General features: G+C 35.5%; 3 protein-coding genes and 1 long non-coding RNA gene across 8 annotated transcripts; 1 reads left to right on the plus strand and 3 right to left on the minus strand.

The window, feature by feature from the left end:
* Positions 1 to 5,651: 5,651 nt before the first annotated feature.
* LOC131629121 (uncharacterized) lies at positions 5,652 to 9,211 on the minus strand. Of its 5 annotated transcripts, none has more exons than XR_009291963.1 (5): positions 8,222 to 9,211; positions 7,839 to 8,077; positions 6,987 to 7,122; positions 6,452 to 6,513; positions 5,652 to 5,853 (listed from the first exon to the last, which is right to left on the minus strand). It is a non-coding gene; the product is annotated as an uncharacterized LOC131629121 (long non-coding RNA). The 5 variants fall into 5 exon arrangements; XR_009291962.1 differs by lacking the exons at positions 5,652 to 5,853; positions 6,452 to 6,513 and adding an exon at positions 6,520 to 6,893 and having other exon boundaries at positions 7,839 to 8,020; positions 8,222 to 8,278; positions 9,080 to 9,211; XR_009291961.1 differs by lacking the exons at positions 5,652 to 5,853; positions 6,452 to 6,513 and adding an exon at positions 6,520 to 6,893 and having other exon boundaries at positions 8,222 to 8,278; positions 9,080 to 9,211.
* An 8,711-nt stretch (positions 9,212 to 17,922) lies between these two features.
* LOC131629099 (uncharacterized) lies at positions 17,923 to 18,514 on the plus strand. The gene is made up of 2 exons (XM_058899897.1): positions 17,923 to 18,297; positions 18,473 to 18,514. Exons 1-2 carry the CDS (start codon positions 17,923 to 17,925, stop codon positions 18,512 to 18,514), a joined length of 417 nt encoding a protein of 138 aa, XP_058755880.1.
* Positions 18,515 to 45,908: 27,394 nt separating this feature from the next.
* On the minus strand, positions 45,909 to 46,491 carry LOC131629110 (uncharacterized). Its single transcript, XM_058899913.1, has 2 exons — positions 46,131 to 46,491; positions 45,909 to 45,928 (listed from the first exon to the last, which is right to left on the minus strand). The coding sequence occupies exons 1-2, from the start codon at positions 46,489 to 46,491 to the stop codon at positions 45,909 to 45,911; spliced, it is 381 nt and encodes a 126-aa protein (XP_058755896.1).
* A 6,047-nt stretch (positions 46,492 to 52,538) lies between these two features.
* LOC131629111 (protein SYM1-like) lies at positions 52,539 to 53,870 on the minus strand. Its single transcript, XM_058899914.1, has 4 exons — positions 53,694 to 53,870; positions 53,487 to 53,600; positions 53,221 to 53,394; positions 52,539 to 52,616 (listed from the first exon to the last, which is right to left on the minus strand). Exons 1-4 carry the CDS (start codon positions 53,868 to 53,870, stop codon positions 52,539 to 52,541), a joined length of 543 nt encoding a protein of 180 aa, XP_058755897.1.
* Positions 53,871 to 72,089: the final 18,219 nt, after the last annotated feature.

Genomic DNA, 72,089 nt, shown 5'->3' on the forward strand with positions numbered 1-72,089 from the left:
CAAGCCAAGTTTCATGGCACGATTTGTACATGAATGTAGCGAGACGCACAGTCGGATGGCGGACTATTTCGATGCGAATAAAGGGCTTGAATGGAACTGTTTTGGTAATTGATGGGTGCTGGTTTTGAACTTGATGCAGGATGATTTTTAAGTTAATGGCTTGGCCAAGCAATGGTGCTCTTGGAGGCTGATGGGTTATAAAAAACTGAGTCTAGCATGGACATGAAGATAATTTCAGCATGGAGATTTTTTACATGAAGCGTTGTAGAGATATGGAAGCTTGAAGATCAGCAATTGTCACTTAGGATGAAGCATGGGATTGGAAATAATAGGCTATTATTTATTTTGTATGGTTTACTGTGCAATGAAACTTTGGAGCATAATGTAATGGATTTTTTTTGTAGTAGAATTTAAGCAATTGACCTTTCCGATGTCGACTCTTGAACACTGAGTGAATTATGTTCAAATCACTGCTTGGATCCAAACGACAAGTTCCAAATATTTAAATTAATCCTCTTGTCCCAATTGAATCTCTTTTTTTTTATCGCCTTGAAGAGATATAAACAAAGAATGTTGGGCTATGATATCTCGTAATCCATGTAATCTCGTGATCCAATACTTCAAATGATAATAAAAGCCCTTTTGAACAAGTCCAATCTTAAGAAGTAACCCAATGCAAAATGCTTATATCATACTTAGAGATAATGAACCAATTCTTGATGCCAGAAGTTGATGATATAAATAAGAGAAAGCCTTAATCCAGGATCCTTGATCCTTTAATTATGTGTTCAATGAAATGCATGGTTTTATTGTTGGCCTAAGGTGCAAATGATGTCAAAGTAATAAGCCAATTAAAAATAAAATTAGATGGGCAAATTTTGGGGTGCAACAGCAGGGTCCGCTTAGCGACCTCAAGCGCGCTTGTAGAATTAGATTTTCAATAACCCCGCTTCAAGCGGTAAAAAATAGTAGCAAATCACAAACTGGGCTCCGCTTAGCGGGATGGGTCCGCTTAGCGAGCTCCTTTTATTTTTGAAAAACAAACACTATCCGCTTAGCGAGCCTGGGGCCGCTTAGCGGACCCGCGATTTCACAAAAAAAAAACAGCAACGTTTAAAACTGCGAAATACACAATCCACTACTCCAAATCATTTCCATACATCAATAAACATAAAATACAACCAGTATTAATCATTATTGAACCATAACATTCATCAAAATCATGTTTAATCATGTAAATCCATAGAATTAGCACAAAAGTTAGGGCTTACACATTTTCATGAAATTGCAAAGATTGAAGATAACACATACACAAACACATTATCCAATCACAGATTCTACAAGAATTTGGATTCTAACCCTTACCTCTAGCTCTTAATCCACCCTCTTCAAGAATCTACTTCCTCTTCTCTTTTCTTCTATTCTCTTCTCTATGCCTCTTTTCTCTTATTTTTATCTTTCTATCTTTTCCTAATTTAGGTTAAGTCATAAAATCCTCTTCTAACTCTCATTATCTCATTGGGCTTAACCCATCCATTATTCTCATTTCTAATTCAACTAAGCCCAATAGCTAATTCTAATATAATTCTACCATTTAATAATTAGCTAAATAACATATTACCACACAATTAAATAATTATCTCTCAAACAATAATTAAATAAAACACAAAAATAATACCAAATATCAAATAATCCTAATTAAATAAAATCTAATAAAAATAGGGTGTTACAACTCTCCCCCACTTAAAAGATTTTTGGCCTCGAAAATTACCTCAAACAAACAACTCCGGATACGATTCCCTCATCTTATCCTCGAGTTCCCACGTGATATTGCCATCGGCAACTCCACCCCATATCACTTTCACCAAAGCAATCTCTTTACCATGAAGCTTCTTCACCTCTCGATCTTTAATTCGCATAGGTGATGTATCAACCGTCAAATTATCTCTCACTTGAACATCATCTAATTGAACAACATGCGATGGATCCGCAATGTACCTCCTCAATTGAGACACATGGAACACATCGTGAAGATTAGAAAGAGACGGTGGCGCTGCAATCCGATATGCCACTTCACATATTCTCTCCGAAATTTGATAAGGACCAACGAAACGCGACGTCAACTTATGCGACTTCAAAGCTCTACCAACACCTGTTATTGGCGTAACTTGAAAAAACAATTGATCATTCTTCTCAAACTCAAGAGCCTTCCTCCTCTTATCATGGTAACTCTTTTGACGACTTTGAGAAGCCTTCATCTTCTCTTGAATCATCTTAAGCTTATCTATAGTCTCTTGAATCAACTCGGGTCCAACCACAACACTCTCTCCTGATTCATACCAACACAAAGGAGTTCTACACATTCTACCATAAAGAGCTTCAAAAGGTATCATTCCAATACTAGAATGAAAACTGTTGTTATACGTAAACTCAATCAAAGGTAAGAAATTATCCCAATTCCCTCCTTGTTCTAAAATACAAGACCTCAAAAGATCTTCAAGCGACTGAATAGTCCTCTCCGTTTGACCATCAGTTTGCAGATGATACGTCGAACTCAAACGCAACTTCGTACCCAAAGCACTTTGCAAACCTTCCCAAAATCTAGAAGTGAACCTTGGATCTCTATCCGAAACAATACTTGACGGAATACCATGCAAACACACAATCCTTTCGATGTACAACTTAGCAAGTCTTTCCATCGAATAATCCATCCTCATCGGAATAAAATGAGCACATTTTGTCAACCTATCCACAATTACGCAAATCGCTTTACAATTACTCGATGTTCTCGGCAAACCCAAAACAAAATCCATAAAAATACTATCCCATTTCCACTCAGGAATAGATAATGGTTGCATCAAACTAGACGACTTTTGATGTTCAATCTTTGACTTTTGACAAGTCAAGAATGAATAAAAAAATTCCGCTATATCTTTCTTCATACCTTGCCATCAAAACAATTTCCTCAAATCTTGATACATTTTAGTAGCACCAGGATGAATACTCAAACCACTTCTATGCCCTTCCTCAAGAATTCTCTTTCTCAATTCCGCAACGTCCGGAATACAAACTCGATTACGACATCTCATAACACCATTCTCATCAATCCGAAAATCACCACCTTTACCCTGTTAATCAATGTCATAATGTCAACCAATTTCAAACCCGATTTCTGACTTTCTTTAATCTCATCAAGAATACCACACGTAAGCTTCAACGTACCCAGCTTAACACACGAAGACGTCGCTTCACAAACCAAACTCAAATCTCGAAACTGTTCCAACAATTCCAATTCTTGAATCATCAACATAGACATATGCAATGATTTCCTACTCAATGCATCGGCTACAACATTCGCTTTTCCAGGATGGTAGTTCAAACCAAAATCATAATCTTTCAAAAATTCCAACCATCTTCGTTGTCTCATGTTCAACTCTTTCTGATCAAACAAATACTTCAAACTCTTGTGATCACTAAAAACGTCAAATCTTGATCCAAACAAATAATGCCTCCAAAGTTTCAAAACAAACACAACGGCGGCCAACTTTAAATCATGCGTCGGATAATTCCTCTCATGAACTTTAAGTTTCCTTGAAGCATAAGCTACCACTTGTCCTTTTTGCATTAAAACATCTCCCAAACCCAAATAAAGAAGCATCACAATACACAACTGTTACGACCGACTTTTAAATTTTAAGTTTATAACTTAAATACAGAGTCGCCACCTATGTTTTTATTTTATCATAAAGATAAGGGTAAACATGGGATAAAAACCTAAATAAGATTTTCTAGGTGAGTTGAGAAATTAGGGTCAAGGGAAGGTGTTAGGCACCCTTAACCCTTCCTTAAGGTTTTCTAAATGTCTCTAAGGTTTATAAAAAAGGTTATGGTTAAAAGTGCACAGTAGGGTAGAGAATAAAATCTCAAACCTACTTAATTTTAGGGGAAGGGGACTCGTTTCGGTTGCCCGAATGCCTACGTACCTCCTTATTGGAGGATCAGAGTCAACGTAGTTCATAGTTGGTTGGTGTTTTTTATGGGATTGTACGCCATTATTTTTGTATGTTGAATTGTGTTTTAGTGAGTTCACGTAGTTCGCAGTTACCGTAGTTAAAAAAATGATTTTTGTGTACAATCCCTATTTTTTTATATTTTTTGTAATAATAATTATGTTAAATGTTTTAATTGAATTAAAAAAGTTAGGTGTTTTTGATTAATTTTGAATCGTCGAAGGAGGTCAAGTCTCCATCAGAATTAAGTCGCTCTAGGCGAAGTAATTGATTCGATTGAGTCTTGATAAAGAATTTCAATCTTTATCATAATTAATTCGCTCGAGGCGAAGAAATTTGACCTTATTCATTTATCGCTTTGAGCGAAAGAGTTTGATTATTACTCTAGGCATAAATCAAATTTCGCATGAATTTTAACCGTTTTGAATAATTGATTGGTGTGACGTCGAAAGTCGACCAATTCGAAAATGTGGTGAGATTGGCACTCACCCTTCTTATTATTTGTGGAAAGTTAAATTTTTTATATTTTATTATTTGATTTTTTTTAGTATTTGGAATAATGATCAAGGAAAAATACTCTAAATTACAAGGTTGAAATGAATCGCCTAATTAAATTAAATAGATTAATTAAATTTAACAGATTCAATAAAAAAATGATAACATGCAAATGTAAAATTAGAGGTGTATAGTAATTAGTGAAACAAGGCCCAATTCAACAAACTATTCTAACCTTAATTCTCCCTTTTTAATTAAAAAATTAAATTAACAAATAATGGTAAGTAAAACACAAAAATATAGGAAAAGAAATGTATTAGTACCACGCCCCTCATTTTGTACCATCCATGCTTATGTTTCAATTTTTAACTAGTAGAAGACCCGTGCGTCCGCACGGGTAACTCAAATCTTAAGATGAATAATATATTACAAACGCAAAAAAAAATTTAACAATTCTAATGAGGAATGTCAATTTAAGATTAACGAAACATAAAATAGATTAAATGAATCTATACGTAGTATCTATGTAAAAATAATAAATGAACATGGAAATGCAATAGTCATTCGTATCTTAGGTACTTCGATAAGGCTAGGTTGTTTGTGATATACAATTATTATTATAAAATCACTGATAACTGAAAAATATTTATAAAAAATATTTAACAAATCACCAACATAATAAATTTAATATGTCTAATAACTATAAATATTTACAAATATGACTAATAACTATAAATATTTACAAATATCCTGATAGTTATAAATATTGATAATATTTTGTTATTTAAATAAAAAAAAGTATTGTGGTGATAGTGTCCCATGAAAATAGTGAATTTATGCTAATTATAAATATTTATGATATTTTGTTGATTAAAATAAAAAAGGTATTGTAGTGATAGTGTCCCGTGAAAATTTCTTAGATTAATAGCTTTTAATTTTAATTAGTATTTATAATTTATTTAAATGCAATTATAAAATATGAAATAATAAATATTATTGTATAATACAATTTAGACTATAAATTGTTCCAAACATCTCATATTTTATTCAAAATATTTTATTCAAAAGGAATTGAAAAATTTGAATTTATAGAACTCAAATCTTCTAATCATCTAATGCCATATTAAGAGTGGTATATAAGATATAGTATTAATGAAAAGGTGCGTTGCAATAAACATTGAGTTAATGTATCAAGATGCATATAATGTCATAAGTAATAAAAAGTAATTACAGTAGCAAGTGAAATTCAGTTTTCATTATTTCAAAAAGTGCATCAATAGTTAAATAATGAGAAAAAGATGCAATTGTATGTAAAAAAAAGCTCTGAAGAATTCAAGGAAAGGGAAACCTACAAAATAGAAAAAGTAAAATGTCAGCAGTGATTTATTTGGGAATAAATAAAATACAAGGTAGGATATTAAGTTAAAATATTAGATATCATTAAATTCATCATTAATCATGGCTTGTTGTCGAGGTGTCCTATAAATATATATAGTAAACCAAAAGTAAAACACTCAACTTAAGTGCAGATGCATTGGCAATGTTGTATAGTCGAGGTGTCCTATAAATATATATAGTAAACCAAAAGTAAAACACTCAACTTAAGTGCAGATGCATTGGCAATGTTGTATATTGAGTTAAAACCCATGTATGAATAATAGATTGAAAATAATGAAAAAACCAGAATATATGTTTACAAAAACAGACAACCAACCAAGTAACTATTTGAACAGCTCGGACACATGTCAGTATTAATCTTATGTAGAAGTTTTTATGTATATATACTACTCTAGGAAAATGTTAACAAATTAGATGGATAAATTGAAATGTAAAACAGACATCTACATGGTAGTCCACAAATACAGAATAATATAACAGACATGTACATGATAGTTGACAATTTAGAAGAGTAATTAAAGTGAAGAATGAAAACTACATTGTAATACCTGTGATGGTTTGTTTGATAGCATTTGTCTTCCATCTGTCAATGATTATGAAAAAATAAATCCTAAAATAACAGAAATATGATATATTAATAATAATAATAAATTTTAACTTATTATATATTTGACTCTATAGAGATGGAACCGAACTAATATAAAACCAATTGAGATGGAATCAAGTTTATATATGTGATTTACCCAGTAAATTGAAAAAAAGTTATGTTAATACATGGTATATCTTATGGAAAATAGTTTAAGGTATGCTAAGCTTATACTCTAATACAACTCAGTCTCACAAACTCCACTTCCTTGCTACTCTCTTCATGCCAAGAACATCAGTATCTATCGATAGTATATGTATCAGTTTCCTCTGTAAGAGAATTGGACCTATGAGGCAATGAGGTTCAGCCTGCTGAAGATTCTTTCCTCGTACCAGCTTACACAGCTTAACATTAAACATAAGAAAATCAGAGGAACTAAGATTGCTAACTTCAGAGAAGATAGAAAATTGTAATAAACAATTTACTTAGATACACACCTATGTCTCATTTCAGAAACTGAATTTGGCTTGTGTATTTATGAGCATTGTATGTAGACATGACTCCCATTTTAGTTGGTGGTCTTGACATGATTTTCTGCCTTGTGTTTGAAATCACGAGCAAAGTGAAGCCATTCTGAACAACATGAAAAGTATAAAGCACAAGATTTACAAACCAATCTAAGTCATAAAAGGAATCTTTAGAAGGGTTAAAAGATGTCATAAACATTGTGATTGTGTTTGAAATATATGAATAATGAACATGAACATGAACACGAACATACAAAACAGAGAAGGTAAGTACATAAAGTGTAATGTTATCAACAGATTTAAGAGAAACTATGGTTAGGAGAAACTATGATAATGAAAAAGTTTCAAAATTAATAATCTTTATTAAAATAGATCTACAATTCTAATAATAAAATAAACTCAAAAGATGTTAAGAGAACTTGGGTTTACTTCCAAGAGAACATCTCAAATTCCTGCAAAAACTTAATCTTAGCATCGACATTTCCTGTTCAATATGTTGCTAAGTTCCTGACATTTTTAAAGTGAATGAATAAACAACAACTCTGATTCGATTCAGGCACAATAAATTTGAGTAACAGAACAGAATACTAATTTTCTGGTTTGCAGTTTAATATGTAAGATTTTATTTTTCCAAGTTCAATTAGTGGAAGAGAGCCAGTTATCACAATCTTGATTTTAGCATGAACATTCTTTCAGACTTTAATAGATTAGCATAAACTCCATATAAAATCCTCTTGTGAAACCTGTGTATATAACTTTACCTCAATCACATAACTTAAACAGACAAACATTTTGAACATAATTGAATAAATGCATGCATACCTTCAAGAAATCCAATAGCCAACTCTGTGGAGCCTTCCCTAAGCATCTTACAGCCTCAGACCCCTCTGCAGAACTTGTGTCCCCTGAATTACATTGCTAGAGGGGTTCATAATTGGTAATAAGGAAAATAGAACCTCCATGCATCTCTCAACATGTGATATATGCTTGGTAACCTGGGAGATCTTCAAAAGGCACCTTAATATATCAATAATTGTACCAGTATGTACAGAACTACCTTGCTGAATTTGGACAAGACATAAATTGAGAAAAATGAGAGACCAATAAAAGTAAACAACTTAGTTAATAATAAACTTGTAAGTAATAAGTATAGGATGTATATAAAGAGTGATTTTTCTATATAAATTGTGATATTTATGAACTACCTTGTGATTTTTCAGAAACTACTCTTCCAGAAATTGCAACAACCAAGGGTGATTTTTCTGCTTCCAGCAATTGCGGTGAAAAGTGAAGAATCCCAAGCATGATCAGAAACCATAGTAGTACAAATTACAATATCAGTAATCAAGTAGTAAGCTACAATATAATGAAGATGCATATAAATGCTATAAAAGCTAAAAAAAACATCACCTTGGCACAGATTTTCAAAAAACAAACCTTTCATCAAGGAGGATGATTATAGATAGTTTGCAGGTGACTGAGATACAAAACAAAATTAAGAGAAAATTCATAATAGGTGGTCTAGAATGGTTGGTCAGAAAACTAAAAAACAAACCAATTTTTGTTAGACATAAAGTTTATAAAAATCAAAACTTTATAAAAATCACAACTTTATACAAGCAAACCTCAGTTTCTTAGTTCCTAACAAATTTGTTACAGGTTATACTCTGGAACATCAGCATACCAGGGTTTGGAAAATAAACTCGCAGCTATAACCAGACCGAAATATACAAAAGTTTGGACTCTTAAACACACAATTCGAAACATGAACCTCCATGAACATGTTTACACGATTATGAAACTAAAACACATGAATATGACATAGATGGTGTTGATTTTCCAAACATTCTCATCAATACATCACATACACAGATTTACGTTTCCAAAACTTTTGAAATCTCTTAACTGCATAAAATCTAAACTGTAGAAATCTCACTGATTTATAAAAATCAAAACTTTAAAATCTCAAAACTTTATAAAAATCAAAACTTTATAAAATCAACTTATAAAGCTCACAACAAAACATGATGAAGAGCTACCTGTAAAAAGACATAGCTTCTTACCTGTGGAAGGCGCTTGGAATGGGAGAAGGAGAACCCGAAAATATCTCTCGCTGGGAATGTATGGACAGAGAAGGGAGCAAATAGAATGAATGAAGAAGAGAGAATGAGAGTGAAATAGTATTGAAAAGGTGTATCAAGTAGTCTATCAGGTAATGCATTACTTCATCCAATAGAAATACCCAATGGTTAATGCTCTATTAGCAAAGAATCAATAGGAAAAATGAAAAAAAGGTGCCACTTGGAAGAATGGTAAAATCTGATTGGTGGAAATAAAATTTGAATTAGCAAATTACCATTATGGGCATTTCTTAGTGCAAAGTTAAAATGAAAGAAAGGTAATTTAGGGTGTTAATAGGCATGTTATAATCTTAGTTAGGTAGTTGACAATCCAATCTTGTGGCGACATGTGTCATGTGTACTAAAATAAATTAAAAAAAGTTGAGACAAATATACTAACACCAAAGCACTGTCGGAGATGGAGGAGTTTTGCGGGGTCATGTGCGTTTTGCAGCAAACTTGCTCCGGTTTTGAATTTTCAGAATTTTATTTTCACAGATTTATTGTTCTATGTGGTGACTGTGTATGTGTGACAATGGTTGTGTTTGAAGGGAAGATTGAGGGATGGTGACTACATGTTAGAGTTGTGTGAGAAGGCTTAAGGTGCTATTTTGTTTGTTAATGGTGTTGAGTATTGAAGATGTTGAATTTTTGAATTTGTGGGGGTTTGTTTTCTGCCGAAGGATATTCCTGAAGTAGGAGTGACATAGAGTGCTCTTGTGTACGTGTGAATTGGCCCCCTGGATGTAAGAAAATGGTCCAATTTATATTGAAAAAATAGTTAAATTAGAAAAGGTAAATAATTAAAATAAGAATCAAGATTTATGATAAAATTAACATAAAAAATATTTGCTTTGATTTTTTCTATATAGGTAGAGAAAATCAAATAAAAGACTTTAGTGTCAATTGATTTAGATCAAAAGCTACCATTTTAATATTTTTGAATTTTTTACTATTCTATTAATTAAATCAATATTTTAATGAAAAATAATATTTAAAAAAATGTTAAATAATAAAAACGAAAATTAATAATAAAAATTTAAAAAGTACAATTTCAATTATTTTTATAATTTTTAAATATAAATGGAACCAAAGTTAGTAACAAATAACAAGTAAAAAAATATCACAAGTGAGATTCAAACCCATGATCTTACACTTAAAAGTCTTGCCTCTTTACCAATTATACTGACTCATTTATTTGTGATAAGAAACCACCTGTAAGTATACGAAGGTCAAATATTTGTTACAAATAATCTAAAGTAAACTATTTTATATTTTTTTAAATAAGCAAAATTTAATTAACGTTAAAATGTTAGTATAAATAAATCCAAAATCTTGCAAAACCCAAAGTTTAAGATAATTTGACTGTTAGAAATAGGGCGGATAATTTTTGGGGTATGACAACAACAAACGGTTCTAACGGATCTGGCAAAATCAAAATAGGAGCAGAAGTCGATCTTCTCTTAAGCTCTTGAAAATTCGCTTCACATTGCGAAGTCCAAATAAAAGCTTGACCCTTCCTAGTCAACAACGTCAACGACAGAGATAACTTAGAAAATCCCTCAATGAACTTCCTATAATAATCAGCCAAATCAAGAAAACTTCTAATCTCAGAAACAGACTTAGGAGCTTCCCACTGAGATACAGCCTCAATCTTCGAAGGATCAACAGAAATACCTCCACTAGAGATCACATGGCCAAGAAAACTCAATTCCTTCAACCAAAACTCACATTTAGAAAGCTTAGCAAACAACTTCTTCTCTTTCAACACCGATAACACAATTCTCATATGCTCAGTATGATCATCTTCACTCTTGGAATAGATCAAAATATCATCAATGAACACAACCACAAACTTATCAAGATAATCATAAAAAATCCTATTCATATACTCCATGAATACACCAGGTGCATTAGTCACACCAAACGGCATAACTGAATACTCATAATGACCATACCTTGTTCTAAAAGCAGTTTTCTGAATATCCTCCTGTTGTACCCCAAAATTTTCCCTCATACATTTGCAAACGTCATTTTATTTCGAATAAGTGACGTAGCACAATTGGTAAGGATTTGAGGTTAAAAAGTACATGAGCGAGAGGTCCCGGGCTCGAATCTCACTTCTAACATTTCTCCGCACACACTATTAGGAACTAACAATTACCAACTTTTCAATTCACTCTCTCACAACTAAACCTTACCCCATTCTCCATTCCTAATTTCTACACGTACAAAACAATTCACCGCAATTTCTACACTATACTAACATTTTTTTACACAGTTTTCTTCAATTTCTTTTCTTTCAAGAGTCTCTTCAATATCTTTTGTTTTTTTTTGTTCATGGCCAATGATTTAACATGAGGCCTCCCTTTACAAAAGTTTTTCTCAATTTTAAATCTTTCAAAAAGTTTTTGGCCAATGATTTAACATGAGGCCCCCTTTTCAAAAGTTTTTTCTAATCTTTTCAAAAACCTTGTTTTGGCCAATGATGATACTTGAGGCCACCTTTTATCAAAATTCTTATGTTTTTAACCTCTTCTTTATTTTTCGAAACACTTTCTTTCAACCCCTTTTTAAAAACCTCTTTCAAATACTTTGTCTAGAATTAGAATATTTTTGGCCAATGATGATACCTGAAGCCTGAGGCCTGTTTTTTTTTTAAATCATTGGTTTGACCATTGTTGCTACATTTTAGTTTAAATTTATGTTTTACGATTATAATCTTTTTTTAAAATCCTTGGGAATTTTTTCCCTTTTAGCCATGATCTTGTAGAAATTGTAGATTATATGAGGTCAAACTCTATTTTTAATATTTTTTCATTATAATTATTATTATTACTAATCATTGTTAATTACTTCTATTATTATTATTATATTATTGTTATTATTACTATTATATTAGTATTATATTATTATTATTATTATTATTATTATTATTATTATTACTATCCGATTTTTTCAGGTACTTCCTTTGGCTAAAGAGGAGCGAGTGTAAATCCTATCTACACTAGTTTTTTACTCCATTTTTTAATTAACCATTAACCCTGTTTTTTTTCTTTTCTCATCACCAAACCTTTAAGTGCAGGAATATGGGTTTACCATTGTTAGGGCATAAAGCTTTTGCCTCTTCGAAAACCCCATTGGTACACCTTGGACTTTCCAGCCTGCGCCACACCAGATTGCTCGCTAAGTTTTTTTCTAATTTTTTTTATTTTAATTATAACTACTTCTTTTTTTAACTAAAATCTTTTTTATTATTCTTAATTAATTCTTTTTTTTACACTTAACTCATTTTAAAAAAATAATAATAAAATTTAGTTTTAAATAATTTAGTTTTTAGATTAAATAATTTAATTAAATTTATTTAGGTTAAATAGTTTAGTTTTTTTAATAATAATTTAATAAATTAGGATTTAAAATTAGGTTAAATAATTAAGTTGATTTTAATTTAATTAGGATTAGATTTTTTAACAATTTTTGTTTAACCTTAGGTTTATAATTAATTCAATTAGGTTTAGCCTTAACTTCAAAAACCATAGAAAACCCTAGGAACACAGGTAGGTGTTGCCCATTAACCATGAGTTTAGGTTTTTACCCATTAGGTTTTTAACTAATAGTTTTGGTATATAATTTTGTTTTTTTACCTTAACCCTTTTATTTTCCTCTCCTCCTTCATCTTTACTTCTCGATTGTTTGAGTTTATCCTGCCTTATTTTTGTATCTGCTCTGGGATTGTAATAATAATTAGATTTATTTTTCGCACAATTTCTTATTGTAATTGCCCCAAAGCCTTGTAATAGTTTTAGGTTTTTTAATTTTCGCGCTCGTTTCTTCCACTATTATGTAAGTGCCCCAAAGCCTTGTAATAGTTGTAGGTTTATTTTCTGCCTTTATTTTCTGCCTTCTCCGTTTTGGTTATGTAATCCCCCTCCCCGAAGCCTTGTATTAGCGTAAGACTTTATTTTTTCTGCTTTTATTTTCTGCACTATATAACTATTAAATGATAATAGGATTGTATGGCAAGATAAAATCAAACTAGAATAACCCTAATTTTTTGGATTAAATAAATCAACCACTTTTGTTCACACATTCATCTTTAGGGTAATCCTCTCTTATGTTGCCTTTCGACGAATAATAGTCAAGTCCCTCAAACGTAGGGATGTCTTAGCAAGGTTGCATCCGATTAATATCATTATAGTCCCTTCGATGTTGCCTACGATGAAATGATCTTGTCCCTCGAGTTGCCTACGAAAATGATGATAGTCCCTTCGAATGCTAAGACATCCTTACATGTTGCCTTCAATGACCATCTGATGACCCTACGCTTGTCCCTTCACACCCAATGCATAGGACTACCTACCCACAAATGGTATGGATAGTACTATCACTCAAGGAAAGCCTTAAAGTATATGAAAGACCTTACAAACTTAAGGTATGTAACTCTTAAGTGCTTGCTCACAACAAATCAAATTTCAAATGCTTTTCACACCTCGTTTTTCTAAACGTCTTTCAAGATAACACTTTGTATACATTCGTACAAGGATTATTACAAAGTTAAACTCTTTTACAAGCTGTTTTTCTAAACACACACTACACTTTCAAATTTCAAACAATTCAAACAAAAGTGAGCTAAGAAATTAAGAGCCCATGGATAACCATGGATACAAAGGGTGCTAATACCTTCCCCTTTGTATAACCTACCCATCGAACTCAAAATCTTTTAAAGGTCTTTCTTGTTCTTTTTGCGTTTCCTAAATTGGATAAAATAAAAGTCGATGGCGACTCTTGTTATCCACAACAAACAAAAAGTCAGTTCTCCCACCGTATAACACCTCCGCCTTCACACGAATCTGATGATACCCAAATCTCAAATTAATCTTGCTAAACACACAAGCTCCAACCAACTAATCCATCAAATCATCAATCCTCGGAATTGGATACTTATTCTTAATCGTCACTTTGTTCAATTGCCTATAATCAACACAAAGCCTCATAGAACCTTCCTTTTTCTTAACCAACAAAACAGGTGCACCCCACGGTGATACACTAGGACGAATAAACTTCTTCTCCAACAAATCCTCAAGTTGACTCTTCAATTCTTTCAACTCAGAAGCAGACATCATATGTGGTGCCATCGATACAGGACTAGTTCCAGGAACTAAATCAATCGAAAACTCAACTTCACGTTCCGACGGTAAATCACTTATATATTCAAGAAATACCTCCGCAAAATCATAAACTATCAACAATTCCTCAATGGTTCTCTTCTCATGCACATCTAAGGTTGCCAACAACATAAACAACTCAGCACCATCTTGAACAGATTCATCAATTTGCTTAGCAGACAAAAACAAATCTTCCTTAACACCAATCTCAGGAAAAATAACCGTCTTATCAAAACAGTTGATATACTGTTAGGAGTAAATTAATGGTAAATTCATGTGTTAATAGAAGTGATTTAGTTTCCAAACCAATGCAAAATGTGATAAATCCATAGGTTTTTATTAAGAATTGAACTGAACAAGTTTAGTTCGTGCGTAAAGCAAATCGAATCACTTGTGGGTGTTATTGTTGCAGGTTTAGAGCTGAATTGAAGCTTGAGAAGAACATGAGGAGGAAAGAGAGCTGGAAGTCTCAAAGGCAGAAGAAAAAGATGGAAATTGCAAAGGGCGCGCCGCGAGAGTTTCTAGAGCGCGCCGCGAAAATATCTCTGTTTTGAAGCGCGCCGCGCCAGTCCGATGCCGCGCCGCGGCCTCGGCATTAAAAGCCCAAAACTTCTATTTAAAAGCCCTAGCTTCCAAGAGAAAAATAATTTTGGGAAGAGCGAAATTAGGAGAGCAATCTGAAGGTGCAGCCACAATCATCAATTGAAGACCAATTCTCTATCAAGCGAAGACATTCCTTTGATGAATATGAATTCTTCCATTAATCTTTGCGTGTTCTTCATGTCTATGGAGAGCTAAACCCCTCGTGTTGAATCTAAGGTAGTAGTTAACCTATGAATATACAATACCATTAATTAATTCATATGAACAATTGTTTGAATTCATTATCAATAAGAAATCTTGTTTTTATTCTTAAATTATCGTTGAATCTTTGATCGAAAGAAAGGATTTAACTTTTGCCCTAGGTTACTATATTGATTCACTTGCAATTTGCAGAGATGGAATTGTAATTGGGTTTTCACAATTATCGTTCTTAATTACTATTATCGTTATTGATATTTGGAGAGATCGAATCTCATACCGGTAAAAGTTATCTAATTTGATTTGCAGACATGGAATCTTATTTGAGGATAAGTGAAGATAATGATTTAAAAGATTGTTCAATTGTGAATTAATTGATAATTGTATAGGAATAGGTTGATGAACCCTAAGGTTCAACATATTTCTCTAATCGTTAACAACAGTTCGTTACTCGCTTTTAATTTATTGTTTACTTTTGATATTATTAGAATCATAAAACAAACCAACTCAATTTTCCTAACTCAAAATAAACAACTATAGAACGGCAGTGATATTAACCAATCCCTGTGGATACGATATATTACCGAAAATATTTACCCAAAAATACTTTCAACAAATTGGCGCCGTTGGCGGGGATTGGTGTCAATATTGCACGCATTGCAATAGTTCTTATTTTGAGTTTTAATTTTTATTTTCTCGATTTGGTTGTTTCACGTGTTTGCTAGTTTTTGCAGAAGATCGTGTATGCGCAGTAAAGTTCCCAGTGATCAACTTCTTTTTGATCCCGAGATCGAAAGGACCACTAGGAGGCTAAACAGCAAAGCACGAAGAAGAGCAAACATAGCAAAAGCAAGAGACAACGCAACCGCGACATCGTCACAACAACTTGAAACTATTGACGAGTCGCAAGAAGGACTCTTCTTTCACGAACTATTCACAGAAGAAGAATCGGAAGTTATTATACAACCTACTGTTGTCAACATGGCTGCTCCTGGTCCATGTGCAAATAGTCCAAGACTCAATCCTCAGTTCGCTAGAACTGCCGCCAACGGGCGACCGACAGAACTGAAGACCGGCATCATACAATTGATTTGTGCAAGTCCTTTCGCCGGATTGGACCATGAAGATCCGTACACGCATCTCACTCGATTCTATGAGTTAGCGGGTACCACGGGTGTCGCTCAAGCTGATGAGGAAGCATTATTTAAGAGGTTGTTCCCACACTCTTTGCTATCTAAGGCAAAAGATTGGTACTTGGATCAACCTGAAGCAGTGATGACTAATTGGAACACATTAGAAGAAAAATTTCTGGAAAGGTTTTACTCTCAAAACCGATTCTTCGAAGCAAAAACAGCAATAGCAGTATTTTCTCAAGGTAGTAATGAATCTTTGAATGAAGCATGGGAAAGGTATAAAGCTATGTTGAGAAAGTGCAAAGGACACGGTTTTACAGACGTTGATCAAATCCATATGTTCCGTAACGGTCTCACAGCTACAAACAAGACACTCTTGGACGCCACAGCTGGTGGTTCACTCATGTCCAAAACACCTGAGGAAGCTACTCAGATAATAGAGCGAATGGCTCTAAATGATCGTCAAGGCAACCATGATCGAACGGTAAGAGATAAGAAACCCGGAGTGTTGGAGCTGAACAACAGTGATGCTCTACTTGCTCAGAATAAATTGCTAACTTCACAAGTGGAAATTTTGACACAACAAATGTCCAAACTACCACAACAACTTAAGGAGCTGAACGGGATATCCAATTCTTATCAGGTTGCGAAGTGTGAGTTATGCAAGGGCAATCATCAAACAGGATTCTGTACACCAGTCCTAGAAGAAGAAGTAAAGTACGCGAACAACACTCAAGGACCAAGGCAGAATCAATACCAAAATCAGCCATACCAACAAGGGTACCCACCAAGATATAATAACCAGGGATACCAACAAAGGCCACCAAATCAAGGGTATCAACAACAAGCATTTCAACCATACACTCAACCACCACCACAACAAGGAGGACAATCAAAGCTAGAAGAAACTATGACACAATTTATGCAAATGTCCATGACAAATCAAAAGAATCAAGAAGCAGCTATAAAGAATTTAGAAACTCAAGTGGGCCAACTTGCTAAGCAGATTGCAACTAATCAATCAAATGCAACTTTCTCGGCCAACACTCAAGAGAACCCAAAGGAACATTGCAAAGCAGTGGTGACAAGGTCTGGACAAAAAGGTGGCAAGGATGAGCAGGAAATGAATGAGGTTGAAGACGATAAAGAAAAGGAAGATGAAAAACATAATAGAGAAGATGAAGAATATGAAATTATTAACAAGGGGGCTGAAGAGGAAGATATGAGTAGAGAAGTCAAGAAGGAGAAATTAAAAAGAAGGAGTGCTAAAGATAAGATGGCGAACAACACGATTCCAAGTCAACATTTGCCATATCCTCATGCTCCTTCAAAGAAAGACAACGCTAGACAATATGCCAGGTTTATGGAAATTTTTAAGCAACTACAAATTAATATTCCATTCTCTGAAGCTATTGCCCAAATGCCAAAATATGCGAAATTTATGAAAGATATCTTGACAAAGAAGAAAAGACCGGAAGAAGAAGAGGTTATTATACTTGATGCACAATGTAGTGCTATCATATCGCGCCTTCCTCAAAAGGCGAGAGATCCCGGAAGAGTCACTTTGCCGGTTACAATAGGAAATCAAAATATTGGGAATGGATTGATTGATCTCGGATCAAGCATAAATTTAATTCCTTTATCAATAGTAAAGCGGCTGGGAAATATTGAGATGAAAGCAACAAGAATGACTTTGCAACTAGCAGACAAATCTACCACTCTCCCGTATGGAATTGCACAAGACATGTTAGTGAAAGTTGACAAATTTCTGTTTCCGGTGGATTTTGTGGTGATTGATATGGAAGAAGATAAAGATTCACCTATCATCCTTGGAAGACCATTCATGAAAACAGCCCGGATGATGATCGACATCGATGACGGTATAATGAAGCTAAGAGTCCAAGATGAAGAAGTATGTTTTAACCTCTTTGATGCCATGAAACAACCCAAAGACAAGAATGATTGCTTTCGCATGGATGTAACTGAAGCAAGTGGCGAGGAAGTGGCGAGCCAAATTCATCTTTCTAACCCTTTAGAGAGATCTCTTGTTGATTCATTTAATGTACTCACTCAAGAAGAAGAAAAAGAAATTGAGTTGTTTCTAAAAGAATTAGAGAAGGGTGGCAACACATCCAACAAAGAAGACAAAGTGGAGGATTTGGAGCTAAAAAAAGAAGTGAAAGAATCGAAGCTAGAATTAAAATTACTCCCAACTCATTTGAAGTATGTATTTTTAGATGAAGAGGGAAGTAAACCGGTCGTTATTAGCTCAAAGTTAAATGCTACAGAAGAGGCAAGACTCATACAAATCCTTCAAAAGAATAAAGCAACAATCGGATGGGTATTGGCAGATTTGAAAGGTATCAGCCCTGCATATTGCATGCACAAGATTATGTTAGAAGAAGACTTCAAACCAGTGGCCCAACCACAAAGAAGACTAAATCCAACAATGAAAGAGGTAGTAAGGAAAGAGGTGATCAAACTCCTAGAAGCAGGAATGATTTACCCAATTTCTGATAGTGCATGGGTAAGTCCGGTACAAGTTGTTCCAAAGAAGGGAGGCATGACGGTAATCCGTAATGACAAAAATGAACTCATACCAACTAGAACTGTGACCGGGTGGCGCATGTGCATAGATTACCGGAGACTCAACAAAGCAACAAGGAAATACCACTTTCCATTACCATTCATGGATCAAATGCTTGAGAGATTATCGGGGCAGAATTACTATTGCTTTCTGGATGGATATTCCGGATACAATCAAATCATAGTCAACCCAGAGGATCATGAGAAGACAGCATTTACATGTCCATTTGGAATTTTCGCATATAGGAGGATGCCATTTGGACTATGCAATGCCCCAGCAACTTTTCAACGATGCATGCAAGCCATATTCTCTGACCTTATTGAAAAGAGTATTGAGGTATTCATGGATGACTTTTCAGTGTTCGGAAAGACGTTTGATACATGCTTGAACAATCTGGACGTGGCACTTGAAAGGTGTATTGAGACCAATTTGATCCTTAATTGGGAGAAGTGCCATTTTATGGTAACAGAAGGAATTGTACTCGGACACAAAGTATCTTCAAGAGGACTTGAAGTAGACCAAGCCAAGGTGGAGGTAATTTCAAAGCTCCCACCTCCAATAAATGTCAAAGGAGTACGAAGCTTTTTAGGTCATGCAGGATTCTACAGAAGGTTTGTTAAAGATTTTTCTAAGATTGCCAAGCCTTTGAGTAATCTACTCAACCAGGGTACGTGTTTTAATTTGGATGAATCTTGTGTTAAAGCCTTCAATGACCTGAAAGAACGGCTAGCTACCGCACCTGTGATAGTAGCACCAGATTGGAAAAACCATTTTGAACTTATGTGTGATGCTAGTGACTATGCCATAGGTGCGGTGTTAGGCCAACGGAAAGGAAAAGTTTTTCATGTCATACACTATGCAAGCAAGGTGCTAAATGACGCTCAAGTCAATTATGCTACCACAGAAAAAGAATTTTTAGCTATAGTGTATGCTCTTGAAAAATTCAGATCCTATCTCATTGGGTCAAAAGTGGTGATTTACACAGACCATGCGGCCATAAAATATTTGCTCACCAAACCGGATTCGAAGCAAAGACTCATTCGTTGGGTCCTTCTTTTACAAGAATTTGACATAGAAATCCGGGATAAAAAAGGGTCAGAAAATGTGGTAGCAGATTGTCATACCCCAAAATTTGCCCACCATAATCTCAAGATATTTTGGCTCAAGAAGTCTCAACTTCAACTGCTCAAGTAGCAAGCATGCATATCTCCTCCCAAATAAAGATCCATAATACCATTCATTCATTTTTTATAACATTTATTTATTTTATTTGGATTTTATTCACTTAAAGTCTAAATAAACCAAATAAATATAAAAAATATTTGAATTAATCTATGGGAATTTATTTTAATCATTCAAGAGGACCGTGGACAAATTATTGTCTATTCTCATGTTTTATTTGATTTATTTAAAGCCAAATTAAAATCAAATAAAATTATAGTTTAGCAATAAGAGATAAACTAGGGTCCAAGCCCATTCTTTGACCTAATTTCATCTATTATATATACACAACAATACAAGTCATGAGGACCGGGGGGGACCAAGGGATAACCCTTATTTCTTTTCTCTCGTACAGCAAGCTTTTTCAAACCCTTATTTTTCCATTAACATATTCTAGCCATGTTTTTTCTACATTGCTTTTGTCTGCTACCTTTTTACAAAGAATTAACAAAACCAAATCCTCACCTCACCAAACCTCTTGTAAAACCGACCAAACACTGATCCAAAATTTGTCTTCATCGCGCTTCATAACCCATATCATAGCATCACCACACGACATTCGCATATCTGTTTCCGGCCACGGCGATTTGCAATTTCAACCAGTAATTATTCCCAACCAGCAATGACGATAATCTCTCCATCTTCTCTCGATCGCGTCTCTCTGCTCGCGATCCTCTTTGTCTCGGTTCGGCCAAACATCAAACAGTATATAAATTCCCTAAAGCCTCGATTCAATCTATCAACCTCTATCAATTTGGGAGCAAGATTAAGGGGAAGTATTGTTGTCTTTCTTCTGCTAACTTATGTGCCCTAATTTTGCTGTTATGAACTCATTGTTGATGGGCCTAGTATGAACTTTGAATTTGAATTCACTTATTCTTCACGCTTGGCAGATTTGGATCTTGTATTTGTTGTAACAGATTTTTTTAAGAACTTGGAAGAAGAAGTAGATCAAACCACAACACCGGCGCGATTCGAACCTTCGACACACTTGAAACATAGCAACACTCACCGGATTTAAATCAACAACGTCACCATCGGAATTGCAGAATTGCACAGCAACAATTTTCCACGCATCAACAACAGCTCCACACTGCAAATGCTGCTCTTCGGATCCGACGGTAACTCCCCTGTTCGTAGCTTTTATTAGTGCATGATGTAATCTTTGTATTTGATGTTGATGTTCTTTTAAAGACAATCAAAGAAGCTGCAACCAATTTCATATTTGGATAAGAAATTGTGAGAAAATAATAGAAGAAAAGGTTAGAATCTCAAAGTTGTTTCTAGATTCCTCACGTGAGCTACATAGAGTTGGGCTGCATTTTCCTTAATTTTTTTTTATGAGCTAGCGCCAAGTGTCGTGTGCCTATTTGTTAGGAGTTATATTTGAAAAAAAGTCAAATAAATTTCCTTACTATGATTAAAAAATTTATATTTATATATTTATAGTTAGATTAACCATTCTTTTTTTTTCCTTTCTTATAAAAGAAAACGAAACTATGATTAGTAATTTTATAATTTCTTTTAGAACTTAGATGTAATTATCTCTTTTTTTTTTTCTTAATTAATCTTAATTGATATTTGTTAGCAATTTTTACCATTATTTCATTCATCTATTATTTATGTATTTTTACTACCATTTTCTTGTTTTTGCGAGGTACTACCATTGCGAGCATCAGACTGTTTTGCAGATATTCATAGTTTGCTCATGCATGCATGGATTAATCCAACGCTTCAGAGCCTGCAGTTCCATGATGAACCTTCAAGATGCGACCACACCTGATTCTAGCATCCAGGTTAACCCTGAGGCTTCCTCCGACCGCCAACCATATCAGATCAAATTCGAAGCTAAGTTCTTATTCATATTTAATTTTTCTTTGACATTTTTTATTAAGTTAGAGTTAACTCTAATTCTCACTGAATTAGCCATACACTCACCCTCTTCTGTTTATTCTTCCTTTCCAATTTTCAGGGTTTGATGATCGTCGAAGCTACGAGTTTGGTAACCCTAAAACCCTAACCTTGGTATGTTTCTTTGTTTATTATTACTTATGTCAAACCCTGTTAAGGGATCCGCTGGTTACAATTTCCCTCCCCCATATCTGTTTTGATTATATTGTTTAAATGCGTGGTTAGTAATCCTAGGGAGTGCAACCTTTGAATTGAACATAGAATCACTAAATTTACAAGATAATATATTTGAATATAATCACATGATTGGTGCACACACGCACACTTTTGGGTAACCTCTCTGTTGCCTGTTGTCTGTCGCCTTGTTGCCTGTTGCCTTTGTGTTTTTTGCAGAATAAGCCATGTCCCTCGAATACGAGGATACCTCAGTCATGCTGCCTCGATAAATATAGGTCATGCGACCCTAAATGATGCTGCCTTCGATACACTAACATGACCTCGACCCTCGAAAGTTGCCTACGGAAAAGGCTGAGGTATCTTCTGGTTGCCTACGGAAAAAAGGCTATTCTGATCCTTCCTCTTAGACTACCTGCCCCTTTATGGCATGGGTCAGTCTTTGAGCGAATGATAATTCGACGACCCTTCTACCTCCAAACGAAAGGCTTCCTGCCCTCTTATGGCAAGGATTGACCCTTTCATTCTGAAAGGCTAAAAAGAGACCTATCATCTGAGTTTAAGGTAATTGCCCCTAATTGCCTTGCCATGCTCTACTTTCTATATTCTTTCTCAAAATTCTTCAAAAACTGGCTACGCTCATTTTACGAGCTAAAGTCCATTTTTTCCTCTTTCATCTACATTTTCTGAAAACGAGCGAGCAAAGCAATTAAGAGCCCATGGAAAACCATGGATGCAAAGGGTGCCTTACACTTTCCCTTTGCATAAATTACCCCCCGAACTCAGATTTCTTTAAAAGGTTTTTTTCTGTTTCTTTTAGCCTTTCCGATTTAGTTTGGATAAAATAAAAGTCGGTGGCGACTCATGCTTAACCGCGACATTTCGATCGATAAAAAGTCAGTTCACCGTATTACAGAACTGGCGACTCTGCTGGGGATACATCGATAAAAGAGGGGTTACCTTAAAAGCTTAGGATTCACTTAAATGTTTTCTATTGTTTGTTTTGTTTGTTTTATTTTTCAGGGGCGTTTTGGGAAAATTGAAGGACGAATCCTATTCCCGGATTCAAGAACACTTAAGATTAGGAGTGGCATAGTCATGGAGACCCCCCTTGTGCATGCTTGGGGTTGGTCAAAATGAAGTTCACACTTGAGTTAGGCCTCCACTGGTTATTGTGTACCTCTTTTGCATGAGAGAGGTTTATGCATGTATCTTTGGGTGCGTCGGAGCTCAAGGACCTTTAGTTACCCTTAACCCATCCTGGCTTTTAGGAACGTAGTGGGAGGGCTATTCTTGGTGCATGCCAAGTTATGGTCGCTACCCGATACTACAGCTCAGATAGGTTTCTTCCTAAAGTATCATTGCGTGGTATGCATGTACCATGTTCGAGGGTGCTTTAGAGGGGGCTGACAATTCTGAGTCACTTGGTAGAACCCGTTGCTGAAAACTCCTTATCCATAGAAATACCCTGGGGAAGGACACCTGATCGGACTCCATGCAAGCCTTAAGCCAAAAATTGTGTGACTTGTGTGACTTGCGTGACTTGGGTGACTTATTGTGTTTACTACTAACCTTCATTTCCTTGCAGGTTTTGTTAAAAGGACTTGTTTGTCCTTACTATCTCACACTATGCCAAATGAACTTCATTCGCATAACATCATGACGTCATGACATCATAAGCATAACATGATTTAACTAACCCTTTCAAGGATCTTAGGGATTTAGGGCGCACAATTTCAGGTACCTCTATCAAAGGTTGATGTCCTAATCAAGGGGCAAGAGGATTTATTTTCCTCTAGCCACATACCTTCCAATTCAAGGACACGATACCTATCAAGGGGCAAGAGGATTTATTTTCCTCTAGCCATATACTTTCAAATTCAGAGGTATCCCGAATCAGAGGCTATGACCCACTAGATATGGTGAGCTTGATTCTCAAAGAAGAACATCCAAAAACCAGAGTTCTTCAAACGAAGATGCGACCAAATCATTTTCTATTGTTGCTAACTAAATTCCCAAAGATCCTTGAAAAGATTGCATTTGCATTCATAACATCACATAAAACTAACTTTGCCTTTCAAGTCGACCAACTGGTCAGACAAATACCATCAAAAAATCAATCTCTGTCAGATATACATTCTGGAAGCTCGAACCCCAGACATTCTGAAAGTTCCAATCAGATGAACATTCTGGAAGCTTGACCCCCAGACTTCTGAAACATTCCAATCAGATATACATTCCGGAAGCTCGAACCCCGGACATTCTGAAAGTTCCAATCAGATGAACATTCTGGAAGCTTAACCCCCAGACTTCTGAAACATTCCAATCAGATATACATTCTGGAAGCTCGAACCCCGGACATTCTGAAAGTTCCAATCAGATGAACATTCTGGAAGCTTGACCCCCAGACTTCTGAAACATTCCAATCAGATATACATTCCGGAAGCTCGAACCCCGGACATTCTAAAAGTTCCAATCAGATGAACATTCTGGAAGCTTGACCCCCAGACTTCTGAAACATTCCAATCAGATATACATTCCGGAAGCTCGAACCCCGGATATTCTGAAACTTCCAATCAGATGAACATTCTGGAAGCTTGACCCTCAGACTTCTGAAACATTCCAATCAGATATACATTCCGGAAGCTCGAACCCCGGACATTCTGAAAAATTCTTATCAGATACACATTCTGGATGCCCGAACCCCGGATACTCTGAATCTCTACATCAGTTCCACAACAACGACGCAAGCCAGATGCACCTAAGTGTCAATTCACCAAAATCAATATGTCGTCGGCTCAAACATTATAGCATCTGTTGAAGATCAGATTGATTACTCTGAGGGATGCTCCTAAGAATTCTAACACCTCCACTCCTTGCTATAAACTCAATGCGAGGTGCGTGTACCATTCCAACAGTCCTAGGCGTTACACAAACAATTGCCGAACATTGAAGAATAAGATTCAAGATCTGATCGATGATAGGGAAATCAAATTCAACCCTCCTAAAAACTCCCGCGATGATCACTGCTCATATGCCTAGTCATGACAAGATTGATTGACATCTCAACGAACGAACTTTTGGATCATTAGATCTACTTTCATTTGCAAGTTCTTTCCTGTTTGTTTAAACATTTGACTCATGATAGACATTATCTGTTTTAATAATCATCATCAGTGCATTGCATATATTTGTCTTGAATAAATTATTTCGCTATCACTCATTTTAAATTATGTCTCTACTTTGCATATGTTTTGTGATATTCAACTCCTGTTAAAGCTGTATGCCTTTCGAGGGAGGATGACGAAAACGATACCGCAACCTCATACAATATGCTTTTGAACGGACTATGCTGACGATGTACAGGCATTGTTTCAATTTCTAAACAGTGGAGATATAAGGATGTTAATCCCTCGTCAACCCCTTTGAGCCTAAGAAGTGGAAGTTTCTTTCTTGTACTAATTAAAACCCTTATCATAACCTGGGGCAAGGTAGTTCTCAGTTAATTTGGCTGTGCATTTTATTTTAAGAGAATCATTCGGTACACTTTTCAACAAAGGTTTCAATCACAAACGTTCAACCGCACACATCAAAGAAGTGTTGGAGATGTCAATCAAAAGCCAATGATGGTTCATCAATCATTAAGCAAGGCAGTCAATATCTTTCAAAAGAAAAAAAAATGAAAAAACATATATACAAGAGATGACTTAGGCAAAAATCAAGGCATCCCGCTGACTGTAAGTTCAAAATAGACAGTTCAGGCAAAAGTTAGGGATATCAAAAAGATGAAAGAGAAGTCAATAAATTCCTGAACAACACAATGTTGTAACTACCAAAAGGAAGAAGTGACTGCCATCTCAAAAGTTCTCTCTGCTTGTGAACCATCATCATTATCAAAGGTGCAAATCCAAAAGTCTCTTGGAACCTGAATGCATAAGTTGAATCAACTGAGCTTAGGATTGAAGATCATCACGAAGAGGGGTGGGTACAATCAAATTTTGAGCCTTTATCCTCTGTTTCTTGAAACCGTGAACCAAGCCACGTTACAACCCTTGAAAGTCCTAATTGAAGCATGGTTAGTTCGAAAGCATATTGTCACCAAAAAGGTATCCCGACTCCTTAAGGTTTACTACAAATGTTAAGTTGATATCCTGTTTCTATAAACATCACATTGTTACGAATATCATGTTTTTACAAATATCACGCCTTTACATCTCTTGTTTTAATGTTTTTCAAAAAACTCAAGACAAACGTATGTATTGCATCTCATGAATTCATTATTAAACAAATTTTGCTACATAATTTCAAGTGTTAGCAACAAAAAGAACTTGCACAGGGTACAACTAACGATCGAAAGTTATCCCGACAGACAAGATTACCCCGAGAAGCAATGTCTCCTACGTATACAAGGGGCATGGCATGTTTTGCCCAATCAATCTGGGGCAATCAAGTCAAGATTCCGAGAATCTCTCAAGGATGCCAAAACAATCAGGGGCATCATCCTAAGTTTATGATTACTGGGGGCATGTCGCTCATAGTAAAGTCCTCGCGAGGCGAATCTTTCCAAAGTTCCTACTAACTGGGGCAAATCTATGCAAGTCCAGTTTTACACCTTTACCAAATACTCAGTGGCGTGTTCTAATCAAATCCAGGAATGGTAGTACTATAATGCTGGGGGCAATGTTCAAGGCATCCATGCGTTCCCGTAATTCTGATCATATCCCCACAGAGTAATCATTAAGAAGATGTCTTCAAATACTCTCGTCCCGAGAAAGACGTGGCTCCCCAACAGAGTTTACATCTTCAACACTACCATTTCTCCAACACTTTGCTCATCTCCGACACGGCTTACTAAATATCTTTCATCCCCAGTCAGGATCCGTCAAATTACTATTCATCCCCAAGCAGGAGTCATAAATCCCCGGCTGAGCATCTCCAAGAAAAGATCAAAACATCAAACTCACAATGACATAGAGATTTATCTTCTCAATCAAGATGCTTCGAGTAACATAAATCATAGCCATACATCATATACATCTCATGCATATTCATACATTGCATACAGTTATAATTCATACATAACATACAAAGCGTCCCATTCATTTTTGAGAACTCCATCTCATTCATTACATACATCATAAACATTGCATAAAACTGACATTGTTACCAAGAGAATATCATCTGACAGGTACATTACAAAGGTTCGAATCTTATTCAAAGCAAAGCCTGACGCACGGCCCTCCAGACATCTACGGATGCAATTGAGAATAGTCTAACGTACGACTTGTCTTCAGCCTAACGCACGGTCTTCCAGACATCTACGGATGCAAATTGGGTAGTCTAACGTACGGCTTATCCATCAACCTGACGCACGGTTTTCCAGACATCTAAGGATGCAATCAGGATTAGTCTAACGTACGACTTGTCTTCAGCCTAACGCACGGTTTTCCAGACATCCGCGGATGCAAACAGTCTAACATATGACACATTCTAACTCTCAAGCTTGTCAAGTCAGATGGCATCTTTAAGCCCATCTCCGACAAAAGTCCCTATTTCAGCTAGGACAAATTTCTTGGTATTCTAGTGTTCAATCAACTTCCACCTTCAGATACCGAATGGCATACAAACCACTCTACATCTTCAGGTTTAAGATAATTGAACAGGGGCAGCTGTCATACCCCAAAATTTGCCCACCATAATCTCAAGATATTTTGGCTCAAGAAGTCTCAACTTCAACTGCTCAAGTAGCAAGCATGCATATCTCCTCCCAAATAAAGATCCATAATACCATTCATTCATTTTTTATAACATTTATTTATTTTATTTGGATTTTATTCACTTAAAGTCTAAATAAACCAAATAAATATAAAAAATATTTGAATTAATCTATGGGAATTTATTTTAATCATTCAAGAGGACCGTGGACAAATTATTGTCTATTCTCATGTTTTATTTGATTTATTTAAAGCCAAATTAAAATCAAATAAAATTATAGTTTAGCAATAAGAGATAAACTAGGGTCCAAGCCCATTCTTTGACCTAATTTCATCTATTATATATACACAACAATACAAGTCATGAGGACCGGGGGGGACCAAGGGATAACCCTTATTTCTTTTCTCTCGTACAGCAAGCTTTTTCAAACCCTTATTTTTCCATTAACATATTCTAGCCATGTTTTTTCTACATTGCTTTTGTCTGCTACCTTTTTACAAAGAATTAACAAAACCAAATCCTCACCTCACCAAACCTCTTGTAAAACCGACCAAACACTGATCCAAAATTTGTCTTCATCGCGCTTCATAACCCATATCATAGCATCACCACACGACATTCGCATATCTGTTTCCGGCCACGACGACTTGCAATTTCAACCAGTAATTATTCCCAACCAGCAATGACGATAATCTCTCCATCTTCTCTCGATCGCGTCTCTCTGCTCGCGATCCTCTTTGTCTCGGTTCGGCCAAACATCAAACAGTATATAAATTCCCTAAAGCCTCGATTCAATCTATCAACCTCTATCAATTTGGGAGCAAGATTAAGGGGAAGTATTGTTGTCTTTCTTCTGCTAACTTATGTGCCCTAATTTTGCTGTTATGAACTCATTGTTGATGGGCCTAGTATGAACTTTGAATTTGAATTCACTTATTCTTCACGCTTGGCAGATTTGGATCTTGTATTTGTTGTAACAGATTTTTTTAAGAACTTGGAAGAAGAAGTAGATCAAACCACAACACCGGCGCGATTCGAACCTTCGACACACTTGAAACATAGCAACACTCACCGGATTTAAATCAACAACGTCACCATCGGAATTGCAGAATTGCACAGCAACAATTTTCCACGCATCAACAACAGCTCCACACTGCAAATGCTGCTCTTCGGATCCGACGGTAACTCCCCTGTTCGTAGCTTTTATTAGTGCATGATGTAATCTTTGTATTTGATGTTGATGTTCTTTTAAAGACAATCAAAGAAGCTGCAACCAATTTCATATTTGGATAAGAAATTGTGAGAAAATAATAGAAGAAAAGGTTAGAATCTCAAAGTTGTTTCTAGATTCCTCACGTGAGCTACATAGAGTTGGGCTGCATTTTCCTTAATTTTTTTTTATGAGCTAGCGCCAAGTGTCGTGTGCCTATTTGTTAGGAGTTATATCTACAATATAAGAAAATTCACTGTCCTGGAAAATACCAATTTGCCCCCCTTGTTTCCATGTTGTGCCAAGTGGACATCTTAATTGCAAAGCTTCTCATGTCTACATTTTTTTAAACCTTTCAAATCTAACTTTTCTACCCACACTCTTTTTGTGAGTCACTTCATTTCTCTAATTCTCTCTCTTGCACAAAATCTTTCTTCTTCTTCTTCTTCCTTCAACCTCAAATCTTCTTGCTTCTTCATCTTTTTCTTCTTCGTTCTACCTCTTCTTCTTCTTTTTCCTCCTCTTTTTCTTATTGAAACCAAATCGAAACAACCATTGATCTGTGATATCAATTTATGATTTCAAAAATAAACTCAGATCTTCCTCTTCTTATTTCTTCTACAAATCTTTGTTTATTTTATATATTTTTATTAACTAACTTAATTTTTTCATTTGTCTGTTTTTCAGTTGTTATTTATCACTCATCACTTAGGTTTCTCTTCTTTATATTTTTTATTTTCTTTATTATTTAATTTTCAATTTTTAATTTTTCTGAAACTGAAAATTAAAGAGTATAAAAAGATTTACATTAGAGATGAGTAAGTTGATGGATCTGATTCTAATATATGTATTTTTTTCCAGATCTGGAAATTAAAGAGGATTAAAACATGCTGGAAATAATGAAGATGAAAAGACGGATAAATTTCATCAACAGAAACAAAGTTATTAATGTTAGTTTTTTTCTCATGATTTAGACCTTACACTTACTTGACCTTCATTTTCTCTCATCAAGTTAACCGATTCTACTCAAAGAAATTGTAGACCAGAAAGCAAAAACAAGTAACTAAATGATGCACTCTATGATAGAGAAGCAATATTTGATTTTGAATTTACTGTCCAATACATTTTTCATGAAGACATGTTATTGTACTTTCTAAGTTTCTTTAGAATATATTAGATAACTCTCCAATAAATCATTCAAAAGTATATATTTATTTCAATAAAATATATTTTGATTTTATTATAATGCTTAAAAAAATTATAAAATTTTTTTTTTGACAAAAAATTATAAAATATTTTATGAATATAAAAGTGTGATTATAATTTTTTATAAAACACAAATTAAATTTTTAGAATCTCCTCACTTGGGATAAAAGTTTTTACTTGAAAAAAAATCATATACATGATTCTGATATTAAATATGGTTTATTTTCCCGTCCTTTCTATTTAAACTTATTTATTTATTTTAATGTTTTATGTATAATTTTTTATTTATTTCACTTGGTATAAATTTATTTATTGGCATAAATTTTGTAAAGTCATCTTCCTGATAGGAGTTTTGCAGGAGTGGATTGATAAGCCAAATTTTTGTAAAAGGTACAATGGTTTGTCAGCATTGATCATCGATATAAGTGTTGCAAGAGTGCATTGTAAAGCCAAATGTTTGTCTTTCCTCATACACAACAGTAGGATGTAGACTTTTCTAAAGCAAGTCTATTCATTCATATTATGCAGACTTTTCTAAAGCAAATGTTTATTCATTCATACACTAATTATATTTTTAAGTTGTAAGTTTAGTTTGTACAGCTATGCCAAACACTACTTTGCTTAGTACAATTCTACTATTTCAACTTAGTTACCCGTGCCAACTTTTTGCAACTTTTGTAGGAAATATTTACCTCCAATATTTTTGGTTTGTACGATACAACTATCAATGTGTACTAATTATTATTTGACTTTTATGTCAAAAAGGAAATAACAATAACAATTTAATGTTATTATTAGCATTTATGTTTTTTATTTGATAATTAGTGATTATGTTGAGTTATGAAAAAATGATCACGTGAATTTGATTTTTTTTAATAAAGTAGAAATTTTATTTTGTTTTAATCAAATAGATAAATTTTAAAAATATTTTATATAGAATTTTTGGTTTTAAATATTAAAGAATTTTATTCATCAACAATTTTATATTATTAATGAAGAGTGATGTTATATGAAATTATATCTTATAAATAAGTTTTTTTTATATCTCTCATTTACTCTTAAAAATTTCTCATTTATAAAAAAAAATTGTATTTATAAAATGAGGATAATTTTTTTTTTAACTTAAATTAAATTCAAATTTTAAAGAAAAGATACATACATTATATATTTACAAAAATATATAATGGAAAGAACAATATACAATTTGTGTATGTAATAATCAATGATATCTTATTTCCTTTTCAATCTGTTTATAGTTAGAAAAATAATTAATGACATTTGTGTATGTCATAAATGATTAAATATTATTTAATTTTTTTAATTTTTTTAATTTATTATTTTTCAAAGACAATTATGAACATTATTTTGTAAGAAAATTGTTCACTTGTGTCTAACAAGCAATGTGATATAATAGTACAATATTTTTATCTTTTGTTGCTATAATACACTAATTTTTTCTCATATGTCACTTCAATACTTTTTTTCTCTTTTACTATTTTCATCTTTTACTGTTATAGTACACTAACTTTTTCTTATATGTCACTTCAATACAATTTAAATAGTGACAGGATAAATTTGTATCATTAATATAGATATGTGAAAAATATACTATTAATTTAAATACAAGAAGGAAGTGTCAGTGAATATTGATTATAGAAATACGTGAGAGAGACAAAAGAGGGATAGAAGCAACTAGCAAGCATTACAACCACTTAGAATAGAAATGCATTATGTATTTGGAGTTCCAATGCATGAATAGTAGTATTTAATTTTATAAAATATTAGTTCATCATTAATTTGACATATAATATTTTTATCGTTACAGAAATATATTGTATTTAATTTTACCAAAAAGGTTGTAAAATTGAATTTCAACACTACTTTTATAAAAGAATAAGCTTAACATATTTTATTGATTTGTAGAATAAAATATGAATAAGAATAAATTTATTTGTAAATAAAACACGTAGTTGACCAATTAAATATGAGTCGGTTTTGAATTGGTTAAAATAATTTATTTTATATTGTATTTAATTAAGTTTTTAATAATTATCCTCTAATTAAAAATCGGACATTCGTCCAAGTATATATTTAATTATTATTTTTTCACGGGTACTGGATATTTTTCTATATATTCAATTTTAACGATGTACCTACTTGTATTTACAATATTATTATTAATGAAATGGTTTAGTTTCTTGCTGTCAAAAAAAATTGGTGAAATTATTGTAGGGAGACTATTATTACTTAAATTTATTCTAATCGGTAATAAGTATAATAATAATTAATAATAATCAATATTTTTTTATACCATTTATAATATATTAGATGATTGATAAAATGTTAGTATTATTTTATATTATTTATAATACTTAATAATAATTAATAGTGTTTGTATAATTGATGAAAATATAATCTTATCACATTTCTTTTCATTTTATGATGCTATATTGCAAGGTAGAATCTTATTCAAATATTTTAAATCTTTTCTTGGAAACCCAAATATTTTCTTTCAACTTCTATTACTCATACTCACTGGTCTTTTCCTACTCCTACATATACTCTCATTTCATTCTCTCTCTTCAACAATCTTCTTCTACACTCAACTATCTTCCCAAGGCTAAAACTCAATCACCTTCCATCTTTTTCTTACAACTAATTTATTAAAAAACAAATGGAGGACATTATAATTAATAATATTTTTTATTAATTAATAATAGCAGCATGATGTATTTTATTTTTTTATTCAAAATTTTTGAAAAATGAATATAATTCATGGGTTAATCAAATGTTTAAGATATAATTGAGAAAATTTTGAAAAATGAATATAAAATATTTACAATTTTTTAATTCCAGTCTTTTAACACCACAAATAGTTTATTTTAAGTATAAATTGATCTCTAAAGCTTTTTAAAACTATCACATAAAAAAGAAAAATAAATTGATAGGTAACAAACATATCGAAATAAATAACTAAAATACATAACTGAGTAATGTGAGGAGCAACATAACATGTGCACAATTGCTACAATCAATTTGAAATACATGATATTATAAAAAATTTACAAATTTAATTAATTGAAAAAGACGGTTAATTATTGTAATCCATGATAAAAATAACTTAATTTACATAATGAATGCAATTTTGGAAAAAATTAAAATCACAAATGATTACTATAAGAAGAAAAATAATCCATATAATGTTCCTTATTGCAATGATTTAATGGTAGTAAAAAATAAAGTTAATATAGTTAATGGAGGTAACTAATTTTTTTATATATAAGAAATTGAAAACGTGAAGTATGTTAAATAGTGGAGGTAAAATATCAGTGTTATATCATCAGTATTTTAAGTTAAAAGAAAAAATTTGTAATTGTTTTTTATCTCCAAGCTAAATAAGAAAAACCATAAAGTTTGTAAATGCTTTTTGATCACCAAAGTAAATAATAATTAAACAAATTATGACAAATTGATAAAAAAATGATGACAAATTTGATAAAAAGAGATAATTAATGTCTTGATTGTATCAAAGAAAATCTATAGAATAAAGATAATAGGTCTTACTATAGTGTTATATAATGCAAGCCAAAGTCACATCAACTATATTTATCTCTATGCCTTTTTTCCTTTTCATCATCACACATGTCTTTTAATATTATAAAAGACTGTCAAAATAATTTTTTATTTTTTTATTTAATGTTACATATTCAAAATAAATAATAATTATAATAATAATTAATAATATTCAATATATTTTTTTATACCATTTATAATATATTAAATGATTGATAAGATGTTAGTATTATTTTATACTATTTATAATACTTAATAATAATTAATAGTGTTTGTATAATTGATGAAAATATAATCTTATCACGTTTCTTTTCATTTCATGATGCAACATTGCAAGGTAAAATCTAATTCAAATATTTTAAATCTTTTATATGAAACCCAAATATTTTCTTTCCACTTCTATTACTCAATGATTTTTTCCTACTCCTACCTATACTCTCACTCCATTCTCTCTCTTCAACAACTTTCTTCTACACTCAACCATCTTCCGATGGCTAAAACTCAATCATCTTCCATCTTTTTCTTACAACTAATTAATTAAAAAACAAATGGAGGACACTATAAATAATAATATTTTTTATTAATTAATTATAGCAGCATGATGTATTTTATTTTTTTTATTCGAAATTTTTGAAAAATGAATATAATTTATGGACTAATCAAATATTTAAGATATAATTGAGAAAATTTTGAAAAATAAATATAAAATATTTACAATTTTTTTAATTCCAGTCTTTTAACATCATAAATAGTTTTTTTTTTAAAGATAAATTGATCTCTAAAGCTTTTTAAGACTATTGTTGAAATAGTATTGTGGTGTACTTTTCGCTATTATCGTATCCACAGGGATTATTGCGATATCACCGCCGTTCTATAGCCTATTTTGTCTTGAGTTAATGTTACTTTAAATTTGGGTTTGCAAAAGATCATTCAATTCCTTTAGTAGCAAAGAGTAAATTAATGAAAGTTCTAAGTTAAAGAAAATGTATCAAGATTCGATTTCATCGACCTAAATTTGTATGTTTCCTTATAAATAGATGCTTATGAACTTGCTAACGATCAATATAATTACGTATCGACACCTATATCGTCCGTGTCCGCAACGATATAGTTAGATTTACCGTATTGTTTAACCGACGATTTCTCCACCGTTTAAACAATACAAATAACGTTTTAAGAACCGATACTTAGTAAACATCAAACTCTAAATCCATGTCTGCAACTTATAGTTTGAAAGATGATTAGTTAGGTCTAGATACAAACATTGATGTCTCAAACATTTATACCAAAGGAAAAGCTTTAATAAACAAACTAAACCATCTATATTGATCATCACTTGTTCATACACATATATTTACAAGAAAAACATACAAATGGCTAGGAAGATTACATCTTATCTTGATACAAAAGGGATTTAGCTATCCATGAGAATGGTAGCTTGCACAAGAAGGTAAGGATGAAGATCAACAAGCATCAAAGGCGATTAATCTACGATCAAGGCTTCCAATCTTCAACTCTATATTTGCTACAGTGTATATTGCTCTTGTTTCTCTCTAAAATATCTCTCTATCACCACTCAAAAGTGATCTGGCCCATAAACAAATAAACAAAGTTTCGCAGACCGCGCTTAGCGCGGTGCAGCCCGCTAAGCGCGCTATCAATAATTGCTCAAACCGCCCAACCGCGCTAAGCGGGCTCCAGACCTCGCTTAGCGCGGAACTCTCTGCCAGAACTTCCTTCTTTTCTTCAAAAGCGCGCTTAGCGGGCTCAACCTCGCTTAGCGCGCTACCTCTTTTCAGCAATCCTTGGCTTTGGTCTTGGAACATCTTCAAAGTGCTTTTTCCAAGGTCCAAGCTTCCAATTATCTATAAAAACTACAAAATCCAACATAGATTGCAAAGATAAGAACTATTCAACAATAATATAAATATAAGAATATATATATACCAAATGACAATAAAATACTACTTATTAACCACAAAAAGACTTGAGAGTTACCAAAAATTACCTAAGATATTTACACAAATTGGTAACTAACAACTATCACACGAAAAAGAAAAATAAACTAATAGATAAAAACAAATCGAAATAAATAATTAAAATAAATTGAGTATTGTGAGGAGCAACATTACATGTGCACAATTGCTACAATCAATTTGAAATACATGATATTATAAAAAATTTACAAATTTAATTAATTGAAAAAGACGGTTAATTATTGTAATCCATGATAAAAATAACTTAATTTACATAATGAATGCAATTTTGGAAAAAATTAAAATCACAAATGATTACTATAAGAAGAAAAATAATCCATATAATGTTCCTTATTGCAATGATTTAATGGTAGTAAAAAATAAAGTTAATATAGTTAATAGAGGTAACTAATTTTTTTATATATAAGAAATTGAAAACGTGAAGTATGTTAAATAGTGGAGGTAAAATATCAGTGTTATATCATCAGTATTTTAAGTTAAAAGAAAAAATTTGTAATTGTTTTTTATCTCCAAGCTAAATAAGAAAAACCATAAAGTTTGTAAATGCTTTTTGATCACCAAAGTAAATAATAATTAAACAAATTATGACAAATTGTTAAAAAAATGATGACAAATTTGATAAAAAGAGATAATTAATGTCTTGATTGTATCAAAGAAACTCTATAGAACAAAGATAATAGGTCTTAGTATAGTGTGTTGTATAGTGCAAGGCAAAGTCACATCAACTATATTTATCTCTATGTCTTTTTTCCTTTTCATCATCACACATGTTTTTTAGTATTATAAAAGACTGTCAAAATAATTTTTTATTTTTTATTTAATGTTACATATTCAAAATAAATAATAATTACAATGATAATTAATAATATTCAATATATTATTATACCATTTATAATATATTAAATGATTGATAAGATGTTAGTATTATTTTATACTATTTATAATACTTAATAATAATTAATAATGTTTGTATAATTGATGAAAATATAATCTTATCATCTTTCTTTTCATTTCATGATGCTACATTGTAAGGTAAATTTTAATTCAAATATTTAAAAAAAAAATTGGAAATCCAAATATTTTCTTTCCCATTCTATTAATCAATGGTCTTTTCCTATCCTACTCCTACCTATACTCTCACTTCATTCTCTCTCTTCAACAACCTTCTTTTACACTCAATCATTTTCCCAAGACTAAAACTCAATCATCTTCCATCTTTTTCTTACAACTAATTTATTCTTCTAATATTTATTTTCTTCTATTTTTCTATTACATTTTTTTAGCTTCTATCATTCACATATTTTAGATTAAAAAATCTTATTGATCTAAATGTTTTTAAAGGTACGAGACATTTTTCTATACGTTAAATTATTATTTTTCAAGGGTACCGAACATTTTTCTATATATTCAATTATTATTTTTTCACGAGTACCAGACATTTTTTATATATTCAATTTTTTTCACGGGTACCAGACACTTTTCTAAACATTCAATTATTATTTTTTTACGGGTACCAGACATTTTTCTATACATTCAATTATTATTTTTTCACGGGTACCAGACATTTTTCTATTAAAAAATATACATCTGAAACAATTGCACGTCCCATATCAGAATCTGTGCGAACGCATGAGTTTGTTAATAGTATTTTTTTTAAAGGGAATGAATCAATTGACACCAAGGTTTGACACCAAATACTATCCATTTTTTTATTAATATTAATCTAAATATATGTTTGGTTTGGCGTTTCCATTCCAATTTTCACGTCCACTTGTCATTAAGTATATGTTTAGAAGCTACAAATTGTAGCATTAGCTTGGACGTGCGGTGGCGTTTGCTTAGATGAAAAAACAGACACACGCCAAATTGACAATCATTTTGAGACAGAGGAAATATATTATTTATGACAAGTGTTATTTTTAAATTAATGACTAAACTTTAATATATTTTTTTAATAAATGGGAACAAGTTTTTTTAATCCAAATAATTTTATTTTTTAATCCATATATCAATAAGCTCTTTAAGTTAAAAAAATTTGTTTTTCTTTTTTACATTCTTATTATATTGATTATTAACAGGACATGGAATTATTGATCAAAATATTAATTATTAACGGGACATGAAGTTACTAATCAAAATATTTTTTTTATTAATTATACATTCAATTATTTACTTTTTACGGATAACCAGATATTTTTCTATTAAAAGTACATCTGAAACAAATGCGCGTCCCGTTCCAGAACCCGTGCGGACGCACGGGTTTGTTACTAGTTTGAAAAAAAGTCAAATAAATTTCCTTACTATGATTAAAAAATTTATATTTATATATTTATAGTTAGATTAACCATTCTTTTTTTTTCCTTTCTTATAAAAGAAAACGAAACTATGATTAGTAATTTTATAATTTCTTTTAGAACTTAGATGTAATTATCTCTTTTTTTTTCTTAATTAATCTTAATTGATATTTGTTAGCAATTTTTACCATTATTTCATTCATCTATTATTTATGTATTTTTACTACCATTTTCTTGTTTTTGCGAGGTACTACCATTGCGAGCATCAGACTGTTTTGCAGATATTCATAGTTTGCTCATGCATGCATGGATTAATCCAACGCTTCAGAGCCTGCAGTTCCATGATGAACCTTCAAGATGCGACCACACCTGATTCTAGCATCCAGGTTAACCCTGAGGCTTCCTCCGACCGCCAACCATATCAGATCAAATTCGAAGCTAAGTTCTTATTCATATTTAATTTTTCTTTGACATTTTTTATTAAGTTAGAGTTAACTCTAATTCTCACTGAATTAGCCATACACTCACCCTCTTCTGTTTATTCTTCCTTTCCAATTTTCAGGGTTTGATGATCGTCGAAGCTACGAGTTTGGTAACCCTAAAACCCTAACCTTGGTATGTTTCTTTGTTTATTATTACTTATGTCAAACCCTGTTAAGGGATCCGCTGGTTACAATTTCCCTCCCCCATATCTGTTTTGATTATATTGTTTAAATGCGTGGTTAGTAATCCTAGGGAGTGCAACCTTTGAATTGAACATAGAATCACTAAATTTACAAGATAATATATTTGAATATAATCACATGATTGGTGCACACACGCACACTTTTGGGTAACCTCTCTGTTGCCTGTTGTCTGTCGCCTTGTTGCCTGTTGCCTTTGTGTTTTTTGCAGAATAAGCCATGTCCCTCGAATACGAGGATACCTCAGTCATGCTGCCTCGATAAATATAGGTCATGCGACCCTAAATGATGCTGCCTTCGATACACTAACATGACCTCGACCCTCGAAAGTTGCCTACGGAAAAGGCTGAGGTATCTTCTGGTTGCCTACGAAAAAAGGCTATTCTGATCCTTCCTCTTAGACTACCTGCCCCTTTATGGCATGGGTCAGTCTTTGAGCGAATGATAATTCGACGACCCTTCTACCTCCAAACGAAAGGCTTCCTGCCCTCTTATGGCAAGGATTGACCCTTTCATTCTGAAAGGCTAAAAAGAGACCTATCATCTGAGTTTAAGGTAATTGCCCCTAATTGCCTTGCCATGCTCTACTTTCTATATTCTTTCTCAAAATTCTTCAAAAACTGGCTACGCTCATTTTACGAGCTAAAGTCCATTTTTTCCTCTTTCATCTACATTTTCTGAAAACGAGCGAGCAAAGCAATTAAGAGCCCATGGAAAACCATGGATGCAAAGGGTGCCTTACACTTTCCCTTTGCATAAATTACCCCCCGAACTCAGATTTCTTTAAAAGGTTTTTTTTTGTTTCTTTTAGCCTTTCCGATTTAGTTTGGATAAAATAAAAGTCGGTGGCGACTCATGCTTAACCGCGACATTTCGATCGATAAAAAGTCAGTTCACCGTATTACATAGATCATTTATCCCGGTTGGTCAATGTAAATGTCACCAACCAAGAAGCTGAAATAAATGAGACATTCCCGGATGAACAACTTTTTGAAATACAAACAAGACCATGGTTCGTCGACTTGGCTAATCATAAAGCAACCGGTATGATACCGGAGGACTTTGACTGGAACAAAAAGAAAAAGTTGTTAGCCGATGCAAAGTACTATGTGTGGGACGACCCATACTTGTTCAAGATAGGTAAGGATGGAATTCTAAGGAGATGTGTTACTGAAGAAGAAGCCCAACAAATCTTGTGGCATTGCCATAATTCACCGAGTGGTGGTCATTTTAATGGATGGAGGACGGCAACAAAGGTCCTCCAATCCGGATTTTTCTGGCCAACGATTTTCAAAGACGCCCATCACCATGCAAAGAGTTGTGACAAATGTCAAAGAGTTGGTGGGATAAGTAAACGGGATGAGATGCCACTTCAAACCATCATTGAAGTAGAAGTTTTTGATTGCTGGGGTATCGATTTTATGGGGCCATTTCTTCCTTCTTTTACTAACGAATATATTCTAGTTGTAGTGGATTATGTTTCCAAGTGGGTCGAAGCCATCGCTACACCAAAGGCGGATGCCAAAACGGTGCTAAAATTTTTAAACCGTAACATATTCACACGTTTTGGCATGCCTAGAGTGATCATAAGCGATGGTGGATCTCATTTTGTTAATGAACAGGTGGCAAAAGTGCTGGACAAATATCATATCAACCACAAGATAGCTTCACCTTATCATCCCCAAACCAACGGCCAAGCAGAAATTTCAAATCGAGCAATCAAGAACATTCTCGAGAAGACGGTGTCAGAGTCCCGTAAAGACTGGTCGGTAAGGATAGACGATGCATTGTGGGCATATAGGACAGCATACAAAGCGCCAACTGGTGCATCACCTTTTCAAATGGTTTATGGTAAGGCATGTCATTTACCGGTGGAGGTGGAGCACAAAGCACTATGGGCCTTACGTTTCTTCAATAGAGATGATAGTTTGGCGTATAAGAAGAGGAAGAATCAACTCCATGAACTTGAGGAATTCAGGTACCTAGCATATGAATCTAATAAAATGTATAAGGAAAATATGAAAAGGTACCATGATAAGAGAATCAAAAAGAAAGAGTTCAAGGTGGGCGACCTTGTATTACTATTCAACTCCAGGCTCAGGCTCTTCCCAGGCAAATTGAAGTCTAAGTGGTCAGGGCCGTTCATAATTAAGGAAATTAAACCTTACGGGGCCATTACTATCGAAGATGGTAAGACTAAAGACAGTTGGACCGTTAATGGAGAACGGTTGAAAAGCTACCTTGGGGGAGAGTTTGATAGAGAAGTGTTCACAATCTCACTTTTGAACTCCTAGTCAAAGGAGTTTAACCGTCGAGCCATGCGACGTTAAACGAAGCGCTTGTTGGGAGGCAACCCAACAGAGTAAGCATCTTTTATTTTAAGTAGTTTTCTTTTAATTTCATCTTTTATGTTTATATGGGTTATCATCAATCAGTGCCATCAGCACAAGGGAAGTTACAAAAGAGTGAAGTGGGGAAACAAGCAGCAAAAAGTCAAATTTTTTTAAAAAGACCGCGTCGCAGGCATTAAGTGCGCGCCGCGACGCCAAACAGAGATATTTGCGCGTCGCGGGATTAATCTTGCGCGCCGTGGTGCAGGGCCAAAAATAGGTTTTATTTTGAAAACACCCACTTTCCCCACTTTCTATCTTTTACAACTCCCAAGCCCCAAAACGCAAATTCTGGGTCAGAGCTCCATTCATTCACCCAGTTCACTATCTTTCATCGTTACTCATTCGACAGCAAGGTATGTATCTCATTCTTCGGTATTGTGTTCTGGTAATGTTAGCCTATCAATAGGTAAACTCCAATCTTCAATATTAGGAATCCAATGATGTTTTTTGTGCAAACCCTAGGGTATACAACTTCGATTTGTGGTTCTGAGGTCGTATCTGCTTCAAATGAAAGAGGGTTAGGGGCTGAAAGAATGACCCATAGCAGGCAAACCCTTTCAGTTGCGCCGCAGCCGCGCCGCGGTACCCCGCAGTCGCGCCGCGGCTGGAGAATTTTTTAACATTGATAATTTTTGCTAACCCTATCTATGGCTTGTTATTTGTGGTGGTAATTGCAGATGAATCCAGCCAAGCGAGTGCGCACAAAGTCAACAAGTTCAGGTCCTCGCGGATCGCGTGCTACGGCCAACCAATCCGAAAAGTTTTTAGGTCGGGCTCAAGCCGACAGGTTCAAGATTCTGGGGTCCAGAACCATCTTGGCTGAGAAAGTTGTTGTACCTCGGGGAGATGAAGATGGTCCTTATGCTAATATGTGGGGTTTTCTGGAAAATAGGAATTGGGAAAAGGTGTTTGAACCACACACTGTAATTGACTACGACATAGTCAAGGAATTTTATGCCAATGCCATCAAGACTACTGATGAATCTGTCGCTTATTCATATCAGTCCTATGTGAGAGGCAAAACTGTGGCGTTCGACAGAGAGTCAATCAGTGAATTCTTAGGGGAACCACTCCAATTGGGTGAGGATGAAAAATGCTTCTACCGGCAGAATGTCAACAATTGTGCCAACATGGTGGAGATGATGACGGAGACAATTTGTACTAGGGGGCGAGGACCAGAGCTTAGTCGGCAAGGGAACCCAACCCATTACAACAGGAAGGATCTGAGTATTCAAGCACGGGGAATTCTATCGGTGATCCTCTACAACATCCGGCCAAGGACTCATGTCACCACCATTCCTCTTGATGTGGCTTTCTTAATAACCACGATCATGACGGAAAATACTGTTGATGTCGCCTTCATTCTCTCGAATGAATTGCGACGAGCTGCATTGAGTGACACACAACATGGCATTAATGCCCAATGTGTGTTGCCACTACCTGGATTGATTATGGGGCTTTGTAAAGAAGCCGGAGTGGAAATTCCTGGACAGGGACATCACGTTATTAACACTTTTATTGATGATGTTTATATTGACAGGTTTTGTGCAAAGCCATACTACAGGGATCAAGCAACCGATCCTCCTCCAGCTGGACCTTCTGTTTCTGCAGCACACCCCCAGGGTAGTGCAGCCCCTTTTGACCCTCTGGTAGCCCATCATTATTATTCTGCTATGTTTGAAGCAAATCAGAGGTCCTAGATCTTTCTGCACGATGCTATGCAGCAACAATTCAGGAACCTGTCTGCGGCCCCTGAAGAGAGAACTTTCCCAACCAGGGAAAGCTATTTCACTTACTGCGGTTGGCCGGAGATCAACCCTTTTCCTGTTGGGGGGGGGTGCAGGTGGTGATACAGGTGCAGATGCAGGTGCCACTGCTGGGGCTGATAACCAAGAACAGGAGAATGAGGCGGATATTGAGGCTGATATTGATGCCATGTTTGTATGAGGTGATGAGAGGTGATGTAAGAGTGAGTGAAAAATTGTTTTGTGTTGGTAATTGAGGTGATGATAAGACTGCTGCTATTTTGTTTATCTAATCTATACTCTAGTGAACCTCAGGGGTCACTATGACTTGTTTTTATTTGATTAAGTTATGTTAAGTATTGCAATTAGTTGTTTCTTTCATTTCTAGTTTTTGTACTCCCAGTTAGAGTAAGTAGTCCCATAACAAAACGAGAATCTCAAGCGAAGTATCAACAATGAAGCAACATGTATGAAAGTGGTAGGAAGTGAATGTTCAAAATTTTTTAGTTTCACTCTCTTTTTCAATAAGTAACAAAGCAGGTATGAATTGTCAAACTCAAACTCTTAATGTGTGCAATGAAACTTAAGGTGTTAGTAAATACTGTCAGAAGTTCTTTATGGTACATTGTTTATTGGATCAGCTTAGCCTTAACCATTGTGAGGAAAGCTTTCCATTGTTTACTATATGCAGGAGACCATCAATTATTTTGACTTGTTCGTATCTTGCTAAACCGGTTGTTGCATTGTCTGTGGAAATCTGTGGAAGTGATTTAGGCAATTGTTTGAATTTGAGAGTTCTTTGAGCCGATTCCACCGTAAAAATTATCTTCTTCTGTGAGAGTGTGATCCTTTGCTAACCATTCTTTGAGCCTGAGGTCAAGGTAAGTATCATAATATGCACCAAGGAAATAGCTGGTGAGTTTTGATCTCAATAAAAAGTTTTGTTCTGGACCATCAACCATAAAATTTGGTGATGTGTTTTCTCTTTGACCTTTTTAGAAAGTAGGGGAGCATTCATATAATCTGAATACTGGTTGATCTCCAAGTTGGGGAGAGTCACATTCAAAAGAAGAGTAAGTACTTATGGTAATCGGTGAAAGATAAAAGAAGTCGTAGCTTAAAAAAAAAAAAAGAGAAGTAACAACGTTTGAATTTAAAGATTGTTGAAAAAAAAAAGTGAAAAAGAAGAATCAAGCTACGAATGAATGAAAAACGATGGACAGGTAAAGGAATTAGAGTTTTAGAGAAAAAGAAATAAGTTATGAATTGGATGCTTCCCTATATTAGGAACAACCCTTGATTATCTTCTTTTCTTTGAATCTAAACCACATTACAACCATAGAAAGATCTTCTGATTCTCAGATTCCACAAGACTTGATGCGAGCAATTTGGTGAACGTATGGTATGGATCTTTGTTGATTTAATTGTTTGGATGAGTGTTTAACCCCTCTTTGAGTCATCATATTTTCTGATAAGAGTGATTAGTGCTGGTTCAAGCAACTGTGTAGTGTTTTGAACTTCTGGAGGTAATTTGCTTTCAAAGTTTGTTTCATGTGTATATTCTGAGTTTGCAGGTAGAAGAGGAGTATTTGACTTAGTTACTGGATTGAACCACTTGAAAAAAAAAAAAACTTTTTGAAAAACTTGTTGCATGATTGTCGGTAAACTTTGCTGGAGGTAAGTAATTTTGTTTAGGGACAAACAAAACTCTAAGTTGGGGAGAGTTTGTTAGGAGTAAATTAATGGTAAATTCATGTGTTAATAGAAGTGATTTAGTTTCCAAACCAATGCAAAATGTGATAAATCCATAGGTTTTTATTAAGAATTGAACTGAACAAGTTTAGTTCGTGCGTAAAGCAAATCGAATCACTTGTGGGTGTTATTGTTGCAGGTTTAGAGCTGAATTGAAGCTTGAGAAGAACATGAGGAGGAAAGAGAGCTGGAAGTCTCAAAGGCAGAAGAAAAAGATGGAAATTGCAAAGGGCGCGCCGCGAGAGTTTCTAGAGCGCGCCGCGAAAATATTTCTGTTTTGAAGCGCGCCGCGCCAGTCCGATGCCGCGCCGCGGCCTCGGCGTTAAAAGCCCAAAACTTCTATTTAAAAGCCCTAGCTTCCAAGAGAGAAATAATTTTGGGAAGAGCGAAATTAGGAGAGCAATCTGAAGGTGCAGCCACAATCATCAATTGAAGACCAATTCTCTATCAAGCGAAGACATTCCTTTGATGAATATGAATTCTTCCATTAATCTTTGTGTGTTCTTCATGTCTATGGAGAGCTAAACCCCTCGTGTTGAATCTAAGGTAGTAGTTAACCTATGAATATACATTACCATTAATTAATTCCTATGAACAATTGTTTGAATTCATTATCAATAAGAAATCTTGTTTTTATTCTTAAATTATCGTTGAATCTTTGATCGAAAGAAAGGATTTAACTTTTGCCCTAGGTTACTATATTGATTCACTTGCAATTTGCAGAGATGGAATTGTAATTGGGTTTTCACAATTATCGTTCTTAATTACTATTATCGTTATTGATATTTGGAGAGATCGAATCTCATACCGGTAAAAGTTATCTAATTTGATTTGCAGACATGGAATCTTATTTGAGGATAAGTGAAGATAATGATTTAAAAGATTGTTCAATTGTGAATTAATTGATAATTGTATAGGAATAGGTTGATGAACCCTAAGGTTCAACATATTTCTCTAATCGTTAACAACAGTTCGTTACTCGCTTTTAATTTATTGTTTACTTTTGATATTATTAGAATCATAAAACAAACCAACTCAATTTTCCTAACTCAAAATAAACAACTATAGAACGGCAGTGATATTAACCAATCCCTGTGGATACGATATATTACCGAAAATATTTACCCAAAAATACTTTCAACATATACACACGATTAAATTCCAACCAATTCATACTCAAAATTACATCAGGCTGCTCTAACGGAAGAAAAACTAAATCAATCCCGAAATCTCTACCAAAGATACTCAATGGACAATTCAAACACACAAAAGAAGTAGAAATAGAACCCATAGTAGGTGTATCAATAACCATACTTCTACGTATATCAGATAACACAAGATTCAATCTCTTAGCACAATCAAAAGAAATGAAAGAATGTCTTGCACTAGTATCAATAATAGCAATCAAAGGTGTACTATTAATAAAGCACGTACCTTGGATTAGCCTATCATCAGTAGTAACCTCCGCACCAGACAATACAAACACTTTCCCCTTCTCTTGCTCCTTCTTCGGTTTGTCACACTTGGTACTAATGTGACCTTGCTCTCCACAATTGTAGTAATTCACTTTTGAACCACTTCTACACTCGTGAGACTTGTGGCCCACCTTGCCACATTTGAAACACGTCGCATCAGATTGAGGACATTCAGAAATACGATGTCCCTCAACACCACACCTATAGCACTTGACAGGAGTCTGAGATCTTCCCCCACTTGGTTTCTTGCCATTACCAGCTTTCTGCTTTCCTTTACCATCATACAGTTTCCCACGGAATTGACCTTTCTTCTCATTCATAGCCTTGTAGTGAGAAGCACTCTCCCTACTATCCTCATCAAAGATCCGACTCTTGTTAACCAACTCCGTAAAATGAGTAATTTGTTGGTAACCAATTGCCTTCTTGATATCAGGCCTCAAACCATTGACAAACTTCAAACACTTAGATCTCTCCGCATTCATAGTATTGTAGTGAGGACAATACTTGATAAGCTCCTGAAATCTAGCAGCATATACAGCAACAGTACCATTTCCTTGCTTCAAATCAAGGAACTCCACGTCTTTCTTTCCACGACAATCTTCCGGAAAATAGTTTTCCAAAAATGCATCGCGAAAAAAATCCCAAGTAACCTGAATACCTTCCGCATCAAACCTCTGAGCCATATTTCCCCACCAATCCTCACCTTCCTTTTCCAACATGTGAGTACCAAACTGCACTCTCTAAGCATCGGTGCAATTCATAACTCGAAAGATCTTCTCGATCGCCTTCAACCAAGCTTGAGCTTTATCCGGTTCATGCTCTCCCTCAAAGGTAGGAGGATTGTTCCTGTAGAACTTCCCCAAAGCACGATACTCATCATCATCACCATTCTGATTTCCAGCATTAGCTTGAGGAATTTGACCAAGAGATCCAGCCAACATCCTCAATGCATCAGCAATGGCATCATCGTTCCTTCCAGCAACCATCGTCCTAATACAACCAACAACCAAAACAGACAAAATAGTATCGATCGTGTCAGATACACAAATCTAATACAACGGGAATAAAGACATTAACGACTCTGACCAACTGGTCGACCATGCTCCGATACCGCAAATGTAACACCCCTTTTCTAACCCCGAATATATCATATTATCTCACAGAGTAATCATGCATAAGGAAAAAGGGCGCCACATATTAATTTCCACAAAATGAAAACCCCCAAATAACATACATACAACATCCATATTATGCAAAGGTCATATTGTAACACAAATGTAAATCTCATGCTTTCATACATTATGCATAAACGCTTACGGAAAAACCACTGAAATGCTATTAAAGTTTCAATAAATATATTCCATATTATATTCATCTACCAATATTCAAATTAACATTAATATCCAAACATGCTAATTTGAAATCCACAATCTTGGCCACATAGCCTTAAACAACATATTCAAGACTCAAACAAATACATTAGAATATCCAACAAAACATAGGAAATAGCAATATCCAAACATAAGCATAAGTCTAAAGAAAACCCCCCAAGTGTTACATGATCAGAGCATATGACTCGCTACCTAATCCAATAACAAACTCAGGAGCTCCTCGGCTAAATCCTCGGACTAACTACTACTCGTCTGAACCTGCACGTTACCAACAAAGGGCAACATTCAAACAGAAGGGTGAGAATTCAAATTATTATAGAAAACATAATAATGGGAAATGCAAACATAAACAAGCATACATTCCATAATTCATCACTCTTCGTAAAAGAAATGCTTCTATAACCATACATTAAAGTTAACATGTTTTATCATTAAACAACCAAGTTCCATCATTCAAGTAATTAAATCTAATTACCAATTCAACAATTATCACACAAAATTCCATATTATGCATCACATAATTCCTAATTAATCCACACCAATCATATTGCAAAATCACACAAAACACAATTCCTACCGACACGTGCGACTCAAGTATGACTCTATGTAATATGCATGTGGATCCCATCTATTATCCTTTCCGGTCATGCCGATTGTCTTTCATTTATAGACTACATAACCACCTCAAAATCTCCATGCGGCGTTAAGCTTTCAAATCTCTTCCGGCGTTAGATTTGGGACAAGTAAATAACCTTCGCAAGATTACCCAACATTGCCACTTTCAAAGACTCATGTTTGTGTACGTGTGCAACAAAACAAGACTCGTGCATTTACGACGATCTCTCTATCTCTTAAACTACACAATCACATCTTTACAACTTTGCACAACATTACACAACATGAAATTCAATCCAATCTCAAACATAAAATAGCATTTAGCAATCAACCACATAATTCATGACATTAACATCACATGATGCATCCATGAACATTGATCATACACGATTCATCCATAACATACACACATAATTACATGTTATTCTCAATTAACATCATAATTAAATTAAACAATTGCCAACCAATCCTTCTCTATCACATAGAAAATTATCTAAGCTTCAACATGCTTCTAACGACACATAAAAAGGAGTCACGGATCAAAAGATACAACACTTCAAAGTTTGGAAAAAGTTTCATACAGCAAGGTCCGCTTAGCGACCTCAAGCGCGCTTATGGAATTAGATTCTCAATAACCCCGCTTCAAGCAGTCAAAAACAGTAGAAAATCATAAACTGGGCTCCGCTTAGCGGGCTGGGTCCGTTTAGCGAGCTCCTTTAATTTTTGAAAAACAAACAGCATCCGCTTAGCGAGCCTGGGGCCGCTTAGCGGACCTGCGATTTCACAGAAAAAATAGCAACGTTCAGAACTGCGAAATACACAATCCACTACTCCAAATCACTTCCAAACATCAATAAACATCAAATACAACCAGTATTAATCATCATTGAACCATAACATTCATCAAAATCATGTTTAATCATGTAAATCCATAGAATTAGCACAAAAATTTGGGTTTACACATTTTCATGAAATTGCAAAGATTGAAGATAACACATACACAAACACATTACCCAATCATAAATTCTACAAGAATTTGGATTCTAACCCTTACCTCTAGCTCTTAATCCATCCTCTTCAAGAATCTACTTCCTCTTCTATTTTCTTCTCTTTCTCTTCTCTATGCCTCTTTTCTCTTCTTTCTATCTTTCTATCTTTTCCTAATTTAGGTTAAGTCATAAAATCCTCTTCTAACTCTCATTATCTCATTGGGCTTAACTGATCCACTATTCTCATTTCTAATTCAACTAAGCCCAATAGCTAATTCTAATATAATTCTACCATTTATTAATTAGCTAAATAACATATTACCACACAATTAAATAACTATCACTTAAACAATAATTAAATAAAACACAAAAACAATACCAAATATCAAATAATACTAATTAAATAAAATCTAATAAAATTAGGGTGTTACACTTGACACCGTTGTTTCAGCTTGGCTTAGGTTCTTCTCCTCCAGCAACAGATTCACGAGACATATCTATCAAGGGTATTGGAGCAGTATTATAGTTTCAAAAAATCAGCAATAATTACCAAGCTACCATGCACCAAGAAATTCAAAAAAGATTTCAAGACAGATACACAAAAGAACTTAGTTCAATCATTCCATTGAACACTTGGCATGAAAGTAGGAAATGGTAAATACGTTAAGAAATTTGGCACCGATTGGAAAACCAGAATAGAACAACAATCACACAACAGCAATCAAAGAAGAGAGATGAAGAAGATTGTAACCAAAATCAAACTAAATTCTCACCGCTATTTTGCATAGTGCTTTGATGATCATGTTCTTCCGTATAAAATGTATACTTATTAATTGTATAACCAGAGTACGAGAGAACATTTGAATTTGGACCATTTGCTAGCCATCTCAACCTAAACATAAATAACACCATAAGTAATTGTAACACCCCATACATAACTGACTAGTATATTATGCATGAAACGTTAAAAATTGATACTGAGTACATACAAAAGCTATAGATACAGAAAGATCCATATTGAGTACAACATGAAATTCTACTAGGAATAGCAAAACATGTGTCTTTAATGGATCTGCACAGCGGAAAAAGAGATCTGACGAGGTCTCCGAGCCATCACCACTTCCAAGTCTTCAGTCCAAATCTGTTACTGACCAAACGCTACTAAACTGTACCTGAAAAATATATAAGTTGATTGGGGTGAGATTACTAAATCTCAGTGAGTCCTCCTATCCTATGGGTCCACTCGGATTTATAGGGTACATGCATCAAAACCGAATCCACCATTGATCCGGGGTTTATCCTCACATCCAGTACAAGTACGGAGAAAACAAGGAATCGTCCACCATAGGACTCATCATATCACAAGTATACAAACACGTATGCCAAAACCCATACCCGTGTACGGGGAATCCAGAAACGCGTTAATGCCTCGACTAGGTTATAAATCACACCCTCGATGAATCACGCCCATGCCTATTGTCAAGAGACTTGTACAAGCACACCGCAAGATGATTAGACGGGTTCGCACAAACCTAAATGGCCGCGAGATGACCTTAGCCTTATTGGCGTCATTGTCCCATTAACCATCTTCACGCACATGTGTTAACGCCGAGTACAAATACGCCATCTTGACAAATGGGTCCATCGGGCGAAAGCCTAGTGATGTAGCCTACATGGCACCACTAGAGATGGTTTACCTATTATGCGTAGGCCTACTTGGCCGCATAACGCCACCATACCGAGCACGCAAGTGTGTTAACGCCAAATGGGAAAATTCCTCAAGACCCTCACAAGCACACTGCAACGGTAGCTCAGGTGTGAGCCCAAGATCACACGATCGGGGCTGTCCCATTGATCACAAAGCCCGGGACATAACGCAACCTAGCCCCCGGCCAGTCTCGATTCAAGCATACACACACATCAATCGCCAATCACACAAGCACACAATCCCAATTGTTTAACCGAAACAACGGGCATCAACAATATATTCATGTCTCATCACAATGTAGCATTCACATTTAAACATAATGTAGCAATTAAGTGCAATGAGATTAATTCATTCTAATCATGCATAATTCACATATTAAAATTACCACATCCATGATCATATATGACATTAGCATGTTTAAATACCAATTAAACAAGTCTCACATGACTAAGGAGACATCTGGTTCCCTTTACGGAACAAAACTGTTCTCGGGGGAAATAGCAACATTCAATTTCACTCGACAAGACACACTAAGTGGGGTTCAAATATAATTAAATCAAGCATTCTGGTTTGGGGACCAATTTTATTATAAAGTACGCGTCGCTAGCTTTCCAACGATATAAAGTTTGCGCGAAACAGACTTACGACGCAAAAGTTACGAATTTCCGAAGTTTGCTGATTTTTCCCATTTGTGCCCAGGGTATCCGATTACCCAAAGACAGTAACCGATTACTGGCCCTAAAAACAGCCCAGAATTGCATTTTTAACAGCGTAATCGGTTACCCACATACCCGTAACCGGTTACTCTGCATCAGAATGTGTTTTTCTGCATTCTTAGGGGTTCTAAACCAGTCTCAAACACTTACAATCAATTCCAAGCATCCCAATTAATCCCAAACGAACTTCTAACATGCAGCAATGATCTAAGGTACACATTACCCTCATGAACATAATATAAGCATTAAATCAAGCATGCATTACATAGAATCACCAATTAGCAATTAATCATATTTATCACTATGGATTCATGGATTTATCACTCAAACCCAAAACCCCAACATGCAATTTCCCACAAAATTTTCCAAGTTCCTAACTAAGGACTCACCTTGGATAAATAGAGGTTAGAAGCATGTTCTTGCTGCCATTGGACTACCACCATAGCCAAAGCTTCATCTCCAAGCTCACCAAACCCGTAACCCCTCTATAACTCATTCCAGCATGCATCATCCAACTTTAAACTCACATATATCCTTCAATACAACACCTATGAATGCGAATTAGTATACCACATCGAAGAGAATTTCGTTAGCTTTCCAACGAGACCAGAACCGTTACGATCGGAGTTACGAGCAGAGAGTTATACCTGATTTAGTGGAGGCTGCCATTGGAGTACGAAAATGAAATTATGAACTTCTTTCTCCTTTGGCTCATAAGTTCTTCCTCTCTCATTCCTTCATAAATTCTGATCTATAAGCCAAACAATGTCTTAAGCTCATGCAATCATGTTTAATGACCAATGTGCCCTCTAACCATGCCAAAATTACTAGTTTGCCATCTAGTTATAATCCAACTAATTCCTTTAATAATTCTTGACATGTGAATATACACAACATCCATTAGATTGAAACAAGACCAAAGTATCCTTGTATTGCACAAATAATCAATTAAAGGAAAATACCGGTGTCGCATAACTGGGGTATTACAGTAATCAAATGAGCAAAAGGCCAAAGCTTCCAACCTGCCTGTGAAGCACATTAGATCAAAATTTTAGTCATCTAAACAGAAATAAATTTCTAATCAAATAATGGTCTATTCGTAAAAACAGTATACACAGTTTAAGATTTCATCATACAAGTTCATCCTTGAATTGTTAGTTGTACTATAGAATTCCTCCCTTACAAATTGTCCCTTATTATAGGTAATAATCGTCCTTTACAAGACTTGGTCACTTCATCAACTTTCTCCTTTTACTTTATTATCATCTATAGCAAGGGATGCTCTGTAACATGATTTTGATGTTTCATTTTGCCTATGAAATTGCAATGAAATTAAAGGTATGTAAACAAAGAGGAAAGTTATCACAGAGTACAACTTAATTAAGTGCTTATTATATAAGTGATTATGTATAAACTATTTTTATAATAAAAATATAAAATCAAGTCAAACTATTTTTATATAAACCATAAGCTGTTTTCATAAACTATCATAAAAAGCTTATAGAAATAAGGTGAAAGCAGGTTATGGACATATCATAAGTTGTTTTCATAAGCTCTTCCAAACACTCTCACAAATGCTTATGTTTGTAGATAAGCTTAAACGAGTCATAAAAAACAAGTAGGTTCTTACAGTAAGCAGTGGCACAAATGTTGAATTGAGTTCACCATATATGTTAGTCAAGGAATCGAACCATAACAAGCCCAAAACCACAAAGTAGATGTTGATCGAAATAGCATACCCCACAGTTTTATCAAAAGCAACTTTAGTAGGGACAACCCACCATTCTTGAAAAGGAAAAAGATTCTGTGAAAGTCAAACAACGCAAACAATTTTACCCATTAACATAATAAAACCAAATAATCCCAAAATCCAAACCAAAGATGTAAAATAATCACCTCACACAGTTGGTAGTAATAATGAGAAAGTGATCCATGGAGAGTAAATCGAACAAGACCAGATCTGAATAGCCGCGCCCGATCAAACTCAAACATAGGCTTCCCTTTGTAGCACTGTATAACATTTTGGTAGTAACCTATAAGAAACTGATAAAAAAACCATGTACCACATGAGCAATTCATAAATTTCACAAGTCGAAAACATACCTGGGCAATCCAATCTCCAATTGAGTAAACAACTCCACTTATTTCCATTTTAGCTAAAACTGGATTTGCTTTCAGAGATTGCTCATATGCAATCCAATTGTGCTCCAGCATATAACTCAATATCTCATAAATTATAGTTACAAAAGGCTCTTTTACCCTAATCCACCTCCGCTGCATTCTCTGTTCTACTTCCTAATATCAAACTCATGCCTCCATGTGTTCGTACTCCTCGAACAACAACGAAATCAAATGCGAAATCGAAAATACTCTCTTTCCTAATCAAATCTCAACTCTAACTTCACAGATACATCATCAATCTCAATTAAATTTGACCAAAGATTCTAAATCCCTAGAGATACCAAATGGAATTAAACAACATACAATAGCATTTTCAAACAATTGATAGAGGAATTTGAATCAATAACGTGAAAAGAACATGATAGTGTCAAGAAATCAAAGAGATGGTATGTAATATCCTATTTATTTTCTATTTAGTTAGAATGTAACTAAATGGCATCATGGGAAATAAAGTCTAGTTAGGGGGTATTGTGGTCATTTCACCTAACACTAAGACTTAAGGAGTTGTTTGGTTGAGTTCATTTTCTTGTCCTTGGAACAAAAACAGAATTTGTAGAGAGGAAGGGAGAAAGAAACGTGAAAGGAGAGGGAGGAAGAAGAAGACCATTCAACATACAGCTTGCATGCACCTTGATCCAACCATTCTCATCACTCTTGCTTCTGATTTTCGCAGTCCTCTTCTTCAATTTCAGGTGAGTCTCATAGATAGAGACCTTGGGGTATTCTATGGGGTTTATGCCATGTTTGGGAAAAAAGGGGTTTTTGTGAGTAAATGATCAATGATCTTACAAATTGCATGTTTAACCCTCCTTTCTGGTAATAATGAGTATATACATGTTTACTATAGCTTATTACTTGGTTAACAAGGGCTGCATGTGAAATTTTGGGGTTTGGGGACCCCAAACGCGTTCTGCATTTTTGCTGATTTTGCAGAGTTCGCTGCAGCGAACTTTCATTCGCTGTAGTGAATGGTTCGCTGTAGTGAACTGTGTAGCGAATAAACCTGGGAGTTAAAATGATTTATTCGCTGTAGCGAATCGGGGATTCGCTGGGAGTTCGCTGTAGCGAACTAACCTGGAATTGGATAAGTTTGCTTCTGTTTGAGTTCGCTGTAGCGAACTGGTCTGATGCAGAATTGATATTTTCCCTATTCGAGTGCAGTTTCGTTTCGTATCGGAATCGAGAGCCTCTTATGACTTGTATGGCATTCTAATATATGTTTTAATTGTATAAGACCATGATATGACTGAAATCCATTGGATATGCTTGTATGTTTCGAAATACAAATTGTGTGGATTATATTATGGCATTATTATTTTGATTTCGTCTGTTCCGGTTGAACATTCGAATGTGATTGCCTGTGTGATGGCTTATACCGTGCTGTGTGATCTTGGTGATGTGTGATTATGCTTGAATCGGAGTAGGCCTATACTATTAGGGGGTAAATCGCATAGAACATTTATTACCGTTGCGATGTGCTTGTGAGGGCCGAAGGGGGCACTTCCACACTTGCGTTACACATCAGCGTTCTCGGTATGTTCTACACACCTGAGCTACCATTGCGATGTGCTTGTGAGGGCCGTAGGGGGCACTTCCACACTTGCGTTACACATCAGCGTGCTTGGTATGGTGGAGAAGTAATGCCATGTAGGCGACATTACTTCCGATTCACCTCTAGTGATGCCACGTAGGCAAGATCACTAGGCTTTCGCCCGGTGGGCTTGTATTGTCAAGAAGGCGTGTTTGCACTCGGCGTAACTCATCTGCGTGTGGACATTGATGGGGTCGGACGCCATTTAGGCAATGTCACGGTGACAACTCATCTCAGATGGATTCCATTTAGGAAGAGTATCCGATTGGTCTTGCGATGTGCTTGTGCAAGTCTCTTGATGCTATGTACTTGGTTACTCACCGAGGGTGTGGATGGCGTGGCCTAATGAGTGGGACGTAAACTTACTCCTGGATTCCTCGTACATGGGTACGGGTCTGCATACTTGTTTGTGATGGTGTTGAGCCGTTTGTTGTTCTAACCTCATTGGATAGTTATGGGACTTCCAATGATGGTGCACCTTGTTTGTACTTGTACCTAGCCGTGAGGTAACCCGGATTCTCGGTGAATCCGTTGATTGCATGTTCCCTGTAGAACTGAGCGAACCCGTAAGATAGGGAGGCTCACTGAGATTTAGTAATCTCACCCCATTCCAATTATATTTTTTTTTTACAGGTGGGTCGAGGCAGGACCGTGGAAAGGGTAAGATGGCTTAGCTTCGAGATGGTGTTTCTTGGCGTTATGTTCTTTTGTAGTTCATGATCTTTTGTATCTCCATCTTTTGTACTATGGATATGTATTTGTACCGGTTGGAACTTATGTATTTTGGCCATGACAGTTTGGGCTTTTGTACTTGTACTTATACATTATCTATTCCGCTGCTTATGTTTATGATTTTCGAGTACCATTTTAATGCCATATACGTATATCCTAGGCAATGTATGTATGGGGTGTTACATGGTAAGAAAGAACTCACACAATCGAAGTGATTGCGGCCGGAAAAAAAACGTTTTGGTACAATCTTGTTTTCTTTCTGCTCGCTCTTCACCTCAACTTCTTCTTCTTCTTCTTCTGAATGTGCGTGTTTGTTTAATTTCGAAGGCTGAAAATTGGTGATGGATGAACGTAGTAGAGGTGAATCGATGGTGAAGGGGTTTGACAAAAAGGGTTTCACGTGGTGATAGGGTTTCACGAAGTATGTTTTGGTTTAGCCGGTCACCAATTCTTTATGTGCCAAAATGAAAAGTCATCCCTTTTTTATTTATTTATTTTTTGTAAAAATCAATAATAGCACTTTTAAAGGAAATGCTATCTTAGTTAAGAATATTAATAGCATTTTAAAAAAAAGTGCTATCTTATTTAAGTTTAATAATAGCATTTTTCACAAAGTGCTATCAAAATCGTATTGTCAGCATCCTATGATAGCGCTCGACGACAAAGTGCTATTATAAACTTCTTCTTTTTTTCCTTTTCAATAGAACTTTCTTCAAAAGTGCTATTAAATTAGGCGATACAAAATATCAAATTTCGCGTAGTGAATACACCACTTAGGTTTTGCGCGAAATAATAATAATAATAATAACAAGGTTAAAGCTATTTGAGAAAAAAGGGTTAAGAAGAAAGAAGAGTTATTTTGCACTGTCATTGAATAGAAGACATGGTCAAATGGTGAAGCTAGAAAGATGAGAGCTTTCAAAAAAATTAGAGGGGTGCATCTTTGATGTGGAGGATGTGATACTGAAATAACGGAATAAATTTGGTTTTGTCACAATGTTGTTTAGGTATGCACGAGAATGGGCTATGGACTTTTAGGGGCCTAATTCCTAATATGGTATGAAATAGTTATTTAATTTTATATTCTCTTGACCATATGAGTTGTGGAAGATTAATCAGTTCCTTATGGGGCTGAATGCTGATATTGTACACAGCGTGTCTCAAAGGGAGTTTACCACTTATGCTGAGTGTTTGAGGCAATGCTATGTTGCTGAAAACACATTGAAGAGGGTTCAGGAAGAGAAAGAGCAGAACAAGTCGGTTCGTAGGGATCAAGGGAGGTCGGGACAGCATTTGAAACCCCGCAATTCTCCATCTATAAAGAAGCCAGTCTACGGAGATCGCTCTAACCCACCTCCACAATGTGGGAAGTGCAACAGGAAACATTTTGGGCACTGTAGACCGGATGCTAGGGTCTGTTTCAGGTGTCATCAGCCAGGACATATCGCGAGGGATTGTACTGCCCCAAATGTTCCAGAGAAGACTAAGGGACGTGTTTTTACTTTGGATGCTAGGAAGGCTCAAGGAAACACCAATCTGGTTGCTGGTACGTGTTATGTCAATAATCAACCCTTGTTTGTATTAGTAGATTGTGGAGCGACACATTCTTTTATCTCTTATCATTGTGTGCGGAGGCTTGGTTTTGAGACAAGTTTCCTTCCAAATCCTATGGTTATTTCTTCGGCTACCGATGATGTAGTAGAAGCTCGGGAAATTTGCAAGGAGTGTTCTATTACTTTCAATGGTCGTAGATTCTTGATTGACCTCATTTGTCTACCGCTTAAGAAGATTGATGTAGTACTGGGTATGGACTGGTTGTCAGCTAACTCGGTGTACATTGGTTGTAAGGAGAAGGCTATCTTCATTCCTGCTGAGGAGACTACACCAACCAATGCCATTGAACATCTCCTTGAAGGTACGATTAACATGATCAATTACCTTTTTGCTCAAGAGAAGTCTTTCCTTATGGTTCTTATGTCGGACTCTAAAGACAAGAAGAGTGTATTGGAGATTCCGGTTGTGTGTGAATTTTCCGATGTATTTCCTGAGGATGTTACTTCTCTTCCGCCGGAAAGGGAAGTTGAATTCTCTATTGATCTTGTTCCGGGTACCGCTCCAGTTTCTGTTGCCCCTTATCGAATGTCTCCTGCAGAGCTAAGAGAGTTGAAGAATCAGTTAGAGGAGTTGTTGGTGAAACACTTTATTCGTCCTAGTGTTTCTCTATGGGGAGCCCCAGTCTTGTTAGTGAAGAAGAAGGATGGTAGTATGCGTTTGTGCATCGACTATCGTCAGTTGAACAAGGTAACCATAAAGAACAAGTATCCTCTACCGCGGATTGATGACCTTCTGGATCAATTGAAAGGAGCATGTGTGTTCTCGAAGATTGACCTAAGATCGGGATATCATCAAATTCGGGTTAAGAGTTCGGATGTATCAAAGACTGCTTTTAGGACGAGATACGGTCATTACGAGTTTTTGGTTATGCCATTCGGAGTGACCAATGCTCCTGTTGTCTTTATGGATTACATGAACCGAGTGTTCCAACCGTATTTGGATCGGTTCGTGGTAATTTTCATAGATGACATCTTGATCTATTCTCGGACTATTGAAGAGCATATGGAGCATTTGAGGATTGTGTTGTCGGTTCTTAGAGAAAAGCAGTTGTTTGCGAAGTTTAGCAAGTGTGAGTTCTGGATGTCTGAAGTCAAGTTTCTTGGACATGTCATATCTGGTGGCGGCGTAGCTGTAGACCCTTCAAAGGTAGAAGCAGTGATAAATTGGGAGCGACCCAAGAATGCGACTGAAGTCCGTAGTTTCCTAGGCTTGGCAGGTTACTATCGGAGGTTCATTATGGGCTTTTCCAAATTGGCTTTACCTTTGACCAGACTCACAAGGAAGGAAGTTTCATTCGAATGGAATTCAGAATGCGAGAAGAGTTTTCAGAAACTCAAGGAGAAATTAACTACGGCTCCAGTGTTGGTGATCCCAGATCCAACCCGATCTTATGAAGTTTTCTGTGATGCTTCTAAAAAAGGTTTAGGTGGAGTGCTGATGCAAGATGGACAGGTTGTAGCTTATGCATCTAGACAATTGAGATCTCATGAAGAGAATTATCCTACTCATGACCTTGAACTCGCTGCAATCGTATTCGCGCTTAAGGTGTGGCGACATTATTTGTATGGAGTTCACTTTGAGATGTTTAGCGATCATAAAAGTTTAAAGTATCTATTTGATCAAAAGGAACTTAACATGCGTCAGAGGAGATGGATGGAGTACTTGAAGGACTTTGATTTTGATTTGAAGTACCATCCCGGTAAAGCTAATAAGGTGGCGGATGCCTTGAGTAGGAAAGAGATAAAAGTTGCAGAGCTGATGATGTTGGAGTTTGGCCTTATGGAGAAGTTCAGAAATTTGGATTTGCAATTTGAGTGGGCACCAACGGGTGTGTTGATAAGTAACTTGTGTATTGAGAATGAGTTGCGTGAAAGGATCCGTCAAGCACAGTGGAGTGATGTAGAATTGCAGGCTAAAGCCAACCTTCCAGATTTCGCTCGTTCATCGGATGGACTCATCCTTTTTAGACGAAGGATGTGTGTGCCAAATGATGCGGAGTTGAGGAGGTTAATTCTGGATGAGGCTCACAAGAGCAAATTCACCATCCATCCCGGATCGACCAAGATGTATCAAGACTTGAAAGGAAATTTTTGGTGGCCCGGTATGAAAAGAGATGTGGCTAGCTATGTAGAGCAGTGTGTGATATGTCAACAAGTGAAGATAGAACACCAAAGGCCCGGTGGTATGCTACAACCGTTGGATGTTCCTATCTGGAAGTGGGACAGTATATCCATGGTGTAATACGGTGAACTGACTTTTTATCGATCGAAATGTCGCGGTAAGCAAGAGTCGCCACCGACTTTTATTTTATCCAAACAAATTCAGAAAGGCAAAAAGAAACAGAAAAAAACCTTTTAAAGAAATCTAAGTTCGGGGGGTAATTTATGCAAAGGGAAGGTGTAAGGCACCCTTTGCATCCATGGTTTGCCATGGGCTCTTAATTGCTTTGCTTGCTCGTTTTCAGAAAATGTAGATGAAAGAGGAAAAAATGGACTTTTAGCTCGTAAATGAGCGTAGCCAGTTTTTGAAGAATTTTGAGAAAGAATATAGAAAATAGAGCATGGCAAGGCAATTAGGGGCAATTACCTTAAACTCAGATGATAGGTCTCTTTTTAGCCTTTCAGAATGAAAGGGTCAATCCTTGCCATAAGAGGGCAGGAAGCCTTTCGTTTGGAGGTTGAAGGGTCGTCGAGATATCATTCGCCCAAAGACTGACCCATGCCATAGAGAGGCAGGTAGTCTAAAGGGAATGATCAGAATAGCCTTTTTTCGTAGGCAACCAGAAGATACCTCATCCTTTTCCGTGGGCAACTTCCGAGGGTCGAGGTCATGTTAGTGTATCGAAGGCAGCATCATTTTAGGGTCTCACGACCTTTTATCGAGGCAACACGGCTGAGGTATCCTCATATTCGAGGGTCTGGCTATTCTGCAAAAACACAAGGCAACAAGGCAACAGGCAACAGGCAACAAGGCAACAGAGAGGGTTACCCAAAAGCGTGCGTGTGTGCACCAATCACGTGATTATATTCAATTATATTATCTTGTAAATTAGTGAGGCTAATTCAATTTAATGGTTGTCACTCCCTATTTTACTAACCACGCATTTAAATAATATAATCAAACAGATATGGGGGAGGGAAATTGTAACCAGCGGATCCCTTAATAGGGTTTGACACAAGTAATAATTAAACAGAAAAATAAAAGGTTAGGGTTTAGGGTTACCAAACTCGTGGCTTTGGCAATTTGACAAACCCTGGAAAAGGCAAACAAAATAGGGTGAGTGCATTTATCGGTTCGAAGGCGAACACAGTCAACCCTAAAAATAAGGATATAATGTATTTAAAATAAAATAAACAAAAGTACTTAGCTTGATTTGATCTGATATGGTTAGCGGAAAGCCTCGGGAGTAACCCTGAAAAAGGCAAGGCAGAGATAGTGAAGGCAAGACAAACCCCTGATTTTAAAAGAAATTAAAATATGCTTTAAAGATAAGGTACTTAGCTCTGGGTTTTTGATCAGGCGCGTTATCGGAGTGAACCATGTTGATAACCCTGAAAAGGCAAGGCACAAAAAAGACAAATATTCAGTGTATTAGAATGTTCGTCCTAAACCCTGATCAGGGTATAACTTAAATAAGAAATACAGACGGTTTAATTAATTATTGGTCGACCTAATTAATTAAATCGAGTGTAAAAAATTTTTTATGAATTTTTGGAGTTAAAATACAATAAATATGAATTTTGGAAGTAATTAAGTAATTATATATAAATTTTAAAAAAATAGAAAATAAATAAACATAGAAAAATAAATGTGATTATATAAATATGTAATATATAATTAAGGAAAAAAAAAAGAAAAAAATGTAAGTATTATAAAGAATATAAAAATAATAATTATAATTAAATATGATTAAATAAATAAAGAAAAATAAATAAATTATTAATATTATTTATAAAAGAAAAAAAAAATAAAAATATGTAATAGTTTTTTTTATATATAATAGTAAAGAAAAAGATATGAAATATAATATATATTATTAAATAAAAAAAAGAAAACGCTATGCAATTAAAAATAAAAAAAATTAGAAAATTCTTAGCTTTTAATCGTGTGTGTTGCGCCCGTATGGAGCATGGTGGACCTGCAAGCCCTGGTGCGTGGGATTGATCCATGAGTGCATCCAACGGCTGAGATGGTGAGGGAACACGGCATCGCGTGTTTCATAACGCACTGGATCCACAGACCTCTTCCAAGGAAACGCGCGTTTTTCTAGTTTGAATGGGCCAATGAGACGGAGACACGTCGTCGTCTCCTACCTCTCGCCTGTGTACTAATCCTTTTACAGCGCTTTTTCATGGAACGCTGTAAAAGGTTGCCTGCAAGAAAATAGCGAACAAGCCCAAACGGATACGAAAATTTTTCGCGAGGGTACCAGTGCACTCGTATGACCCTCACGAATCTGTCTATTACTTTAATTGATTCAAAAAGAGAATGTATCAAAAAACCCTAATTTGAAACAAAACCCTAACAATGGCGTCATGTTCATAACAACATCAAATCACTCAAATATTTCCAGAATCGATCAATGTGCAATAGTAAACATAGATCTGCAATTATTTTTAAGTATGAATGCGTGAATGTATGGGATCGAAGCAATTTAGGAATACGCAAACCTTGACCAATTGATAATGATTCTGGATGCCTCAAAGTGTGGTAGTGATTGGAAACGCTTCCTTGATGCCTCAGGAACCTTCTTGAATCCTCAAAAGCCTCTGAATCTCTCTGTAAGCAAGAAACCGATTTGGACTTTCTTGAGTTTTTTGGAGCTCGAATTAGTACCTTCCTCTGCAGAATTTGTGTGAACCCTTGCCCTTGGATCGTTTGTATACTTATAAGGATGGATTAGGGCAACAGAAATTGAATCAAATCTTCTTCAATCTTTGATTTGCATATTGAGAAAATTTGATTTGTTAAAGTTTCTAACTTTGGTCCAAAATCCAATTTTTCCAACCAATTAGCCTTAGCACGAATTTTTAGTGATTATTGGATATTTTGATGATTAATGATGATTGAAATTTGGAGGAAAATCAAATCTTTGATTTTTCTTTGAATTTTTTGATTTATGTTAATTTTAAATGAATAAAAAATCCATATAAAATTAAATAAATATTAAAATTCGTGGTATTTGAACTTGGGGCCTTGGGTGACTTGTGGATCAAGCTTGGATCATAACAACTTGGGCCCATTTGCAAGAAATTCAAAATTCTTTCACATTTCTCCCTCCAAAATAGTCCAACTTTGACAAGGCATATCTCTTTCAATTTTTGAGGTATGTAAGTGTTCTAAGACTTTTTAGAAACCTTAGAGAGTCCTCTAACCAGTGTCTTTGGTCTCATATCAAAATTATTTTTCATGCTCTTTGTGTGTCCTTTTGAAAAAAATGACTTTTCGTTGACTTTTGAAAAGGACCTGTAATGTTTTGGTCCATATCTCTCAAATGGTGCATTTTTAGACTTGGCATGTGAGACACAAATTTGTAGAGAATCAAATTTCCTTCAAGATGAGCTTTGGATGGGAAGTTTTGGAGGTTTCATGTGAGAGTTATGGCTGGTCAAAGTTCAGTTGACTTTTCCTATACAAAACCCTAATTTAGAAACTTTTTGATTTGTTGATTTTTGATCTTTCCTTGATGAACCATGATCAATTCTTGATCAAATGGTGAATGATGCTTCAATATGAGGCTCTTGATAAAAAATCAGGAGTTTTGACTTTACTTTGACTACAGTTGATTTTTAGGCTAACTTAGTCGACTGTTGACTTTCTGAACTTTTGAGTGACCAGAACTTTGAGATATGTCTTGATACTTGTCATGGAGGTAATGTGAGACATGTTGAGCCATATGAGATGCTTGGAAGCCATTGATTCAGTGATTTTCCTTTGAATAAACCAAACCCTATTTTCAGAGCCTTGCGTAGGAGAGAGTGTCTAAGAACTTTAGGTATTGATTTGGATTTGTATAGAAGAAAATGTATGGGCAAATTTTGGGGTATGACAGCTGCCCCTGTTCAATTATCTTAACCCTGAAGATGTAGAGTGGTTTGTATGCCAGTCGGTATCTGAAGGTGGAAGATGATTGAACATTAGAATACCAAGAAATTTGCCCTAGCTGGAGTAGGGACTTTTGTCGGAGATGGGCTTAAAGATGCCATCTAGATGTTGAGACTGAAGTGTTTGAGAAGTAGTTGTTTAGAGATGGGCTTAAAGATGCCATCTGACTTGATAAGCTCGAGAATTAGAATATGTCGTACGTTAGACTGTTTCTAGTTTGCATCATCAGATGTCTGGAAAAGCCGTATGTTAGGCTGAAGAATAAATCATGCGTTAGATCATTCTTAATTGCATCCTCAGATGTCTGGAAAACCGTGCGTTAGGTCGGAGAATAAATCGTGCGTTAGACTATTCTCAATTGCATCCGTAGATGTCTGGAAGGCCGTGCGTTAGGTCGGAGAATAAATCGTGCGTTAGACTATTCTCAATTGCATCCTCAGATGTCTGGAAAACCGTGCGTTAGGTTGGTGGATAAGTCGTGCGTTAGACTACCCAATTTGCATCCGTAGATGTCTGGAAGACCGTGCGTTAGGTCGATAGACGAGTCGTGCGTTAGACTTATCCAAATTGCATCCGTAGATGTCTGGAACGCCATGCGTCAGGCATTGCTTTGAATAAGATTCGAATCTTTGTAATGTATCTGTCAAACATTGTTAGTTTTTCATGCAATGCCATGATGCGTGAATTATATGCTTCTCAAAATGAGGAACGTGTATGTGATGTATGAATATGTTTATGACTTATGATGTATGTTTATGATTTATGATGTATGTTTATGATTTATGATTCTCAGAACATCTCGATTGAGAAGCTAAATCTCTACATCATTGTGAGTTTGATGTCTTGGAAAAGCTTAGCTGGGGATTTATGATTTCTGCTTGGGGATGATCAGTAACTTGATGTACCCTGACTGGGGACGAGAGATATTAATAAACCATGTTTTGGAGAAGAGCGAAGTGTTGGAGAGATGACAATGTTGAAGATGTAAACTTTGTTGGGGAGCCATGTCTTTGTCGAGAGCGTTTGAAGATATCTTCTTAATGATTACTCTGTGGGGATATGATCTTGTGAACCCGGCTCTGTGGGGTGACATGGGTGTCTTGAAAGTTGCCCCCAGTACTATAGTAACTACCACTCCTGGATTTGATTAGGACATACCACTGAGTATTGATCAAGATGTCAAACTGGACTTTCATAGATTTGCCCCTGCTAGTAGAAACTTGAAGAGATTCACCTCGCGAGGACTTTATGAAGTGTATATTGTAGGCGACATGCCCCTAGTAATTGTAAGCCCAGGACAATGCCCCATGTTGATTGGAAATAGATTCAGATTTACTTGGATGCATGCCCCTGATTGTTTTTGGCATCTTTGAGAGATTCTCGGAATCTTAACTTGGTTGCCCCAGATTGATCGGGACATAGTTTGAAACTCACTTGGGATGTGACTTTGATTGTTTGGCTTTTGGGAGACTCTTGGGATCTTGACTTGATTGCCCCAGATTGATTGGGAAAAATGTGTTGCGCCCCTTGTATACATAAGAGACATTGCTTCTTGGAGTAATATTGTCTGTCGGGATAACTTTCAGTCATTAGTTGTACCCTGTGCAAATTCTTTCTGTTGCCAACATTTGAAATTATGTAGCAGAATTTGTTTAATAATGAATTCATGAGATGCAATGCATACGTTTGTCTTGGGTTTTTGAAAAACGTTAAAGCAGGAGATGCAAAAGCGCGATATTTGTAAAACATGATATTTGTAACAACGTGATGTTTGTAAAAACATGAAATATCAACTCAACATTTTTGGTAAACCTTAAGGAGTCAGGATACCTTTTTAGTGACAGTACGCTTTCGAACTAACCACGCTTCAGTTAGGACTTTTAAGGGCTGTAACGTGGCTTGGTTCACGGTTTAAGAAACGAAGGATAAAGGCTCAAAGTTTATTTATACCCACCCTTCTTCGTGATGATCTTCAGTCCTAAACTCAGTTACTCAACTTATGCATTCGGGTTCCAAGAGATTTTTTTTTTTTTTGGATTTGCACCTTTGATAATGATGATGGTTCACAAGCAAAGAGAACTTTTGAGATGGCAGTCACTTCTTCCTTTTGGTAGTCACAACATTGTGTTGTTCAGGATTTTATTGACTTCTCTTCTTTCATCTTTTTGATATCCCTAACTTTTGCCTGAACTGTCTATTTTGAGCTTACAGTCAGCGGGATGCCTTGATTTTTGCCCAAGTCATCTTTTTGATTTTTGACTTAGCAGGCTTTTCTTTGTATATATGTTTTTTCATTTTTTTTTCTTTTCGAAAGATATTGACTGCCTTGCTTGATGAACCATCATTGTCTTTTGACTGTTATCTCCAACGCTTATTTGATGTGTGCGGATGAACGCTTGTGATTGAAACCTTTGTTGAAAGGTGTACTGAATGATTCTCTTAAAATAGAATGCACAACCAAATTAACTGAGCACTACCCTGCCCCAGGTTATGATCAAAGGATTTTGATTAGTACAAGAAAGGAACTTCTACTTCTTAGGCTCAAAGGGGTTGACGAGGGATTAACATCCTTATATCTCCACTGTTTAGGAATTGAAACAATGCCTGTACATCGTCAGCATAGTCCGCTCAAAAGCATACTGTATGAGGTTGCGGTATCGTTTTCGTCATCCTCCCTCAAAAGGTACATAACTTTAGCAGGAGTCGAGTATCATAAAACATATGCAAAGTAGAGACATATTTTAAAATGAGTGATAGCGAAATAATTTATTCAAGACAAATATATGCAATGCACTAATGATGATTATTAAAACAGATAATGTCTATCATGAGTCAAATGTTTAAACAAACAGAAAAGAAACTTGCAAATGAAAGTAGATCTAATGATCCAAAAGTTTGTCCGTCTAGACGTCAATCAGTCTTGTCATGACTTAGGCATAGGAGCGGTGATCACCACAGGGGTTTTAGGAGGGTTGGATTTGATTTCTCCGGCATCGATCATGTCTTGAATCTTGTTCTTCAATGGCCAACAATCATTTGTATCACGTCCAGGGCTATTGGAATGGTATACGCACCTCGCATTGGGCTTATAGCTAGGAGCGGAAGTGTTGGGCTTTACAGGAGGATCCCTCACAGTAATCAAGTTTGCTTTCAACAAATATTGTAATTCCTGAGCCAGTGACATGTTGATCTTCGTGAACTGATGCTTAGGTGCATCTGACTTGCGTCTTTGTTGTGGAACTGGTGTAGAGATCAGAATTGTCCCCACAGATTGGTTGGGTTCATTGCGACCTTTCCGATTGTACCCAGCATTAGCCATATGAGGTTCCTCAGGTGAGTTGAAGTCAATGATCTTGTCATCAATGAGGTCTTGGATCTTGTGTTTCAACGGTCCACAATTCTCTGTATCATGACCAGGACTATTCGAATGATAAGCACATCTCGCATGATACTTATACCCAGGAGCAGGATTAGTAGGAAATGAATATGGAGGCAATAGAGTTATCAATTTCTGATTGAGCAGTTGTTGCAGAGCTTGAGACAGTGGCATGGGTAACAGAGTGAATGACCGCTTAGGTTTGGATTTCCATTTATCTTGCACACCTTGCTCCCTTCGTTGGTCCTTCTTCTTCTCGGCCAGAAGTGTCTTTAATTCTTCTTGCCCCTTGGCCAAGTGAAAGATTATTTTTTGGAACTGGTTATTCTGAGCCTGAAGATTTTTGATAGATTGTTCGAGATCCATTTCCTTGCTGAAATAAACAGCAGGAAAATGAGGCATTTGTTTTTGTGAAACCTATGATGCGATGTTTATGAATGATATGATTATGCATATGCAATGTTTTCGAGGACCTTGGAATTCAGATTTGTTTGAAACAAAACAGAAGAAACTTTATTAATAATACTTAAGGGAAAGAAATTGCAATTTGTTTTATTAGTATCTTTTACAATAGTGAAAGTATAAAACTAAAAATAAAACTAGGAATAAAGTAATAAAAACAAAAGTCTTCAAGTCTCCCATGGACGCTTCCTTTTTGAACCGATGAAGTTGTTGATGCCTTGCTCCGCTTGAAGCAGTTTTGTGAGCTCTAATACTTTCTTTTCTTTAGCGCGAAACTGAGCTTCAAAAGTGTCTCTTTCTTCCTTTAATTGAATCCAAGATCTCTTTAATTCTTCGATGTCAGTTGGCATGTCTGGATGAGCAATAACTTGAGGAACTTTTTCCTCGCAATCAGGCTCCACTATCACGGGTAGGACATATGGATAAGGCATGATGAGACAATGAGCACGAGTGCGCACCCATCTAAGATAAGGCCCCAAAGGAATGGAGTTTCTTTGCTCCAAGCTCTTGCTATCAATTCTGTTCACCATATCCCATGCTCGTATAAACTTCCGGCGGTGATTTTGAGTATCATCTTCATAATCAAACACAACCCCTTGTAAAAGCATCTGATGAGGACCATCTCTTCGAGCGTAACCAAACTGTCGTAAGGCCAAACAAGGATTATAAGTAATACCCCCTCGTATGCCAAGTAACGGCACATTAGGATATTGTCCACAGCGATCGATGATGGAAAAACTCTCCTTGGATAAAGAAAGCCAACGGATATCGGAATGAGAAAGTGACATTATTCTTTTATGCCATTTCAGCCTTTGATCGTTCCTCATTACTGAGCGAGGAAAGTGCGAAATAAACCACTTAGATAGCAAAGGTATGCAACACGTAAGAGTCCCTCGTTTCTTCATAGTACTAGTGTGAAAAGAGTGTAGGATATCTCCAAGCAAGGTAGGAACTGGATTGCGCATCAGAAATATCTTTATGGCGTGCACATCAATGAATTGATCGGGATTAGGGAATAATACCAAACCATAAATGAGCAAAGCCAAGACGTCTTCAAAGGCTTGATAACTCATGGACTTCAAAAACATGCGAGCTTTTCCGAATAAGAACTTAGCGAGGAATCCCTTGACTCCACTTCTGGTTTCCCAATGACCATCAATATCAGACTTCTTAAGATGTAAAGCGGGAGCGATAACTTCTAATTTTGGAATTTCTTCCAAACCAGTGAACGGAATCTGATCTCGGATGGGGAGTCCAAGTATGTCAGCAAACTCCTCCATAGTAGGTACCAACTGATAATCCGGGAGAGTGAAACAATGATGCTCGGGATCGAAGAATTGAAATAGTACACTCATCATTTCTTCATCAAAACCTGAAGTAACTAAACTGGGCAAGAGACCATGTCTTTCAGAGAATCGGGAACCTCCAGGAATCTCTAATACCAATTCTTTCAGTTTGGAAGGTATCTTCACAAAGTTAACTCGAATGGTGTTTCTAGTCTCCATGACCTACAAAACAGAACAAAGATGAATTCTTTGGTCCTCTAATGGTTAGTCATGATGTTATGATGCTTATGATGTTTATGATGTCATGATGTCAAGTAGATAACAAACACAAACAAGTCACACAATTTTGCCTTAAGGTTAGGCTTGCATGTAGTCCAGAGGTGCGTACCCTCCCCCTGAAGTTTAGTCGGTTCAAACCTGTCCTATATAAAGATCGGGTTCTAGGGAGATCATATCATTGACCTTTCTCGAAGGCGTTTATCTCAGTTCGGCAATCGAATCGCCAACCGAAAAGGTCCTGAAAGTCCAGTCCATGTGAGTGTAGCTTCGAGTATCAACCAACTTCAGTCGGAACCAAAGCCAGCCATCTCGCTACTTTCTAAAAGGCCAAAGTCAAGTTCGACTAAGGTTCTAAGGGAGAATTAGTGCTTAATGACACCACGCGGAAGCCAAGCATTTCCTCAGGTCGGATCCCAAGGAACACCAGGACAAACCAATGTGTCACACTAACGATGGCCATCAGATCAACCACATCAGTATACGCTGTGCAGTCTCATTGATCTCATGCCATTTACCTAAGGTACTCAGATCCGGGTTAGGATCTTTTGAAGGATAGAAAAACACTTAGAAAGGGGGGGGGGTTTGAATAAGTGTAGCTTTAAAAACTTGACAGATAAAAATAAATTGCACAGTTATTTTTATCCTGGTTCGTTGTTAACTAAACTACTCCAGTCCACCCCCGCAGAGATGATTTACCTCAACTGAGGATTTAATCCACTAATCGCACGGATTACAATGGTTCTCCACTTAGTCAGCAACTAAGTCTTCCAGAGTCTTCTGATCACACACTGATCACTCCAGGAACAACTGCTTAGATACCCTCTAAGACTTTCTAGAGTATACTGATCCACACGATCACTCTAGTTACAACCTGCTTAGATAACCTCTAAGACTTCCTAGAGTATTCTGATCCACACGATCACTCTAGTTCCTTACAACTTAATGTAATCAATTCTAAGAGTATTACAATTGCTTCTTAAAAGCTATAATCACAAACTGTGATATTTCTCTTAACGTTTAAGCTTAATCTCACTAATATATTACAACAGCAATGTAGTGAGCTTTGATGAAGATGAAGATTCTGAGCTTTGAATAGAACAGAGTTTCAGCAAGTTAATATGAGTTGTTTTTGTGCAAAATCGTTAACCTTGCTTCTCATCAGAACTTCATATTTATAGGCGTTGGAGAAGATGACCGTTGAGTGCATTTAATGCTTTGCGTGTTCCGTACAGCATCGCATTTAATGTTATACGCTTTTGTCAACTACCTCGAGCCTTGTTCACGCTGTGTCTACTGACGTTGCCTATAATAGCTTTTAACGTTCCTTTTGTCAGTCAGCGTAGCTTGCCACTTGTACTTCCTTCTGATCTGATGTTTGTGAATACAACGTTTGAATATCATCAGAGTCAAACAGCTTGGTGCAAAGCATCTTCTGATCTTCTGACCTTGAAGTGCTTCTGTGCGTGATACCATCAGAACTTCAGTGCTTCTGATCTCATGTTCTTCTGATGCTTCCATAGACCCATGTTCTGATTCTGCTTCGACCATCTTCTGATGTCTTGCCAGACCATGTTCTGATGTTGCATGCTGAACCCTTTGAGACAAAGCTTCTGAGCGCTGAATTATGCGTACTCTTTATATATATTTCCTGAAAAAGGAAATTGCATTGGATTAGAGTACCATATTATCTTAAGCAAAATTCATATTATTGTTATCATCAAAACTAAGATAATTGATCAGAACAAATCTTGTTCTAACAATCTCCCCCTTTTTGATGATGACAAAAACATATATAAATGATATGAATTTGCGATCAGAAAGAGCAGACGGCAAAAGACAAATTACACAGCTATAGCATAAGCATATGAATATGTCTCCCCCTGAGATTAACAATCTCCCCCTGAGATAAATAATCTCCCCCTGAAATAAATACTCGAAGAACTTTAATAAAAGACTTCCCTGATTATTTCGGTAGAGACGATCACATAAGCTTCTGTCTTTAGAGAATTCATAGCTTCTGACTTCTGCTTCCATTGGACAGCTTCAGAACTAGAATTTCTTTAGATCCCTAGAACACTCACAGCTTCTGATTCCTGCTTCCATCTAGGACAGCTTCAGAACTTGAATTTCTTTGATCTTCTGAACATTCACAGCTTCTGATTTCTGCTTCCATCTAGGACAGCTTCAGAACTTGAATTTCTTTGATCTTCTGAACATTCACAGCTTCTGATTTCTGCTTCCCTCGGATAGCTTCAGAGCTTGAATTTCTACCAACATCACTTCATGCTAGATTTGTATCAGAACATTGTTGAATGTACCAGAGCATCATCAGAGCATCTCTACATCCTGAAATGTTACAGAACAAAAACTAAACGACAAAAGTCAGCATGAACGAGTCAGAACATAAAATGTATATTAGAACACATGATATGTATCAGAGCCATATAGGCTAAAATAATGTATCAGAGCAAATAGAATTTTGTCAGATATGGATCAAACACTTATTATCAGTGCTTCTGATTCATTCTTCTTTCTTGCTTCTGATTTCTGAAGCTTGACAGCACTCAGCTTGCTTCAGTTTCCATGAGCTTATTCTTTTTACAGAATAACACTTCTTATGGTTTTGCTTCTTGTGTTTGCTTTGAAGATTCTCTTCACTTCTTTATACCTGCAAAACACTTAAACCATATAGAACCTGCAGTTCTTGTTAGTAAATGTGTGGGAGCTTTACCCAGCAACTGATAGATTAATCAAATCATTTATCATTTATCTTCTCCCCCTTTTTGTCATAACATCAAAAAGAATATTTCAAAAAGATTCAGATGAATAAAACGACAAATAAAATCACTGGAATGTAAAACAAAGACAGAGTG

Source organism: Vicia villosa, unplaced genomic scaffold, assembly GCF_029867415.1.
Source record: "Vicia villosa cultivar HV-30 ecotype Madison, WI unplaced genomic scaffold, Vvil1.0 ctg.000509F_1_1, whole genome shotgun sequence".
NCBI classification, from domain to species: Eukaryota; Viridiplantae; Streptophyta; class Magnoliopsida; order Fabales; family Fabaceae; genus Vicia; species Vicia villosa.

Coding starts and splice junctions, on each gene's coding strand:
- LOC131629099 (XM_058899897.1), top strand. CDS start 17,923: ATGACTTTGCAACTAGCAGACAAATCTACCACTCTCCCGTATGGAATT. Junction 18,298..18,472: donor CTCTTGTTGATTCATTTAAT/GTACTCACTCAA, acceptor ATGTATTTTTAG/ATGAAGAGGGAAGTAAACCG.
- LOC131629110 (XM_058899913.1), bottom strand. CDS start 46,491: ATGAATGAGAAGAAAGGTCAATTCCGTGGGAAACTGTATGATGGTAAA. Junction 45,929..46,130: donor TGATGATAGGCTAATCCAAG/GTACGTGCTTTA, acceptor TATCTTTGGTAG/AGATTTCGGGATTGATTTAG.
- LOC131629111 (XM_058899914.1), bottom strand. CDS start 53,870: ATGCAGCGGAGGTGGATTAGGGTAAAAGAGCCTTTTGTAACTATAATT. Junction 53,601..53,693: donor TTGGAGATTGGATTGCCCAG/GTATGTTTTCGA, acceptor AATGTTATACAG/TGCTACAAAGGGAAGCCTAT. Junction 53,395..53,486: donor ATTACTACCAACTGTGTGAG/GTGATTATTTTA, acceptor TGACTTTCACAG/AATCTTTTTCCTTTTCAAGA.